This window comes from Ruditapes philippinarum, unplaced genomic scaffold, assembly GCF_026571515.1.
Source record: "Ruditapes philippinarum isolate M1 unplaced genomic scaffold, ASM2657151v2 ctg829_1_1_1_1, whole genome shotgun sequence".
NCBI lineage: Eukaryota > Metazoa > Mollusca > Bivalvia > Venerida > Veneridae > Ruditapes > Ruditapes philippinarum.
The window spans coordinates 71,563-143,651 of record NW_026862014.1 but is presented as its reverse complement, the minus strand read 5'-3'; the positions used below and the strand labels follow the sequence as shown (position 1 = coordinate 143,651).

The window sequence follows — 72,089 nt, the reverse complement described above, 5'->3', positions numbered from 1 at the left end:
TTAAGATATATCTGTCAAAGTGCTGTATGTTTCTTTACTATCATTTTATCTTATTTTGTGGGTGTCCGTGGCCGAGTGGCTAAGGTTGTTGACTTCATACCACTTGCTCCTCACCACTGTTGGTTCGAATCATCCTGTAAGTGACTTTAGATTCTTTCATGTGAGACTGCTATCCAGTAAGCTATCCATGTCGATTGTTATATTGTGCAAGTTCTTGAGACGATAAACCGAGGAAAAAATTGAGTTTTAAATATCTTCATTTCCAAGCAAGATACATGTAATTACATTCATATACTGAGGTTAAATGTTAACGCAAAACATTGCAAAGCATATAAATAGCATAACAAATATAGCTCACTGAAATAATGGATTTGCTTTTCATGATTAGTACGCATAAAATCAGTATATGGTGATGTCGCCAGGCTCTTATAATATTGAAAATGCTCAGAGTCCAGATAACAGTGACAACAGCGTAAGTCGTTGGAATTTTATCATTTCATGTTGAATCAAAAATGTACTTAACATATTTCGTTTTCATTTTTCAACGAAAATACGTTTAAACAATTAGTTCTGTACCTGATGTTCATGACACAAGGTCTACTTTATCGATACATTAGTCGTTTAAGGTAGCTCGCTACTTTCCGACCGATATTTGACAAAATCTCAGATCTTGATGATTTTTGGTAAGCAAACATGTAGATATGTATGCTTTACTTCCATAGTATTATTTAATAAATAAACAGCGTTACTATGACGTCAATGCGCCCTCTATAGGTTTCGGTGAAATTGCAGTTTTTTATCAGTTAATCGGTCTGTTCTTGTCAATTTTCATCCGATTTACTTCATTTAAATTTTATAATGTTCAGTAAATGTATGTCTTTGTAATTATGTATTTCTTTAACATTTGCTTAATAGTCTGCGATTCTTCGTTATTTTTTCTTACGTTTTGACGTCCATTCTGATGCGAATATCGTGCGATATCCCAATAAAGATTGTGAAATTAAACAAAATCAACACGGTGAATTTTTCTATAATTTTTCGGGCATGTAGTGAGATAGTGAAGGAAGTATTTATGCGATAAAAGTATATGGTCAACGCGAAAGATATTTTGCTATTACTGTTTTAGAACAAAATTAAGGGTGAGTAAAACGTTATATATATTTTTGACGTCAATAGACATTGAGCTTCAAAGAACTAACATTTACAAGCTTACCATTGTATTCAGTAATTAATAATTATGATAGGGCTACTTCGAAATTAACGTGTCTTCTTATTGAAATGTTTGCCCAAGGTTAGCATATCTATTACCCGACTGTGACTTTTATTTTTGATTTTCTAATTTACTAACTGAGGCGTGATTTGTATTGTTATTTCGGGGAAAAATTTGGCACTGCTTTAAATTTCACTACCGTAAAGTATAAAATGACACTTGGAAAATCAAGATTCGAACACTCAAGATTTAGGCATGTAAGTTTTACAGCATTATTTGGGAAGGAAAAGCAAAAGCGTTGTGATGTTAACGCGCCCCCTATTTTTTATAAAACGGTCTGTTTTCTTCTCATTTCTCATCCGATTTTCTCCGTTTAAATTTTATCATATTCAGTAGATGTATGTCTTTACATTGATGTTTTCCTTTTAACTTTGTTAAATTTGTGCGATACTGCAGCTAACTTTCCACCGTTTTGACGTATAAATCTGTTCAAAATATCGAACAATTGTGAAATAAATAGAAATCAGCACGATGAAGTGTGTTATAATTTTTTAGCATGTAGAGAAGTTGTATAAATACAAATAAGTTTGTATGAATACAAAATAAAGAATGGATAAAACCTAATGATTTTGGTGACCTCAAATATTTTTCTCAAGAAAAGCGTCACGACTTTTTCGATAAAAAGCATAATTCCAGGTATGAAAAATGTTCTTTTAAAAGTAAAAATCCTGTCAGCTGCCTGCATTTCGATGAACAATTTGAAATTTTATACATGTACAACAGATCAGGGTATGACGGTCTGCAAATCATGTTGGTATTAATATCTGAAAAACTGCAACCAATGGATATGCTTATCTCGAGGAAGACAATTCAGAATATTGAAAGATATAATTGAAAAGCCCACCTAAGTGATAATAATACAAAATAGATCTCGCAAAGAATGTCAGAAAAAAAAATGAATCGCAGTGTTAGCATGCTATGTGTATCTCGGTACTACATAAACTTTCATGTTATTATATGTAACAATTTCGAGTAGTATAAATCAATTAGTAGGACAATTCTGAAATTGTCATTTTTGGTATGGATATGATTGTATCTTTGTTATAATAAAAGGAAAGAAAATAAAGCCAACATTTACGTTTCAAAAAAGTATGATCAACTGGAAGTAACAACGATTTGAACGTTGGTAGTCTCTAGCAGATATTTAATTTAAAACTTTTCTACACATATTTATCCCAGCAATCAGTTATTTTATTTTCTCTCGTAGCTACATACCAGTAAATTATTATTCTGCACTTTTTTCGGCACATTTGTATGTATATCTATTTAGATTGCATTTTAATATGTGTTTTGCACCGGGGCTCGTCTTTCTGTATGTGATTTTATGAAAGTGTTTAAAAGCTGAAGTTATGTAAAATAAATATTCTAACGGGTATCAGATAAGCGACTAAATGTTCTTACTTCTGTCATACAACAATATGCGATTCTTACTTTTTTGCGCTGAAGTAAGTTATTTCATGTAATAATATAACACTTTTTACTCTTTTATTACAATCACCAAATTGTAAAAATAAAACTGAAATATGTATGAGGCTGCGTCCAGCAAATTGGAAACATATTAATAAAAAGCCTTGTTGGATTAAACATTGTAAATTTGCTCATCTAACATATGCATTTCAATAAGAAAATAATCAGCAATTTATAAAAATAAGAAAAAAATCATCAGGTCCCTGTTTGATTTTAAATGTTCGACATAATAAAATTGTTTTCTTGTATATTCTTTGAACTCCTAACGTCTATTGACGTCACCAAAATCATTACGCTTTACTCACCCTTTATTTTATTTCAAACAGTAATAACAAAATATCTTACGCGTTGACCCTATATTTTTATTGCATAAATATTTTCTTTCACGATTTCACTTCATGCTTAAAAAATTATAGCACAATTCACCGTCCTGATCTTTTATTATTTTACAATTGTTATTGCGATGACGTGCGATATTTTCAACAAATATATTCGTCAAAACAGAGGCAAATTAGCCGTAAAATCGCAGTATATTTAGCAAAGTTAAAAGAAAGACATCAATGTAAAGGCATACATTAACTAAACATTATAAAATTCAAAGGGAGAAAATCGGACGAGAATTGATAGAAACAGGCCGTTTTATCGATATAAATGTCGCAATTCCTACGCCGCCGATAGAGGGCGCTTTGACGTCATGGTAACGCTTTTTCTTTACAAAGGTAGCACTCCACACTAAATTTCAAGTTTCAGCCGTCAATGTCCTACAAGCAATATGTCTGATAAATCTGATCCCAAACTACACAACCTGGAAAAAGAAAACACATTTTGTTAAGAACATATATGTCATAACATTGCAAATCTGTAATGAAATCACCCCATGTGCAGGGCCTTCACAGTACTGTAGACATCACAATGTGGGTCTCCAAGGGAATCGAAATTCACAAAGTGACAGTGCAAAAACCAAATTTTCCGACTACTTGATCTTGCTCGCTCAGCTTTAAAATGGTCACAATCTCACCAGAAAACCTAGATTATATATCCACTTGCCCTTAAAAATGATTTCCAGCAAAAATGTACCTCCATACAATGATTTTGCATCACTCGAAACACTTCGGATGGCCATATTTCACACATACAGCTGAAATTCATTAAATGCATGCCTTTTTCCTAATTTAAAAGTCATAAACAGCAGAAAAACAACATCTAATTTAACCATTATAGCTCTATATGTGAAAATTAGCATTCTTCTAAAGCTGTATCTCCTAGAATAAGTAGGTGTTATCAATTGAAGCACACAGCAGACACAGCACCTTTAATACATTTCACAAAGAATTTCTGGTATTTGAGTTACCTCCCCTTTTTAAAGCTGACTTTCTGGTACTGTGTTTAATATTATTATGAAATTTCATCACCATTGTAGTCAGTGTGTATTCTAGAGTATTTACATAAAGTTTAATGAGAAAAAACAAGCATTGAAAAAGTTTCATTTTACCTTAAGGTAGCACTCCACACTAAATTTCAAGTTTCTGCCGTCAATGTCCTGCAAGCAATATGTCTGATAAATCTGATCCCAAACTACACAACCTGGAAAAGGGAAACACATTTTGTTAACAACATATATGTCATAACATTGCAAATCTGTAATGAAGTCATCCCATGTGCAACAGTCAGGCAGTTAAAAAAAATTCCAACTCATTCCGTAAAAGCCAAAAATCTATAGTGGTCCGAGACCCAAAACAACATTTTTCGCACCTCCAGCAAAAAATACCTGCAAATATACGGTCTACAGAAACTCTGTCACTGCTTTAGCAACTCCATATACATGCAAATTATCACAAAGAAATAGGTGCTTGGCCTTGTTGATTTTTTGCTATTGCTGAAAGTTTGTACCCCCCTGTAAAATTACATGTTTTCATCGAGCATGCTGTTTAAAAGCAATGTTTACAAACAATGGCGGCCTTGACATCAATAAATATCAGCATGTGATTTCTAACCATGTTTTCGAATTTGACAATGATCATATTACATGTCACAAAAACAAATTTCATGCTGAAAATGCATTTTAAAGACAACCAGTCATTTAAATCCACAATAGTCACTATATCCATGAATTCCTCCCTGGCCATTCGAAGCTGTGGCTACTTTTAGTGTGGTGTGCTGCCAAAATAATGCTGCGGAAGTAAAGCTTGCATATCTACACATTCGCATACCAAAAATCATCAAGATCTGAGATGTTGTCAAATTTCGGTTGGAAAGTAGCGAGCTACCTTAAATCATTGTAACTTGTTTTCAATTATACTTTCTCAAGAAAAAATGTTTTACATCCAATTACTCTCTCACTCTATCTTTAATTTGCTTATACGTATTAGCCGATACCCAGGAACAGAATTCACCTATACACATACTTTAATTTACAACTTTGGTAACCAACTACTATTTTATTCGAGTGTTCACTTACTCCAGTTAGTGCACGAGTTAATAGTTTTTGATCCATATATAGAATAAATTTGAAATAAAGTTATTGAAGATACAAACTATTATCTGTTTAAGAATTTTCATATCACAACATCCCACATGTCCCAAGTTATCGATTATATACTCAATGCCTGAATTCTTTCTAAGAATATCTTCGAATTAATTAATCTATGGTTATATCAGATGGAAATTTGTTTTGTTCATGAAATTATTACTAAACCAATATTTTTTTCATTTGATATTCCGTGGTAAATACTTGTTCAAAGATTTAAATGTGCATGCTGGTTATAATTTCAGGGCATGCAGAGACATATCACAGATGAAAATCCACAACCAGTCAAACGACAAACTGGAAATATGTTTCACTTAAATTGAAAATAATAAGTGTGTATGATTTCAGATTCAGATTGCTAACAATATTTCAACTGTCTAGACCAATAAAAAACCAGTTTGATATTTCGTTAAATTTTTCTTATTCTGATATCTTATATTAATCATTAGCGTCAAATTGAAGAGATGATTTGTTATATTTTACCTGATATTATAGGTTAATTCGTCTGAAATTATAGGTTCATTCGCACGTTACAATTGTCCACAATATGATATCTTTGGGGTTAATTTGTAGATTCAAAATTGCAATAACTGGTCGAAAACTTTTCAAATAAGTAAACAAAACCTAAGTTAATTACTAAATAAAAATGCTAATTCATTCTTAATGTATTATGTGCAGGGCAAAAGCCATTTAAACGAATTTTATTTTATATTTGACGCATTGCAGTTTTTATTTGCACACATTGTATCATTTACATGTTTAAAGAAGGAAGAAAACAGTATTCGTGCATCTACTTTACATGTGAGGCCCTTCGGAACAAAAAGGTCGGATACAGTTCAATATATTTTCAACTATGTAATTCTTAACCATTCCCAGAAAGAGAATGCATAAAAAAGCGTATTCAGATTATTTCACCAATACAAACAAAGACGACCAAAGAAGTTTCGTTTGTTATCGAAAGAATGTGCGATGGCCTTAATTGGTGGTACACAAGTATAATTTGTGATAACATTGCAGAGATATCCGACAAGTTCCCTCTCGTTGGTTTTGTCCAATGTCTTCAAGAGAAGGGCTGGACATAGACTTGCGCTTAATGGAAAATGTAAATGAATAAAACGTTGTATTGTAAAAATATATCAATATCAGAGATCTGTGTATTTGGATTAAATTTTCATTTCACAATACAACAGTTATCGAGTTGAAAAATGAATGTATGGATAACTTAATACTTTTTGCCATTGTAATGTTTCCGTCTTAAAGATAATTATATATATAGATTTTTTCAGTAGTTTGAACTTGTAACAGGAGGCTTTTCAATGAAAACGGCCATTTTTTACAATATGCTAGTGGGATAAAAGGTTAATGCTAGTGTTCCATTTATTTTAAAATGCTGAAAAGGTATATTGGACAAAGGTACTAGATAAGTCGCATGCTTCAAGACATCATTATCTGGGTATTCAAAAATAACTGTGTTTTTAAATAACGACATTTTGCCGTTATGAATGACGTTTTCAATTCAAACGATAATGTAAGAGACAATATAGTATAATGTTAAACATTTAACTCGTCTTTACGATATGTTGTATAACTCAAATGACGTTACGTCAAAATATGCCCGGCCGTGCAATACCATTTTTTCGGAGTCACAAAACGACACGTGTATTGATAATGCAGAATGTGCAAGAACTGTTTTCTCGGCTCAGATCTGAATATTCCTCCCTTAGATGACAACATATGAATTATTTGTAAACCATCAATAATAACACTTTCATTAATATTGATTTTTTAACATATAAATCCTTAAAAACTACTATTTTATTAGTCGAAACGCATGTTACAGAAACACATATCCCCCAGAGACGAGCCTGTGGAAAGTGATAATCGGCCCTTGTTAAATAATAGGTCCAATACTAAGATTAGATAAGATAAGAATATTTTATTACAGTTTAATTCACAATATATATACAATACCTTTTACAGATCTAATCTACAATTTACATATAAGTTACCAATCAATTAATGATTTGTAAGAGACTACATATCTATATTAAACAAATGCACTTTGTAAGATTTAAAATCTAAAACTGTCCATGTATTAGTTCACAAATTTCTTAAAATATTAAGGTTGACTTGAATTTGTTTAATAATCTTATTATTACAATTCATTTTTTTTTACAATTTTGACTGCACACACACAACATCTATCATACATATACGTATTAACTTAATATAGGATTCGTTAAAAGAAAATCAAATAAGTAAAAACTACAAAGCGGCTATGACCTAGAATATAATTAAAGCACTGAGTTGTAAAGCATAGGTATGCTGACTATTTCCCCCCTTACATGTTCCTTTTTTGACAGTCCTATTTTGGAGGAGAACTGTCTGCGTATGTGCAGACTATTCCTCTCCATGTTTATTCTTATCAATAGATTAATAATGATTTCAACATTTCAACATTTCAAGAAATACACAATTGACGCAATGGAATAACAAATATCAGACAAATTACATGCACAAAAATTGCTTAACTAGCTAGACTAACCAGAACAAAATCTACAAACTAATTACACATAGACTTTACTTGTATTTGTTTATTTCTCTTTTTCTTTCTTCTTTATGATAACCAATATCATGGTATTTGAAAATAATGCAAACAGAAATAACTGACATAAATTTATGTGTATAAGTTAAGCCTAAAACAAAATAATATAACACTTGCACTTTTTACGCTCAAAATTTAACCAGTCTCTCTAGAAGTTGTTATAACTAAAGCGGCTTACCGCAAAAATGTCTTCCGATCTTTTAAAATGTTATAGCAGATTTTTTGCAGAAACATACATTATTTTTCGTTATTAAGAGTCAAAATTAGTTTATATATCATTTAAAGCTAAGATTTTTACAGCCCTGACTTCAGAATATAAAGTGCAATCAAAGAGAACATTAACAGGTTAATTTTCATATCTTCCAGTCTCTTATCTAAGAATAAATTAAAAACATCTAAATTTAGTATATGCAGATCTATATTGAAAGGTTATATTCTTAAAAAGGTATTGTTCAGTTTCAAAATCTTTTTTAAACAACCTATAAGTTCTGAATATGTTACCACACTTTACTGTCATGGAATGATTCCTATCTTTGCTGTCTATTATCATCCAAATTATTTAAATATCAGATTATATATATTCTTACATTTTGGCAACTTTTTATGTAAAAAAATCTATTTTCATTTTTTCTGCCATCTAAAGAATGCGCAGACGATCGATATAGGGCTATCATGGTCCTCTTTCATGATAGGGTCTTTATCATACTGTACTAACCTATGAAAACTAACAGTTTTTAACCTTGACTTTAATTATTATATAAAGCTATTGACAAAACTTTTTAAGAAAGGCATTGATTACTTAAAACTGTATACAAGTCTTTCAAACTTTGAATTGAATATCTGCTATTATGTTTTTTCTACCGTTATATCTTGCATATGCCTTAACTGGTGATACACCTTTTTTGGAATATTGAATAAGTCATTAACTATTTAGTACCTTTTATGAAAAAAGCATACATTTATACAATTTAATTTTAGAAACACATAGGTATCGATATATATTGTATCATAAAATGTGTTTGTATATCGAATAATTCACAATATTCGTACCATTATGCCAATTTACTCGATTTAAATATAATTGGCTTGTTATGTAATGTGCTTTGTGTATTTAAAACTCTTCATTTTCGAGTCTTAAAAAATACTCTACTCTGTCTGCCGCATTGTGCATGATTTGTCTAAGTGCAAGTAATAGAGGGATGTTTGTCATAGGCTCTAGATCATATTCATTTTCATAATTAATGACTGGATGAATATTAGCTCGTCCGATACCGAAAACTTCACTGGCTATTTTGACAGCTTTCTCAACTTTAACGCTACGAAACAGATTGGTGATGTCAGAATTTACTTCAGAACAAAGTTCATCCACTCTTGTCAAAATAATAACCCGAGGAACGTCTGCAAAATAAAAAAGCGATTAAACAAACAGCAGCTAAATTTAAGTGACCGATGGTCGATGCCTTAAAAATCCAGGTTTGCATTTAAGTGTTTGGACGTTTTTTAAACCCGCAAATAATACAACTGGCTAAGTTTTATTTATAATAATAAAAGGAATCGAAATTCGTGTTGTCCAAAACATGATAAAAAATGTAATTGCATCATTACACGAAACTGGTCATAATTCAGTGACAAACTTTGTCATCTCTGCTTGTCTTCGCTCTTTTGGATTTTCGAAATGAAAAAGCGAGCATACAACAGAGGGACGACACGTAAAATATGTCGTTATATTTGCATTTCATCTGCTGTATTTTTGTTTATCGCATTGTTGCATGTGTATGGTTATGTTTTCGCTTTTTTTTGCATTGTTGTTTTTGTTTTTTTTAACTTTTTTGCATTGTTGTGTTTTCACTTTTTCGCTTTGTTGTACTTTTACATTTTCGTATTCTTGTCTGTAGCAACCATGTTTCATGTATGATTCAAATATTATTCACAAGAACATTGAATCACATTTAATGTATAAAATGCAAACATGCGAAAAAAGCGAAAATGCAACAATAAGAAAATGTAACAATGCGAAAAAGCAAAAATGCAACAATGCAAAAATGTAACAATCCGAAAAAGCAAAAATGCAAAGAGACGACAATATAACAATTTGTCACTCCTTTGTGTTTTCTCATTTTTGAACTTTGAACTAAAAAATAAAATTACGACAGATGGAATGCGAATCTACGATCTATTTTATGTGACGTGTTTTTGCCTTTCTGTCGTAATTTCGTTTTTTTTTATTTTTTTTTTTCTTTCTTTTTTTTTTTGCCTCGAAAATCCAAAATTCTAAACACGAAGAGAAGAAGGATAGAAAACTTACGTTCTCGTTGTAAATTATTCTGTAGGTGTTTAATCTGTTGTAAATACCCGACTGGAATACCGTCACATATGGTGCGTGCGTTCATGACATAAACAACACAGTGCATCTGGTGATCAAATGTTGGAATCTCTCTGTATTCAGCACTTCTGTTGGTGATTGGACTCACGGGATTGAACTGTAACAATATAAAATGATTTTCTCGGCCTTTTTATTATTACAATAGAATAAAAAAATTATCTTGCAGATAGATTGGAAATTTGACAAAGATAACATTCAAAATGCACAAAGTGTAATTTAATCGTATTATAACATTTTCACATTAATATACTTTCATAACAAAAATTCTTTTGAAACAGATTATATTAGCACGATTACGTAACAAAACTATTTTTTCTTACTTTGTATCCTTCCTTGATATGTCCCTTTATCAAGAAAGTGATATCATCTACATGAAACCCACTTCCAGTATTTGGTTCAACGCCCATGCAATCAAACAAACTATAGTCGTGTAATAATGTCCCCTCTGTATATTTGTCAAGCTGTATTAAAATAGGTTTTTAAAATTTATAAACACAAGACAATCTATACCGCGCAATATAATTACAGTTCTTAGATTATTTTAATACATGTATGTTGTTGATATTTTTACTAGTTATATTTAACTGTTTTATCGTGATAAATATATTAATCAATAGAAAACACAATATCAAATGAAACTATATATTTCACAATATATTTTTTTACATTACATGCAATTAAGACTTGAACAAATAGCCATCTGAACTATTCGCACCATATTAAATAAAGGTACGGACGCAAGCTTAAGCTCATAAACGACGATTTTACTGCAATGTATTTTAGGATCTTACATATTCTATAAAATGAGAAACCTTACATTGTGTGTCCAGCTTGTTTCAGCATTGCCTGTTCCTGCAATTGAATATTTTCGTCCTTTTGCAATACTTATAATTGAATTGATAAAACTTGATTTTCCTGATCCCACTGGACCTACAAGTAGTATGTTAGGCCTTTTATTCGACCGTATCTCTTTTATTTCATTTAACAAGTTGTCCTCAAGCTGAAAAGTAACAAAATGCCATTAAAAGTTGTTTGTAGACAGCACACAACATACAAACTTAACTTTCTGAGATTACAATATTTTTATTTCTAAATATTTACATAGGGATGTTTATGATTCAACACTAAAGTGACATTGAAATCATTTTGTCATTGTCAAATTTTGTCAAACTGACTATATATTTGAAAAGACTGACAGTTGTATTGACCAAATAGTCGATATTCAAAAATGTTTACAGCATAAATTAATATGCCTTTAACTTTGATTTTTTACAATGTACATATAGTTAAAACAGACACTAAAACAATTTTCAGAATAGGAGAAAAGTAGTGTTTAGGTAAATGGTTTAATTTAGGCATTTCGATCAAAATTCTGCTATGCTAAAGCTCTTTGGCCTACTTCATTATTCTTTGATGTACAGTCATGGACATCGGTCTATGTGCACATATTTAGATTTGAAATTAAACTTTGATATAAGTTGACCTAGATTTTGTTGATATGACATACTTCATTGTCCTTTGAAATCTATCTTTGAATTGTATTTGTACCCTGTTTACATTTTTAAATGTAAAATTGAACTTTCATGTGCATCTACAAAAAAAAGAACCATGTGCACAGATTACGATGAAGAATTTAACTTTGATATAATCTTACCAATGTTATGTTATGCGACCTACTTTCGTATCCTTTTATATATAGCAATGAAATTTGGACTTTGCGCATAGTTTGCAATTTAAAATTGAATCTTTGTATCAGCTAAAATAGACTTTGACATTCTCTCTCCTTTGATGCCCAGCTATTAGATGTGCACTAGTCAGAATTTCGGATGTAAAATTGAAAATAAATACCTTCTGATCTAGATTGTGATATTGATACCTACTATTTTACGTACAACTATGAAACTGGGAACAAGTGCACACAATAAGATGTAAATTGACATTCAAATCTAAGCTGACATAGTTAAATGACCGACTATATTTTTCCTTTCATCTAAAGCTATGAAATATGTCGGCCATTTGGAAAGTTTTAGGTGTAAAACTTAACTTTGGCATTAGCTCACTTATGATAATGAAGTGTTAAATGACACGTGCATGAAGTATAACCCCGTTGGGTCATTAAGTCATTCGTTTATTCCGTCTTCCCGTCATTATCAGTTTCAGTTATGGCAACATGTGCTCACATTTAACTCAAAACTTGACATTTGTATATAACATAAGAAAATGCAAATCGATTTCGAATTCGGTCACAGTCAGATGATCTTTTACAGAATTATGCCCCTTTAAGCAATTTACTTTCTGTTTCCGTTTATAAGTTCCCAAACAGATGTGTACACTAAACTCAAATTCGATATATGGATACGTCAGAGAAATGTGAAGGTCAAGTTCGAAAAGGTCATGTTAGTGTGATGATTTTTAACAGAGTTATTCCCCCTTAAGTTTAAAAGAAAATCAGTTTCAGTTCATTAACTCCCAAAACAAATGTAAACAAAATGTAAATGAAACAAATTAAATTTTAGCTTCAGCACTTTCTTTTATGGAAATGTATGTTTAAGTTTGAGACGTATGTGCAGATTTTTTCAAACAGAAAATGTAAATTATGTTCGAGTTTAGTATTGGTCTGATAATTTTTCACACATTTATTCTTCTTGAACTTAAAAAGAAGACATTTTCAGTCACCTTTTTAACTTTTACAGGAAGGTATATTAGAGGTTTACATTAAATGTGCTGGTATCGGAAAAAGTCACATTTTCAGATTTTTTTACAGTTACCCTCCAATAACTTTGAACCATTTAAAAATTCACAATTTCTTATCATTATCTCTGCTACAAAAATGCAATATGCAGTTTGCAAAAGGTACAAAAATGAATATTTTCAGGGTCTTGAACAGCGCATAAAAATGGTTTTGGCTTTGGACTTTGCATAAAAATACTTTGTGTTAATATCGAATAGTTTTAAGACCTTGAAAGAAACAATAGTTTGTGCAAACACAAAACTTAATTTCATTTTAACATTGGAATGTGCGGGTCCATTCGTGACGTTACCACACATGCCGAGTTTCTATACAGCCATCATATTCTACCCACGTGGACAATTATTATTTTACATTTTTAAGCTGACATTCGAGCATATTTATAATGATGTCAAATAAATTTACAAGAAGCTTGCTAATAATGTGATAACAACTAGTTGTTTCCTAACAATAATGATTTTATCAGAAAAAACCTCACATTGCTGTCAATTAGAAATTGTTTGATTAAAAATCCAAAATAAATTTCGGAACGGTTGTTCTATAATGATAGCAATGAGTTTTCTAGAACATCTTAAGGTGTGTTTTAACTATTTTTGTTTATTTATTTTTGAATTTTTAAAGACGATTTTTACCAAGCAGTCGACAAAGTTTACCTTTTTTTGCTAGTAACTACTCGGTGACTATCTCTCCAGATAACGCCCTTAAATAAAGTGACTATATTTATTGTAGAAACATATTTCATTTGTGTATTTTTGTTTGTTTATTTGTTTGTAAATTTGATTGTTAATAAGTTTGAATCTTTTTTTTTTGGTTATTGATTTCTTTTTCAAACAGTTTAGCATTAAATCTAGTCATAACTGAAAAAAAAACAATAACACCTTGCACAGAGCTTGAAAAGGTATAATGTTTTCAGATCCTGTAATCTCATTTTCAACTTTTGTACGTAAGGGTTTGACTGTGCAGATACGAGTTGAAAGTGAACCATCCAAAGTGAACCACTTTCTACATTTGAACAAAATAAGGCATATTTTATCAAGTAAAGGCCTCCGTTAGCAAAATTAAAAAAAAAAAAATTTTGCTCCGGTGACCTCTTTGTTGCACAAAGGAAAGGTAGAGTTATAATACTTTATCTTTAAAAAAATATTAAACATAATAAATTATATCATTGTTAGGGTTAGGGTTAGGGAGAGATTAGATGTTTAGGAGAGATTACCTTAGCGTTCCAAACAAATGGCCGTCGCCATGGTTTTTCAGTGAGCTCTGCCGGTGGAGGAGTCTTTGGTCTCGCCGGTGCTAAAACTATGCATGTAACAATCGTAAAAAAACAAATGTATATTGAATAATAAAACGAAAAGAATTAAGTAATACGAAAAGAAACAAGGCATGTATTGAATTCTGTCTCAATTGATTTTTGTCAGCAGATAAAAACTACCAAGAGCAAATTACGCGTTTGTTATATGACTTTATTTCTTTACTTTTTATTTGGGTGGGGGTTTCATATTTGAATTTATGTAGTTATTATGCATCTTAAATCTTATCGCATATGTCAACGGTTTCAATCTCACGGAGATAACATATTAAGTGCTATGAAATTCCTGAAAAACGTTACGGATTTCGTCTGATTTTTATCCTCTTTTTGATATAACACTCGTAAAAATTTCATTTTTAAATTGTGAGTTTGTAATGCTTAATTAAACTCAGGTAAACTTTAATTATTAAGCTTGCCTTAGATCACAAACATACTTTTCTTCATTTTTCACCGCTATTTGCTTAACATGTAGTAGTTTTGAGTAAAATTTCAAATATTTTGCTCATTCGTACACAATAACTTTTCTATTTGTAATCTTCTTCGTTGTCATGCTTTATTACCATATCAAAATGGAATGTTGCCAGCATACAGCCTCTACAGTAATAACTAACATTTTAACTGTCCTCGTCATATGATGCTGAAGGGTCGAGGGAATCCCAAACAGCACTTTACACATTTTATTTCATGTATTAATATCAACTGTATAAAATAAATATCAACTGTATAAAACGACAAGAAAAAATGATATAGCATACATTTATAATTTATATAGGAAAGTTGATTAATATGAAACAAAAGTTGCGCATTTTTGTTTAAATAACTGTAGATGGAATTTTCTTGCTAAAAGAATAATGAGCTTGATCGGAGGCGTCCTACCAAATTCCATTCTTTCCTATATCTAATAATGTATTTCTTTTAATTTAAAAGCTGTATTTCTGTTTGAATTGTATTGAAATTGAAAAAAAAAGATTTGAGTCAAAGAAATGTCAAATTTCCATTTTAAAGTCTTCATGGAAATATGAACTTTTTATAACATGCATTTATAGTAATGCATTATTTAGTGGTATATGTGTTGCACCTTGTACAATTTTTCTGTCAAATTCTGTTCTGACTTCAATTCATTGAGAATTGAGAAGCCTTGAAGTATGAACGCGTGACCAAAAGAGATGCCCAATGCTGTCATTTTCTATATTACAATTTGAACAAAGTTGTGAGTTTTTCAATTTTAGTTTGTAAAGGAACTCATGTAGTGGTAACATTCTAAATTGCAGCCATTGTTGTGTTCTGATGTTTTTAGTGCTGTTCAATGGTAAACTTTATCAGGATTTTCATTTGTTTTGTTTAACTAAGAATTTATTTTTCCATTTTATCTGACTTGTTAACTATAAAATTCAAATTTATTTATTTTGTTTTAAAGAATTTCTTAATATTACATGTACTTTTGATTTCCATATAATGTAGTTAATCTATACTCAAACCAAACATATTTTGAAAATATCTTTACTCAATATTATAGTTTTTTATCAAAAATGTCATTAACATTTTTTTGTACCAAAATCTGTAAAAACACTTTTATCACCAAATGTGATTATAGAATAACAGTTCATTAAAACAGTTTTTTGAATATGTGTAGATCTACATAAAAGTGGATGGCAACATGTTTAAATTTAGATTGTCCCTAAAAAGTTAAAATTGTGTTATTATAAAAAAATGCTATATTTTTATCCTAGCCATTTGATACAGGATTAATCAAAGTTTATTGTAAGTCCTGAATGTCTTAAATTGTTCATATGAATTGAGTGTTTCATTTACATACGTTAACGTAATACGCTCATCCTAAGCAGACAAATTGGTTATATAATGATGTTGATTTTGGACGTATTTTTCATGCAAATTCATATTGACAGTACAAACCAAAGGAATGCACTAAAGGTCGTTTTTGTGTAACATGTTCGTCAACTTCAGTTTTAAACCTTAAGTTTCCTTTGTTAACGCTGAAAGTGCAGCAACTACTATGTACATTTTTTGTGAAGATAGGAATTATGTCTTCGTATAATACACATGCATTTCTATATCTTATTTGCGACTGGTAGATTTTTGTGTCAATAAGCATGCACATATGTCTAGAAGCTAACATTTTGTCTCAGTTTCTCATGTTTTAAGCATCCGCCTTTCTTAAACAGACACTATATATTTGGGTTTACCTCAAGTTTCGGCTCAGTAATTTGTTATATATTTTATACTATAATAAAGAATATAATAAAGAAGTATAAAACAAGGATAACCTTTAAACATAAACATTCTCGTTGACAAAAGGTATAAGGTTTAAAAGGTTTAAACAAATATCAACTCAACTTAAAACATGCAATTATCATAGTATTGCAAGCAATACATTATTCTCCTACGGGTAAGAACCCAAGAAACATTCTGGAAAAAGCGTAATCCTTTTAATTGTGCCATTGGATGAATAATGACACGAATGAACGTAAAAACTAGATAGTTTGTCTGTATCAAAGTAATGTGTTAATTAAGGGATAAACAAGCAAAGTTTTCATTTGTTCGTTTTGAATTTTCCATTAATTATTCTGCTAATGTTCTAAAACTGAATACACTGGGCAGTCATAGGGACAAAACTTTTCTCCTTATAAAGAATAAAAGTGTTGGTTCCTAAATTGACCCACGTGGGTCAGGTAAGGGCATTAAGATTTCAAAATAATTGTCACAGTAAACTCTGGAAACGTTAAAGAACATGTCAAATAAAAGACTTAGACTTGTTTCAATCATACAATATCCACAATATCTGTTTTTGTAACGTCCAGTGTTTGTTCAAGTCACATGGCTTGTTTTAAAATTCATTTCATTCAACATACATAGATATATTTACGCTTCAAACCAACTATTCATATAATTTATTCAGAAATTCATGCTTGAACTTTAAAAACGTGTAAGTTTAGCTCGATTTCAGTACATAAGATCATTTTAATATTTTGTCATTAATTTGCCTGAGTATCTCTTTAAGTTTCCCCTCCGAGTTAGGACATTATGTTTATACTACATATGATCAAAGGATTCAATTTTCTCAGGATGACTATTTATATTCCATGTTATCGGAACCTAGGCAATAGACTTTTAAATCAAAACACATATTATGTAGCTGTTGATAATGAATTTATATTTCACATTTGAAGTAAATCGTCCAAGAAATAAAAAAGCTAATTTAAAAGAAGGTAAATAATGAACAAGAACAAATCAAAGTTTAAGTAGATAATTATTCTTGAAATGTGCACGAAATAATGTTTAAGCTTGTCATATTATATTGAAGTATTTGTTTAAGAAATGGATAAAATATAATTTCTAAAGCAATGTAAGTTCAATGAAATAGTCTAGTAAAGTACTTAACTGACGATTTATTCTAAACAAAACTTCTTGAGTATTGAAATTGTGATTTTTCGTTATAATTATAAAATTCTTGGTGTGAGGGGGTTAGTTAATCACGTGACATTAGATACCTTTTTATAAATATAAATACATGACAATGAGTAAAAGCTAAACAAAACTAAATAAAAGCTATTTCAAAACAAGTTCTGAATTTTCTCACACATTTTGTAAGTGATAATAAGAAACATGTATATGAAGTTTAAAGTAGATAATAAAGAACTATCAAGCTATAAAAACGACATTTTTGTCATGAAAACTCTTAAATTACATGGGAGTAATTCTGATATTGTTTATCTTAAAAATTTTAAAATTAATCCTGGAGGCATTTCAGTCAGCAAAATTATATGCAAATTACAGACTGGGTTTGAATGAGACTGTAAGTAAAAGAACTTAGCAACAGCTTGAACATTACTCATTTTGTTAACATCAAAAGGTAAGCGCTGTCACATATGACTTTGTTGATGATCAGAAACATTTATCTGACGTTTGAAGTAAATTCTTTAAGACATTAAGAAATGTGTAACCTTTGTATCGTTTTCTGTTTATCACTGGTATATTGTATCCTCCGTGTTATGTTGTATTCGGTTGGTATTCGCCTGTTGTGTTGTGTCGTCGTTTGTTTGCCTAACTGTGGTAATGTTTTGTATAGTCTGTTTCGTATGAGAGGTCACTGTAAGTTGAAAGGTTGTATGAATGTGTTCACTAATATTTCACGTGCATGACCCTAAAATCCCCGCGAAACCTTTTCTTGCTTAAGTAAAATATTTCCCTTCGCCAGTTCCACATTATACGAGTAACTGATAACTTACTTTACAGTATAGTTGTTGATAGTAGTAGTTACTTATTAGTAAACTTGAACATCATTTATGGACAGTTCTTGTATGCTGATCCTGGTAAGAATTTATATATTTCTAATGTCATATTTATTCTTTTCCATTGATGAATTGGATGAAATGTGTAATTTTATTATTTTGTAAATCAATTATTTGTAATTCCTTTGTATTTTGTTTGTAGGCTCGTTTTTGTATGTCCGACAATAAAATGATGAAATAAAAGCAAGTCTTCAATCATTTATCCCCGGTTACAAATGGCTCCCCGACGATGAACTACATACGAGCTTGGGTCGATGGACAGTCTTTCACAACCGCTTCAGGTACGCCCCAGCCGGGAAAACTTAACAGCTTTTCAAGATGGAGATAGACGGATGTTGTGACGTTGGCACGTACCGGTACAACTCTACGCATCATAATGGTGTATTCCCCTGTCCCCTTTTAAAGAGCTCTTTACCCTTATAATGATCACATTCCATTTTATAAAGGCCAAAATTCTATAAACTGTAGAAAACATACGTTTTCTAGCCCTATGTAATCAGGAAAGGATCGCCGTGGAACTATTTTCATCGCGGAGGACGACATATTCAACTATGCACGTGCAGAAACTTTAGTGTGTGTGTGAACTTTATTTTGTGTATTTGTACATGTAATACTATGTGTTTTATAGTGAAAAGTATGTATATTTTATTGGATTAAGGATGTAATGTAAGTACTCTTTCTATATAATTATTCTGGTCACTTTGGTAGTTAAATTTTGAAACCGTATTGTTACTTGTGTACTGTACAGTTTATTTACATCAAAGTTAGGCTATCTTCAGTTAGGCATTATTCGTTTCAGTACAGTACATTTTTGATATAAGAAGATTTTTCTTTCCTACGAATATTTTTGTTTTCTTGTTTTCTTGATATCTATATTAAATTTCTGCGATTTTTTTATCATTTGATAGACTTACACATATCATTTAACGGTAATACCAAAATAGTGTAAAAAAAACAATTACTTTTTTGTGTTTTATATAATTATATTGTTTTTTTTTAATTTGGAAGTTTGCCCTATATTATCCAATATTGGCCCATATATACATGAGTTCATTATCTATTACAGAGGAGTGTTATATTGATATTAGTACATAGCTGTTATTACATAAAGCTGTGAGTAGTATTTGACAGCATAGTACTGTATATTAAGATACTTTAGAGTCTAGATCCTAAAGAAAATAGCTTCTATTTTTTTACTTTCAAATCAATAATATGTCTGAAGAAGGAAGTAAATCAAGCTTGGATAGAACTTCTCCTCAGCCAGATATGCAGGAAATTTTGAAATTTATTGAGGACAGATATATGCTTATACCCAAGACTAAGCCCCCACATATTTAGGATACTATTCCGTCTATATCTACCATATCAACTGTGTCATTTGATATTTCTGGTACAGGGGCACCATTATTTGCAAATACAGGTACAAAACGTAAGGTTTTGGTTAGTATTCCTCCACCTATTTCTTTACTAAATTTGAGTCTTGGTTACCCATTAGCAACTTGATCTATGTCTGAATCTGGATTTGCAAATCGATTTATGGCTTCTACGCCTGGTCTCTCTTTGTCTGTTCCCAATCAGGTAACAATGCCCCATTCAGTCATTCCCAAGATTCCTTGTTTTTCAGGAGATGAACCTTTACCAAAGAGTGAAGTTCCATATGTTGTTTGGAGAAATGAAGTTCAATGTCTGTTGACAAATCCGGATTTAACAAGGTCTACTGTTCTCCAAATTATTAGGGGATCATTAAGGGGTACATCTAGGATCATGACAGTACCATTAGGTCAAAATGCAACTGTCAAAGAAATATTAGGTAAACTTGATGTTATGTTTTCAGAGGCTTCAACTAAGGAAGATTTGTTGACTCAATTCTTTAATAGTAGACAAAATCCCAATGAGTCGGTAACTACATATGCATGTAGGTTAGAAACCCTTTTACAGTGGTCAACTCCAAGGCTTGGCAAGGAATGACATTTTGCGTCATAAATTTTGGACAGGTTTATATTCTGATATGCTGCAATTTCAGACTAGGCATAAATATGACTCTCTTGATGACTACAATTTGTTAGTTCGAGAGATAAGGAAAGTAGAAAAAGAGACTTCTATTAATCCTACTCAAACGTCTTCTGTCCCATCAACTAAGCATACATTAAAACATACACCATTGTCTGCTGAATCTTCTTTTGAGCAACAACTGTCTGCTTTAGAAAATAAGTTGGATTCTAAAATAACCAATATGGAATCTAAACTTTCATCTTTTAAAGATACTATTGAAGCAAATATAGATTCCAAATTTAACTTGATACTTCAAAAATTAGAAAATCGAAGTTCTAATTTCAGGTCAAGTCCACACAATAATTTTGGAACCAACACAAATAACAAAAGCAGGTACAACAACAACAACAACAACAGTAGCAGCAACAGCAATAACAGTAACAACAACAAAAACAGTAATTCTCACACAAACACAAGCAACACCAACAATAACAACACAAATTTTAGTTCTAAATCTGATTCTAGAGGTAGAGGCAGAGGTCATGGTAGATATAACCCTCGGGATTCGAACCAATCAAACTAATAACCGCCTCTGTTGCGGGCAGAATAGAGGTTGGTAATCTTAGTGTCACTGAGCCCAAATCATTTGTAAATAAATCAAGTAGGACTCAACATAGTTCAATTGTAGAGAATCTTATTGGACCTGCAAATGAACACAGTGTTATTGTAAATGGAAATACCTTCAAATGTCTGCTTGATTCAGGTTCTATGGTTTCTACCATTAGTCAGTCTGTATTTGAGACTTTAAATCCTAAGGCTACCTTAAAAGCTTTAGATTCACTTGGACTTACTCTCTCTATTGCAGATGGTTCTTCATTGAAATATTCAGGTTATATTGAAGCGACTATATGTGTTCCATTTTTATCTTCTTTTAACCTTGGCATTCCTATTCTGGTAATACCAGACAATGATTTTAATATTTCTTGTCCAATAATTATTGGAACAAATGTACTTCGCCGTTGTAAAATGTTTGTGAAGGAAGTACCTGAGGAATTATCTATTCCTGAACAGTGGCAAATGGCTATGGATAGTATTGACTCTCATACTTACCCTGTAAAGGTGTGTGGAAAGAAAAGTGTAAAAATACCTCCATTTGAGAGTATCACACTTAATGGTATTACTAGGAATCTTGATCAGTCTATATGTTCTGTAGTTACTGAAAGTCCTGAAATCTTTAAAGGGTATACAGTTTGTCCACGTGTCATCAAAACACATAATGCTGTTTCTGCAAAAATATCAGTCAAGGTTTGTAACATGACTGCTAAAATATTGACTATCAAACCCAAACTTTAAGATTTTATCAGGTTCTTGGTAAATGGAAGGGCATTTTTTGTACATCTACTAAAGAAATCCAAACCACTGATTTGATTGAACATTATATAGAATTGGAAGATGAAGCTCCTTTCAAGGAACCGTATCGCAGAATACCTCCAGCTTTATATGAGGAAGTTAGGCAGCACATCAGAGAAATGTTAGATGCCAATATTATAAGGGAATCTAATTCGCCTTTTTCCTCAAATGTTGTTCTTGTGAGAAAACCTACAGGTGCCCTTAGATTTTGTGTTGATTGGCGTAAGTTAAACAACAGAACACGCAAAGATGCATACATGTTACCACGCTTTGACGACACTATTGATGTCTTATCTGGTTCAAAGTATTTTTCTAAAATAGACCTTCATTCTGCATACTGGCAAATTGGTTTAGCAGAGTGTGATAAGCCTAAAACTGCTTTCTCTGTAGGAAACTTAGGTTTCTATGAGTGGAATAAAATGGGATTTGGTTTAACAAATGCCCCCGCTACCTTTCAGCGTTGCATGGAAAATGTATGGGTGATATGCATCTCAAAGAGTGTTTAATTTTTTTAGATGACATTTTAATATTTTCTTCCACTTTTGAGGAACATATTTCCAGGTAAGAGTATGTCTTTCAACGACTCAGTGATCATAATTTGCGTGTCAAGCCTTCCAAGTGTGGATTTTTCAAGTCTTCAGCTACATATTTAGGGCATGTTGTTTCTGCCAATGGCATTGCCACAGACCCCAATAAGCTTTCAGCTGTACAAGATTGGCCTGTCCCTATAAATATAAAAACACTTAGACAATTCCTTGGATTTACAGGGTACTATCGTAAATATGTCCCAAACTATGCCCAAATTGTACAACCCTTGAACGAACTTTTACAAGGTCATGGGGACAACAAACGATCAAAGGGGTCTAAGAAAAAGGCTAAAACACCACTTAACCTTTTCCCTTATATAAGCGTGTTTCGACGGCTTTTTGCCCCCCCCCTTTTTGAGGCCTCATACAGTGAAAAAATGCCCTTTTTAGGCCCCAAACACTGTTTTTCGTTTGAGAAATGTTGTTAAAAAAGTGACAACTTTTTCGGCGCCGTCTCCCATCCACATATTAAATCAGGGGGTTGCCAGAAGGTGTATGTGCCCCCTTCTGTTTGGGGGGTTTGAAGGGGGCGGAGTCCCCCTCATCTCCAAGAAAATTTTGGACATGTGACAGGCTAAAATGGCCTCAGGTCGATCCGATCGTAGGGTAGCTAGTAACCGACGCTGAAAAGCCTTTTACTCTATCTCAATTCATTGAGAAGTTGCAGCACTTTGAAATCAGTTTTGATGGAAAAAAACAATGCAAAATAGTGATTTTTGGCAATTTTGAGACGTCCCCCCGTTGCCATGGTAACAGGAAATTTACCATTGAGCATGCTGTTACAGAGGCTATGGTGTAGTCAACATTTGTGCCAAGTTTCATTAGTATTGAAGCATTTTTCATACTTTCATAGCAGTTTGAACTTGTTACAGGAGGCTTTTCAGTGAAAATGGCCATTTTTCGCAATATGCTCATGGGGTAAAAGGTTAATTAAAAAAATAAAAAATGTCAAAAAAACAACAATTTTTCACGAAATTTCGGTGTTAGGGCATGTGTTAACATGGAAAATCTAGTTTCTGTGTAATTCCAAGATTTTTCATCATTTTTTGTTAACCTTTTCCCTTATATATAAACGTGTTTCGACGGTTTTTTGCCCCCCCCCCTATGAGCCCTCATACAGTGAAAAAATGCCCTATTTAGGCCCCAAACACTGTTTTTCGTTTGAGAAATGTTGTTAAAAAAAGTGATCACTTTTTCGGCGCCGTCCCCCATCCAAATATTACATCAGGGGGTTGGCAGAAGGGGGATATGCCCCCTTCTGTTTGGGGGGTTTAAAGGGGGGCAGAGTCCCCCTCATCTCCAAGAAAATTTTGGACATGTGACAGACTAAAAATGGCCTCAGGTCGATCTTAGGGTAGCTAGTAACCGACGCTGAAAAGCCTTTTACTCTATCTCAATTCATTGACAAGTTGCAGCACTTTGAAATCAGTTTTGATGGAAAAAAACAATGCAAAATAGTGATTTTTGGCAATTTTGAGACGTCCCCCCGTTGCCATGGTAACAGGAAATTTACCATTGAGCATGCTGTTACAGAGGCTATGGTATAGTCAATATTTGTGCCAAGTTTCATTAGTATTGAAGCATTTTTCATACTTTCATAGCAGTTTGAACTTGTTACAGGAGGCTTTTCAGTGAAAATGGCCATTTTTCGCAATATGCTCATGGGGTAAAAGGTTAATTAAAAAAATAAAGATTGTCAAAAAACTACAATTTTTCACGAAATTTCGGTGTTAGGGCATGTGTTAACATGGAAAATCTAGTTTCTGTGTAATTCCAAGATTTTTCATCATTTTTTGTTAACCTTTTCCCTTATATATAAACGTGTTTCGACGGTTTTTTGCCCCTCCCCCCTATGAGCCCTCATACAGTGAAAAAATGCCCTATTTAGGCCCCAAACACTGTTTTTCGTTTGAGAAATGTTGTTAAAAAAAGTGATCACTTTTTCGGCGCCGTCCCCCATCCAAATATTACATCAGGGGGTTGGCAGAAGGGGGATGTGCCCCCTTCTGTTTGGGGGGTTTAAAGGGGGGCGGAGTCCCCCTCATTTCCAAGAAAATTTTGGACATGTGACAGACTAAAAATGGCCTCAGGTCGATCTTAGGGTAGCTAGTAACCGACGCTGAAAAGCCTTTTACTCTATCTCAATTCATTGACAAGTTGCAGCACTTTGAAATCAGTTTTGATGGAAAAAAACAATGCAAAATAGTGATTTTTGGCAATTTTGAGACGTCCCCCCGTTGCCATGGTAACAGGAAATTTACCATTGAGCATGCTGTTACAGAGGCTATGGTGTAGTCAACATTTGTGCCAAGTTTCATTAGTATTGAAGCATTTTTCATACTTTCATAGCAGTTTGAACTTGTTACAGGAGGCTTTTCAGTGAAAATGGCCATTTTTCGCAATATGCTCATGGGGTAAAAGGTTAATTAAAAAAATAAAAATTGTCAAAAAACTACAATATTTCACCAAATTTCGGTGTTAGGGCATGTGTTAACATGGAAAATCTAGTTTCTGTGTAATTCCAAGATTTTCATCATTTTTTGTTAACCTTTTTCCTTTTATATATTCGTGTTTCGACGGCGTTTTGCCCCCCCCCCCCTTTTTTGAGGCCTCATACAGTGAAAAATGCCCTATTTAGGCCCCAAACACTGTTTTTCGTTTGAGAAATGTTGTTAAAAAAGTGACCACTTTTTCGGCGCCGTCCCCTATCCAAATATCACATCAGGGGGTTGGCAGAAGGGGGATGTGCCCCCTTCTGTTTGGGGGGTTTGAAGGGGGGCGGAGTCCCCCTCATCTCCAAGAAAAGTTTGGACATGTGACAGACTTAAAATGGCCTCAGGTCGATCTTAGGGTAGCTAGTAACCGACGCTGAAAAGCCTTTTACTCTATCTCAATTCATTGACAAGTTGCAGCACTTTGAAATCAGTTTTGATGGAAAAAAACAATGCAAAATAGTGATTTTTGGCAATTTTGAGACGTCCCCCCGTTGCCATGGTAACAGGAAATTTACCATTGAGCATGATGTTACAGAGGCTATGGTGTAGTCAACATTTGTGCCAAGTTTCATTAGTATTGAAGCATTTTTCATACTTTCATATCAGTTTGAACTTGTTACAGGAGGCTTTTCAGTGAAAATGGCCATTTTTCGCAATATGCTCATGGGGTAAAAGGTTAAGTGGGTCTGGGGTGGAGCATAACAAAAGGCCTTTGAGTTAATAAAGGAAAAGTTAGTTTCTCCATCAATATTAGGTTGTGCTGATTACTCCTTGCCTTTTATCATGCACACGGATGCAAGTACCCATGGTCTTGGTTAGGTCCTTTTACAGGAACAAGATGGTAAGGAACGCGTAATTGCATACGCAAGTCGTAGCCTCAGACCAAGTGAGCGTAACTACCCCGCCCATAAACTAGAATTTCTAGCCCTTAAATGGAGCATTACAGATAAATTCCATGATTATTTATATGGAAATGAATTTGTCGTCAAAACTGACAACAATCTTTTAACCTATGTGACTACCACAGCTAAGCTAGATGCCACACAACATAGATGGCTTGCAGACTTAGCCAACTACAACTTTACTATGGAATATCGTAGTGGTAAGCATAACATGGATGCTGATGGCCTATCCAGACGACATATTTTTCAGGATGAGCTTAAGGCTATCTACCAAGCTGTTATTATTTCTGCTCCTATCATCAACTGTACTTCAGGTGCAGCAGCCCTTCAGATGGCCACTGAAGAGGCTGATGTAGCTGATTCAATTGCAAACATCGATTGGTTTAATGAGCAGTCCAATGATAGTACTTTAAGTCTTGTAATGAACTTCCTACGTAGCGGTTCCCTGCCCAGGGGGAAAGATACCAGTATTAAGCAACCTGCTGTACAGAAGTACATTAGAGAAGCAAATCGGCTTTTCATAGAAATAAAAATTCTGTACAGAACCGCTACATTGGATGGCCAACAAGTCAAACAGCTTGTCATTCCTGAATCACATAGGAACATCGCCATGAAAGGTATTCATAATGATGCCGGGCATCAGGGCAAAGAGAAGACATTGTGGCTTGGTAGACAAAGGTTTTACTGGCCTGGTATGGAAAAGGACATTTTCAGTTGGGTTGAGAGATGCGACCGCTGTATCAAGCGTAAGACTCCATGTAACAAGCCTTTCGTCGAACTGAAACCTATCCATACTACCAGACCAATGGAATTGGTTTCCATAGACTTCTTAAAGCTTGAGCCCAGTAAAGGTGGTATTGAAAATATCCTTGTAATAGTGGACCATTTTACACGTTTCACACAAGCTATTCCATGTAGGAACCAGACTGCAGCTATCACAGCGAAGGCACTCTATGAAGGGTATTTTCGATACTACGGGTTCCCAGAGCAATTGCATAGTGACCAAGGTCGCAACTTTTTAAGTCACACAATTCAGGAGTTATACAAGATTGCTGGCATTAAGAAGTCCAGAACTACTCCATATCACGCCATGGGAAATGGAGGTGCTGAACGTTGGAACCAAACACTCCTGAAAATGCTTGGAACCCTTGGAAACCACCAGAAGTATGACTGGTCCATTAGGTCAATTAGGTCCATTGGTTCAGGCATACAATGCCACTAAAAATGATGCAACCGGATATGCCCCTTACTTTCTGATGTTTGGTTGGCACCCACGGCTTCCTGTAGATGCTTATCTAGGCACAGATCCTTCAGAAGAGGACACGGGGGATCAGTCCTCTTATGCATCAAAACTCCATAGCATACCGCAGGGCTGCAGAAGAAGCTGGTAGGATGGCTGCCAAAAACAAGACCATATATGATCAGAAAGTGAGGCATGCTCGACTTGATGTTGGAGATAAGGTACTGATTCGGAAAGTTGGAGTGAAAGGGACTAACAAGTTGTCAGATCGTTGGGATGAGGAAATTTATATAGTCCTTTCTATACCCAATCCTGACATTCCCGTGTATAGAGTTCAGCAAGAAAACAAGAAGGGCCCAATTAAGACTCTACACCGGAATATGTTACTTCCCTATCCTTTTACTCAACTTGTGGAACAGGAGAGTATCAAACCTAGACCAGAAAGCAGCTCTCGCAAGAGAACTCCTAATAAGTTCAGGTCGACAGCCGATACTCTGTCCGCTGAAATCGAGGATTCCACTGATTCCGATTCAGATAATACCGAAACATTATACCTACCTCCACCACTAAGACCCCAGAAACGTCCTAAAGAAAAGTCCAGTAGGTCTAAACATACTGTGTCTGTGACCCCAGAACCTTCAAAGGCTATTGAATCGTTTCAGAGTGACTCCTCTGCAGAGACCATTACTCTATCTGACCATTTTTCAAGAATTGATGGTTTATCACCGCAATCAGAGACTGAGACTAATTTGGTAAGTGATCAGGAAGTTGGCTCCACCCCAGTACCTGACCCTGAATTTCCACCTCCAAGTCCTCGTCCTGTAAGGCGCAGAGTCCCGTCGCAGAGATACGGTGAATGGGTTTTTTTAAATTTTGAATTTACTTAATTAATTTCTTCACAGAAATTAAGGTCAGTAAACCTGATATATCAATGTTTCTATTTTAGAAATAACTAGGAACTATGTCTGAACAAATCATATATGTTTTCATGTGTTCATTCAGTTTAAAAAAAACCAACAAATTTGTCTCCACATCTGCCTTATGTGAACAAGTTGTTGTTTGTATGTGGAGAAGTTGATCTTGAAGTATTAGAGAGGATGACGGATTTATTATTGCATACTAGTACAAGTGTACTATGATGCAACTTTGTCTATCTATTGTAAATATTTGTAAATAGATTTATTTGAATACTGAGCTGAATCATATATATGAACTTATTTCAATTAAAGAAATTAATTTATTAATTTCACATTACAATTTAAAATTCATTATAAAGATATCAATAGATTTATATTTGTCATTTCGTAAAGACAAGAAATAGACGTAATTGTTGTGTATTATTATACACATATGATTTATTGAAGATAATTATATCCTGATGTTTTTATTTGAAACTTAAATATAATTGAGTTATGGAAATTTCAGGAGCCATTTCCTTAAAGGGAGGGAATGTGTAACCTGTGTATCGTTTTCTGTTTATCACTGGTATATTGTATCCTCCGTGTTATGTTGTATTTGGTTGGTATTCGCCTAACTGTTGTGTCGTCGTTTGTTTGCCTAACTGTGGTAAATTTTGTATAGTCTGTTTCGTATGAGAGGTCACTGTAAGTTGAAAGGTTGTATGAATGTGTTCACTAATATTTCACGTGCATGACCCTAAAATCCCAGCGAAACATTTTCTTGCTTAGGTAAAATATTTCCCTTCGCCAGTTCCACATTATACGAGTAACTGATAACTTACTTTACAGTATAGTTGTTGATAGTAGTAGTTACTTATTAGTTAACTTGAACATCATTTATGGACAGTTCTTGTATGCTGATCCTGGTAAGAATTTATATATTTCTAATGTCATATTTATTCTTTTATTCTTTTCCATTGATGAATTGGATGAAATGTGTAATTTTATTATTTTGTAAATCAATTATTTGTAATTCCTTTGTATTTTGTTTGTAGGCTCGTTTTTGTATGTCCGACAATAAAATGATAAAATAGAAGCAAGTCTTCAATCATTTATCCCCGGTTATAAATGTAAAAACTTTAATCAGGAATCTTGACGAGGTCACTGACGCTTGGTGGGTAGTATAAACATCGATATGCTCCCTATAGCCAATAATTAAATGATGTGTTTCATGCTTCCATCTATCTAAACTTCAAGTTTAATTTATATATACAGTCTGTTTTTTAGTAATCATAAATAGTGTTATATTTGCCAAAGTTTAAAATAGAGAGAAACAAAGAACCCCAAAAGAATGAACACAACGACAAAATTGAAAGTGTTTCAGACTCGGTTTAATTAAGCCTGTTTATGGACGGTAAGGCTATTGTTGCCGTTTTAAACACTTATTTTCAACACAGGAACAAAGAAAAAAAACTGCATTATCTCTAGCCTGCAATCTATCCATTTTACAGTTTTTGTAAACTATTTTCAGCACTTATTGCATGATTACGGGATCCGCGTTTGTGGACTAGAAACGGCCCGATTTTGAATGTAAGGCTCTTGAAAATGCGGTATCTATTATTTAAAAATAAAAAACAAGCATTTCTTAAAGCTGTATTTACTTATATACGCTCTCGCTGCATGTTCAATTGATGATCTAGATATTTTGTTAATTTAGATAAATCATTTATGGAGCAGCTTGTGACAATGTTTAAATAACCCGTTTATTAGATGTATGTTCACAATGTTATCGTCCGTCCCTGAGACGGAATGGTTTATCATTCACTTCAAGTTCACATATTATAATTATGTATGGGAAAATTTTATGAATATGTGAGAATGATACCTAACATACCGTTCACCTTGTACTTTATCAACAAATTGATGACTTTGTCATATATATGTGACCTCTATTCATTAGATTGATTTAAACCGTTTAAACCCTTATGTTACAGGTATGAATAAGATATTTCAATTCATGAACAATATTGCAAAGAAGAAATGTGTTTCAGTACGCTACTTTAAACAAAATAACTTTTCAGAGCTATTATATTGTGCCTACCGTAAATTGAAACTTGTTTAGTAAGAGGAAAGAAATGTTAACTGATTTAGTACGTATTAAGGGACTTTGTAAGTGAATGGTGAGTTCGTATACGATTAGCAAATTCTGCATTCATCGTGGTACGTTCACGACTACACTAAATAGAGGATGTGTCCCTTGTTAGACAAATCTAAGTGTATCAGCTAGGATTAGATATAAATGTATCCGTCGTTATAAATTGAAGTTCAGACGGAATTGTGCTTGTAAAATTACATCCGGAAGCATGAGATCATTTCCATATAAATTTGTATACATAGGTATTCAACCATAAGTTAAAACTTTTAGGCATGCAACACCCATGCCAGTTTGTTAAAGGTCTATGACAAAGCATTCGATGTTATTCTTAGTATATCCTACACGTTTTATATATTATAATTATAAATTTGAATCACGTCAAACATATCATCCACTACATTTGTTCAAACATGCGCTCCAAGTAGACAATGAATAGTACGCAATACGCGAAATAAACAAAAGATAAAACAAACAAACAAACAAAAACACACGTATTTCACATTAATTCCTAAACTGCATCTTCTGCATGCTTCATTACACTTTTTCTTATCGATACACATGACCGCCTTATACCACCACATCATATTATAATAAGGTTAGCAGTTAGAGCTACATTAAATAAATTTCATAAAAACAGAAATAGCGACATTTCATTAATAAATTGGGTTTCATATCGACTCCAGATTTTATTTTGGTGTCAAGACAACCAAAATGAGTTTTATAAGCATAACAAGAGCGATCAGCAATCACATGTGCCGCCTCATGATGGCCAATTTCATGTTGGGACAAAGTTTGTGACAGACGGACAGACAGACGGACAGTGCACAACTAGACTTGGTACTGATCATTCCTGTAAAGTTTGGATAAAATTGCACCAGTAGTTTATGTTGAGTAGTCCGGACAAACTTTAAAAATTAAAGGGCCATAACTCTGACAAAAATCATTGAACCAGAAAATGCTGATAATATGCACAACTACCCTTAGTACTGATCATTCCTGTAAAGTTTAGATGAAATTGCACCAGTAGTTTATGAGGAGTAGTCCGGACAAGCTTTTGTGTATCTGGCAACACACAGAAAAATACACCTTTTTTATCAAAGGGCCATAACTCAGCCAAAAATCATTCAACCGGAAAACCCTTGCAATGTGCGCAAGGACTTGAGCTACAGATCAATCCTGTAAAGTTTCATTGAAATTGCTTTAGTGGTATAAGAAAAGTAGTCCGGACAAACTTTAAAATTAAAAATTATTAAAGGGCAATAACTCTGCCTAAAATCATTGAACCAGAAAATGCTGACAATATGCACAACTAGACTTTGTACTGATCATTCCTGTAAAGTTTGGATGAAATTGCCCCAGTAGTTTATGAGGAGTAGTCCGGACAAGTTTTGTGACGGACAGACGGACAGACAGACGGACAGACAGACGGACAGACGGAGAAGTGATCCCTATATGTCGCCACTACTCCGTAGAGGCGACACAAAAATGGGCAACCTCATTGTGGCGAAATCAAAAGTACAATTTATGTTTGCATGAGAAACTCCGCCTTCATATTACCGTACATCAATGTTAAATCAACAACATGACTATACGCAGCAGTCCTAATTTAACGGTTTATGTCCGCATTGTAACGGATGTTTTCATACAAATTTAATCCTTTTTATGAGATGATTACTTTTTTCTGAACCCCAGGCCTAGTGCACTGTGAAGCTAAAACGGTTAAAGTGTGTTTGCACAAGAAAATTTCATATTTACTGTGTTCCGGATAGCAACTATAACAATGTGACGTAGCGCATACACAAGCTGATTATAGTCTTCATTTGCATGTTAAAATTCGTATACGAACTTTAGTGTTACCGTGGGGTTTTCCGTTTAAAATCCTAATTCATGAACAAGATTTGATGAGATTTACAACAATAATATTAAAAAGATTAATGGAACTGTATAATGCTCGTTTTTTTAGGCCGACGGCAATTTTTTTTTACATATTTCTTTAATTTAACTTTAAATATCTGTATTTCTCATATATTCTATAATTATATTTTTGCCCATTTTCTTACTTGTTTCAATGCTTATAACTTTACTTACAAGTAATAATTTAAACACAAATTACATTAATAGAATCAAAAATTCAACAATGTCTGACAGCATTGCCTAAAATGTAGTAAACATCAATTAGAAAAAAACGCATATGCGTGCCAAATGTAAGCTAAATTTTTAGGAATTGGTTCGGAATGTGCACACGTTTTGTTGAATAAAGGTTTAAGGGAGCAATAATAACCGAGATATGACATTAACTACGATTTATACATAAACAACAACTTTGGCCCTGTTTCTGATTTGATCTCTGTTTTGTTTCATACTATTGAAGAGAGCGTCATTTAGTTTAAAACTCATGCTTAATAGATTTTTATTTTATACTAATTTATTTTAGTTCGATTGTGTTAGAAAATATAAGCGTATGGAACATAGCAGAACTTAGCAATAAGCGATATATTTCTTGCTCAAGAAAACAGCGGTTTGCCCCTAACAGGGTTTGAATAAATTTGGTCAGCTATCCTACGATTGCTAGTCCTACATGTTAACCACTCGGCCAGGCAGCCACTTTATAACTAGCGATTTAACTCTGAATAAGGCCAAGGTGACGGCACAAAATTGTAAATAGTTATTTCTTTTAGCTTCGAATCTTGATATGGGTCGCTAATTGATTTATGACTGTAAAGATCTATCAATTTGAATTGAATCCCGACATTATGGGACAAAATCATTCTAATTAACCCTTTTTTGGTAACATCTAAACGTGCAGTCAGTGCATCATTTCGACAAAAAAATATATTTTAAGCTTAAGAATCAGTATTTAAGGAAATAAATAATACATTTGCATTAAATTTTGTAAATCAAATTTCAAAAATAAATTTCTTCGAAAATAGGTAATAAAACATATACAAAAATGTAAAATTAATCAGACGTCAGGAAAAAGAGACATTGCTTTACCAGAAAAGAGATTTCCCATCCTCCTCTGTCTTGTTTTCTATAATTTTCCTGCACTGCACAAAATGAAAACAACGCTTGAAAAAAAAACTAATGAATAAATCAACTTTAAACGTTTATCTCAATGACCAAAGATTGCATTGACTGAATTATATTTAGCACGCAAGCAGTACAGATAACTTTATTTCGCAATATCATTTAAATAAAAAGTAGTATGCTCTGGATTTCGGATAATTTAGTACACCTTGTCGAAATTATTTCACAAATTTAAGAATTTGACAGATGTTTTGGCTTTAGTTCAATGAAAAAGTAATTACAGACTTCTGTAACGTTTGTATCTTGTTTTCGACAATCTCATACAAAATGAAAATAATAAGGTATTTGGCCCGTTCTTCCTTCGAGTTAATCTTGGAAATACCTGAAGATGAAAAGGTGTCTTCAAAAGGCTCAGACTCTAACACACCATTATCTGTAAGAACATATGACTCAGCCAGGAGATGTTCATCTGTTCTGGCTTTGTCTTCTGCACAAATGGCCTTGATGACATCTGTAAAAATCTGGAAAAAGTGAGTCTGTACATGAGAGATAATGAATACGCGCAACATCCCTCACGCCCCCTAGCACGGGCTTGAGCGGTATTAAATTCTAAACACTTAATAGTGTTGGCATCAATGAAAAACATGATTTCCTCATCTTCTTGAAGGTGTGGCCTCCTGCTCAAAACATCAGAATCACTGTTTACCTGACTTGTAAACGGCTTTGGAGTTGAAGTTACCAAAAACAACTAACCATCTGTGACCAGTAGCATCTAACTTGGCAGAATAAGAGACATATGTAAGTGGGTTGTGTTCATTTCGGACAATCAAGGTGTTTCAATACAGGTAGTCATGAAACTTCTCTGAAATGGCCCACTTCATACACAAAAACTCCAACTTGTGTGCTTGGTAGTTCTTCTCACTGGCACGTAAACATCTGCTGGCATAGGTAATAACACGTTCTAAGCCATACACTACCAAGACCTTCTGTAGAAGTATCTACAGAGACAAAAAATGGTTTTAAAAAATCAGCATAACCAAGTACATGTGAATGAGTTAAAAGATGAATAATAGTGTCGAAAGCATTTTGTTGCTGAACACCCCAAACCCAGGGAGTTTTACTCTTCTTTGACTTCTTGGGTGCTTTGTTTGTGGGATGACTTACTTAGTGATCATTAGGAGGCTAAGCGATTAAAGCATAATTTCTTTGCAAAAACGCCTGTAATACCCTTTAAAACCAAGAAAAGTACTTTAAGTTTTAACATTATGTGGTTTTATTATGGCCAAGTAGTCAAAGGAGCAATTTCCTTAGTCTCTGTATAGAAACCTTCTGAGGAAACAACATAACCTAAATAAGAAAAACTTGAACTAAAAAAATCACACTTGAAGGTTTTAATTTAAGATCATGTTCTCGAAGACGCTCAAAACAATGTTCTATTCTGTTGAAATGTTCATCGAAAGTCTGCAAAAGAATTCAAACATCGTCTAGAAAAAAGAGACACTCTTATAAATTTAAATCGCACATACAGGTTTCCATTAACATTTGGAGCGTTGGTGAAACCAAAAGCCATTCTCTCCTATTTATAAAACCCAAGTCTTCCAACACTTAAAGCTGTCTTGAAGCTGTATTGTCTTTGTCCTCCTCTGTCATCTCGACTTGCCAATATCCGCTACGTAAATCTAATTTGGAAAAATATTTAACATTAACAAGTGAATCTAACAAATCATCTACACGAGGCAAGGTATAAGCATCTTTGATGGTTCTTCTGTTCTGTTCACGCAAATCTATACAACATCTTAAACTATTATCTTTCTTTTTGACCAAAAACAGCATTGCTACAAAGATTTGTTATATTACTCATGTGTTTTAACTGTTACAAACGTAGTCAAACACATTTATAATTACGCTCGAGCGTATGAAAACATAAGTATTAGAAGACAATTTATGAACATAAACGTACAATAGATTCGACGGTTTTACAATATAGGTCAATCAAAGTAGTGCAAAGTTTTTTTTCTGATAACATATACAGGATAATAATTTCAAACAAACGATTAATTCGCACGACCGCTATGTAGTCAAGAACGTATTTTATTTCATAAGACGTAAAAGTTAAATATAAAAGTTTTATAAACTTTGTTTTTGTTTCAAGCCCGGACTTTTTTTTCAAAGTGGAACAACAGAAGGTAAAATATTTAATGAATATTTCTTTTAATGATAACATTTTGCAAGTGCTATACAGATTTGAGCATTATATGTTGAATTTGTCCGTCGGTATTTTCTGTCTTATTTTTACAACGAATTATTTGTTGTGCCCTTTCCGACATTGTAGTATGAGTATTTTGTAAAGGTGGATTATTATAAGATTTATTATTTCTCTTGACATCAATAGAGAAAACATCATCACTTTATATCGCAAAACATCTTATGTACGGGTTTTTAAAAACTTAAAACATAAAGAATGGACATTAAATGTTAAATGTAATCTAAAAGATCGTATTTTTTAAATAACTCTAAACAAAAGAGATGCAATGAGAGATTGTACTTAAAAATGAAGTAGTTTTCTTTGATTTATTTTTTTTATGCTACAGCATCGATACCTTTTATTTCATATGAATTCCATTTGCAAGATTGTTGTGGTGCCAAACACATAACCTTTTTTAATGTTCCTATACCAATCGAAGAACGCGACAAAAACTATTAAGATTTCATATGAAAATTAAAATGAAAAGAAAATTGAAAAGAAAAAAACGATCGTCAATTGTACAAAACTTCACACAGTCTAAGAGTAATTTATTTTCGGACAAGCGCCCCTGTCTGACAAATGCATTTAACAAGCTAAGAGTCGTAAGAAATACAAAATACTCAAATTCAATATATTTGTGGCTGTATTTTTTGTCTATAAAGTCATTCTTATGTTGAGAACACAAAATTACGTAATATGTAACAAAAGACTATCTTCATTTTAAGAGTATCCTAAAGAAGAGTACGATCCTGTTTTGGGAATTTAATGTGAGCTACATTGATTTTCGATTAGTATTTTGATAACCAAAAGTTGTGTGCTCTCTTCATGTATATTTATATTAAGAAAATATTGGTAATGACTTGTTTATTACCCGTTTTGGTCTTTAGGTTATATTTAGCCTCAGTGTTAAACATTCAAATGATGTTTAACTCTGGAATGAATAATGCTAGAGTCATTGCGGCTTTAATACTCTTACCAATAAATTCCATTCATATTTAATCCGTTGAATGAGAGCATTGTTTTGAAATGATACACTTACCTAAATGGCGAGTGTGCCATAAAGTTACAAATAGACATGTAATATGTACTTCAAAACTTTAATTTATTTACACCTTTTTGTTTTCTTACATCCATCAATGCTTAACAAACGCTCATGGTATTTAATAATTATATTGGCTTATTCAATCAAACGGCTCCATAAAAACTGAATAGCATGAAGTTTCAGTCTATAAAGTGAACGACCGTGTTGCAGTTATGTTGTATGTTGTATTCTTGTTGAAGAACATCTTATTCTCCTCATATAATTGTTGTAGTTTTCCTTGGATTATTGTGCCAAAATTATGGATAATTCATGTCATTCTTTACTAAATTTGTAAAAAAAGATTTTTTTTCTTTTTGTTATTGCATCCAAATCTATCTTTAATCTTTTCTGTGCAAGGGCAATTTACCACAAGCAACTGTATACATGGAAACGATTCACTTCTATCAACGATCTGCGAAATGTGTATATCTACAGCTTTTTTATTACAATCTTTATCATTTATCATTCACACGTCTCTTCAAAAGCGTTTCCTATATATTTATTTTTTCAGTTATGGGTGCCAAGAAAAGTACTTTGAACAGCAATGCAAAGAATCAACAATGCAATTATGTAAGGAATTTTTATTCGTAAACGCAATGCAAATAAAGACAATTTTAGACAACATTCTTTATATTTAGTATACATTCTATTGCGTTTTGTATATAGGAAGGCTGTCCAAATTAGTCAGGGACACCAGCGTCTAAATAAAAAATATTCAATATCAAAACTGTCTCGACGATAGCTACAAAAGCGTTACAGGAGGGTCCGCTAACTGTCTTGCATGCTTTATTTCTGCATTGGCTCTGCACATTCTATTTTGACCACACAATTAGTTTTAAAACAACATTTTATCTTATTTATCATGTATGAGTCTTTTCAATAAATCAATGGTAAAACGGAACACAATAATCATAAGTATTTCTGAAAGATTTTTACCTGTTTACCGCGGAAGTAAGTATTCAATTGATTTACTTGTTTGAATGTTATTTAAAGATCCAGTATGTTTTGTTATTGATATCGTTACTGTGTGTATACCATACTTGCAACACATTATATATGTATATAATTATGCAAATACAATATAAAACAATTTTCAAACATCGAAAATTGTGTAAAATATGTACTGCAAATATTTGTGAACATTATATTTAATCAATAAATTACATGCATTCATTTCTTATTGAAACATTTTACTTAGAATTTATAGAAAATTAATTTCTAATTGCCTCCCTTTATTTACATGAAATGTTAAATTGGGTAATATCTTTATAAATTATGCTTATTGAAGCTTACAATATTGACAAATCTTAATTTGAGCATCATATTTATGAAATAAAACCATGGAAAAAATTTGTAACAGGATCTTAAAAGATTGTCAGATTGATACTTTACATCGCTCGTTTAATTCACGATGAAAAGTCACGAGACACATCAAATAGTAGCCGCTTTTACATTTTTTTGCAAACAGTAGATCAAGAAAATTATAATAAAAAAAAACAAAAAGCTAGTTATATTAAAACCATCGTGAGAAATTGAACGTTCGGGAAAGTACTTTCAATGGAGACATTTCTTATATATCTTTTCACGCCTCGGTCGTCATTTGTTTTTTGAGATTTTTAATTATAAGTTTCACAAACCTTTATTTCAAAACATATTGTTTTGATATTTGCATTGTATATAAGATACTAATTCCAATATTTTTCCCTTTAACAAGCGCAAATCAAAAATGGAATAGAATAGAGGAGCCGCAGTCCACGAAAATTTGAATAACCCCGTCAGGGACTTAAATTATTCCATATGAGGAAACTATCAAGAAAACTATCTAATTCGATGATTATTCGCAATTGATCGATTTTGCTAAAAATAATAAACAGAGGGTGACATGACATCTTTCAAATGGAAAGTCGTCATATGAGTTTCACAGTGTTAGTGCGACGATAAACCAAATAAAGCGTTCTTATGTTTATCAATACAAAAGATAGATGTTGTTACATTATTAAGGTTAAAATATTTACACTATCCTCTGTAAAATATGTTGGGATGGAAAACTTGAGTGTTAATTTAGCAAATAATCGCTTATGGCTTTACGGGATGCAGGCGTTGAAATACAATTTTGAAACACAAAGGCGTTTTACTTCGTAAACATTTTAAACGATTTAGATTGGGATTAAAATAGCAAAACAAACGAGTAAGCAACGCCTGCATTTACCTTCATAGGGCTTGGTTTATACAGACTTTAATTTAGTTCGATTGTGTAGGAAGCTATAAGCTTATAAACACACTTTCGAATCCATTCCTGAAACCAACCAGTACTGAACAATGAGTGTAAATTGTTTTGCACAAGGAAACAACGACTTGTCCCTGTCAAGGTTTGAACCCACCCATGCGGCTAGCGATCTTAAGATTACTAGTCCGAAGTCTTAACCATTCGGCCATGCCGCCACTTAGGGCTTATTTGCCTTAGAAAAGGAAATTGGACAACATTCAAAATAAACAAGGTTAAGAACTAATTTTGGTCATATCTTTGTAAAATTTCACAGAAGTCATCATTCCGTTATGGTATATCCTTATTCCCTTCTAAGTATATTGTTATTCCATCAAACATGTTTATTGTCATAGACAGAGCTTCATACTACATTGCGTGAAATGGGTGGAATATTAAGGACTTACGTTAAAGAAGACAGTGAGGTAAGCAATATATAAGATAAGTGTTACTTAAGTCGTTCAATATAATTATGCACATTTAAGTTGAATCATCCTAAAGATTCTGAAAGAAAGTAAGTGGATCTTCATATCCAGAGACTAGCGTTTCGGTTGCCTCATTTAGCACGTTTATATTAGTTTGACAAACTATAAGTAATTTACCACCCATAAAGTATATTCCAATTTTAATTTTGAAACAATATGCAACAAACTTAAACTTTATTAGATTAAGTTATGTTTGACAAATTCAAGTTTTGGTATTACTCAAAGGTGTTCCATATTTTTGTCGTATATTTCGATCACATATATACATTTTACTTTTTTGTAATTAAATAATCTAAATTTTATAATAATTATTATGATTTTTAGTTTGTTACAAACGAGAGTGTTAAAGTGAAAACAGAGGATTTATCAAGGCTTCTCAGGCTTTTTATGGTATGTATCATGGTAGTTTATTGACAAAGTTCAAAGAACATGTTCAAAACATGAATCAGTCGTGAGCATATGAAATATAAATATCTCATTTCTTCTAAAATAAAACACTTTTCATATATCTATTCCGAGTTGAGTGTTTGCTTATATCTATTCTAAGTCAAGTGCTCCTGATATCATACTTTTACTTTTTATATTTTAGTAGTGGATTATTGCCAAGATGCATAGTGTTAGTCAGATATCTCTGTGCTATATCGTGAACGTAATTGTGACAAATGATATAACATATTTGTTTATGTCCCTGTTGTATATAACCGTATTACATTTTTTAATAAAAAAGAACAACTTTATTCAATTGTCTTTAATTAAGGCGTTTTCTGACTTACAAGGTTTTTGTCCTGTCATATTTGTATCGTTAAACTTTTTAGCTTTATGTAATTTATTTTTTAATATTCCTGTTTTGGAAATAACTGTTTTAGTCCTATAACTAAATGTATCATTTATTTTCTTATAACAGGTCTTTTACACGTATACACACTCTTTATTTCAGACCTTTTGTTTATAGCAACTAACCTTTTCGATCAATCATCTATTATTTAAATACACAAATTAAATGTTACTGGTATTGATAAATTAAATTGGTTTGAAATATATTTATCAAAAAACACATTATATGAATGGTTTTAAAACTTCCTATCCAAACATCCTATTTTCTCGAATAATGTACTCAACCTAATGCCTTTCCCAATTTACAATTGTATATATCTATGAATATGCCGGATGCAAGTTACTTTTGATAATGTACTTTATTAAATTCATTAACAGTTCTTTTCTATATATCCAATGAAGTTTTTGAAGAAAGATCTTTTCAAATATTTTTATATTAAGGCAGTTTCTACTTTTTGCGAATGTCAAGATGAAAGTCGGCTACGAATCAAAAGTCACACAGACTCCTTGCCACCACATTATATTGCTAAAGCGGAACTAACAGTGAAATCTCCTTTGATAAAACCTAAAAGTAAGTTCTTATTTCAATTCACTCGTAATCTTATTAAGAATGACTCTTTTAAAAGACACAGTTTTGTGATATTGATGCTTGTACACTGTCTTCGAAAAAAGACAAAAAGTAACACTGGCAAACCAAATGTCAGCGGTATAAGAACTTGAGAGCTTGTATAACCCTCTTGGATATACCCTTACTTAAATAGCAGAATTTATTTTGTTTCAGATCTTTTTATTCTGTTTGCGTACAATATCATCGTGTGTTGAATTACAGAGACATTCTTTGTTACAACTATGTCAATCATAATCTTTTGGAACCGATATATTTTTACTGCTGATATATCAAAAATATTTCATTAGAAATAGCTGTATACCATTTACAAGACGTAATAAAATTGGCAATAGTTTTTTATTTTGATTTCTTATATCATTCTTTATAAATTAAATGAAAGATCTGTTGATATTTTCTCTTGATATGACGGAAAGAATATAAAACATCTCAGAAAATTCAAAATTGCAATAACTGATCGTCCGAACCTTTCAAATAAATTTTTAAACCTATCATGAAATATTATTTTTTTATTATTTATAATTATTGAATTAATATTTCTACAAAATTATGCTTAATTCTAAAAATATGGTTAATTCACACTTCACTCTTTAAATGTTTAAATGAGATAAAAAGAAATTCAGTCCCTTTCTTTCATATGTAAAGAAACCAGCATAAGTAGTTTCAGGAGGAAAACGTCATATGCAATATTGTACATTTCAGATAAACAGTCTATTTCTGAGTAAACCTAGTCATACTTTTCTATACATCTGATATTTTTACATTCCTAGATAAAAAAGTAACTGGCTTCCTTTTTATGAAGTGTATTCAAATTATTTCACCAATTCAAACCAACACGACCACAGAAGTTTCTCCAGCAGTCAAAAGATTATGCAACGACCTCAAAAAGCGGTACAAATGTATTCTTTGCGGTGACATTGAAGTGACATCCGAAAAGTTCCCGCTCGTTGTTCTGTGTCCAGTTTCTTCAAGACTAGAACCAGACATTGACCATGTTCTCAGTGTGGTAAAACGTAAGTGATGTCCATGTTATATCAAAATTAAAACTTTAAATAAATAAAACGGTGTACTTTACTATATGTTTCAATGAAAAAAATTGTGATTTTGGAAACATTTGTATTTCGAATGTCAATATCAAAGACCTTGTTGTTAAGATTTTAACGATCATTTTACAATATAATTGAAAACTGTTTTTACCAATGAATGTATGGATAATTTATAAGAATGTTCTGTCATTTGTAATTGTCCCCTTTAAAAATAATTATATATTTTCAGGAAAGATGCCGTTTGCTGTTCTACTGATCCATACAAGTTTAGAAAATTCATTACCTATAATACCAACGGCTTCGAAACTTACACACAATGAAAAGTACAAGCATGTTGAGTTTATTGACATAGCTTTCAACACAGACTTGAAATTATATTCTTGTAAGATGAACAATACCGCAAAATGTCAACTGAAATCTTTTTTTACAAGTTTCTTTAAAAAATAACCATTCATACTTAAAAGACAGAGTGAAACACAAAGAGTTATTTTTGCATTATTTATATAACTCTTTTATGCTAAGATGAGGTAATACTATGGAAAGACTTACAACTCGCTATGTCTCGGATATAAATCTATTGACATTAAAATTAAACAGAAAGGAAGTGACATAAAACATCAAACTATCTTGTTTGTCAAAATATATAAGTGTAGCTTCAATTCAGAATCAATGCATGTCAAATAAGGTCAAGAACACCAATAAGCCTGCGCGTCAAGGAAATTGTGTATCTTTTACAGTAATGAAATTTTGATAATGTGCTCATTGTTTTGAACATCAATCCGTCTCTAATATCAGATCACTAAAATTTCGACCTGCATACTTTTTAGTTTATGTTTTTATTTTACATGCATCTATGAAATTCTAAGCTCACAATTTCTAAAAATAGAATTAAACTACGATATTTACTTACCTTAATTAGATTATATTTTGACACATTCCATAATAATACACGGAACATTAATCGTAATCTATTCCCTAAATGATACAAAATATCAACGTAGAATATTAACACAAAAAAGATGCTGTCAAAGACAAGAATAAAGATCAACAAGGCAAAGGCAACGTTCATAGGACGCAGCCCCCGACACACCAAAGTAGGGCACCCAGAAGGCACCAAACCAAAACCTTGAGTGGACATAAGGGCGTTGAAAGGAGAGGGACATGTAATGTGTGAGTCAATATACACTCAAACGGGCCCATATGGGAATTAAAGGGATAAGGGCTGTAAGGATGAAAAGGGGAGGGGGTTCAAAATGGATGGGGATATGGGAAAATACCTACCGTAAACGACAATCCAACAAGACAGACATCACAAAACATGTAAACATTCAAAAACAAGTTACAACACAAACATGAAAAACACGTGAAGGAACACAGAGGGGTGCCGTCTTGGAACGTTTAGTGGTAGTTAAACCACTGGGGACTTTAAACCGGTTTTAGGCGCGCCAAACCTCACTCTTAGCCCCAATATATTCCTGAATGACATGAAAGTGTAAATAAAATTAATCCCCGCCAAGTGAAATTCTAACAATGGTCATGGTTGTAACATTATACGAAATAAATAAAACACATATAAAATTATGTAAAATGTAGAAAAAGGTACAGCGTAATTACCATTACCAAAGAACTCGATGCTTTAAGGGAAGGCAGAGCAACAAGAAAATCACCTACTAGGGCCCGACGGCGCAAGACAGAAGGCAAACATTAACTCAGTCCCAAAGGACTTTTGTGAATGGCATGTACATGTAAAGCAATCAGGTGTTCGGTATAACTAAATTATTTGACGTTTACGATTTCACAAACGTTTTGTCTATAACGGAATGCCTTTTAATCATTTTAAAAGAAATCCAATATATATCTGTAAAATACAGTATCATGCTGTATTGTAATAGACTGGATGATGATAATAAGCTTCTGTAATGACGCAAATTTCCGTTCTTTTCTTCTGTAAAATTGCTGGAAAAATAACATATGCAAAAAACTATAATATGTCTTATACTGAATGATAAAGTATCAATTATACCATAAAATGAAATAAAATACAACTCAGACAAGATTGTTATTATTTTTAAATAAATATAACGCATAACTAATTTTGAACGTGACAGTTAAACTGTTGACAAATTTCACAATAAGACCATTAGGTAGAATACTATAATAAATCATATTATTATAAAACAAAAACATAACCGTTAATGCATGAAAATTTATGATTTTCAAATTCTTGCTGCACAATCCCGTAACTACTGTCAAACATCGTTGATAATGTCCGCAGTTAATTTTTCAACTGCTCGCGATTGACGTCACCAATGTCCCCAAAAATGTCTTCTTTCTGTTTCTGCCTTACTTGTCCTCAATTTCTCCATTACCCTTTCTAATTGTTTAAGCCAATTAAAAGCTAAGTTGCTGTTTCCTAGACTTTTTTCCTTGATAACCATAATCCGTTTCTACGTATCTGGCCTTACCTTTGACAAAATTTACTTATTGATTTTCGAGACGTTCCGACAACATCAATCAGTTTTAATGCGAGTGTGTATTCAACAAATGACGTTTGAATTATGATTGCAATGATAAAAGTGGTTTTAGTGATGCCATTTTTTTCTGACAACGCCAAAAATAAGCCTCGTAACGCTTTGGAGTAATTTTAAATCTAACTTTGCCATATTGTGAAATATATGCATCATAAAGCGCCTGTTGTCAGTGCAAAGTTGCGTATGGCACCGGGTGAACGCTACGTTACGATGGTTATTAAATTCGCTGTAACAGACATGCTATTTGCGTAATCAGATTAGGTATAGTATCAGTTTGTAGGTATTGCTTTCGGAGGATGTGCGATATATAACACTAAGTGATAGGTTAAAAATTCTTCAGCCCAAGTCCGGTTTATTTTTGTGAACCCCTCGTATAATGTCCAGCCCTTTTTTGATAATGCAAGGGGTTTTGTAAATATTTGGCACAAATGTTCACAGTAGCAAGACGACGTGTTGTGCGCTACAATAAGACCTTTAAGGTCAATGTCAAAGTTTGGTGATTGTCAGTTCGAGAGTTTGTGTGGTGTCCTGTCCATAGCTTTGTCATCCATTAAGGTATTTTGATTTTAATTGGTATGAATGGTCACAGTTGTGAAGCGAATGATGGTATGAATGGTCACAGTTGTGGAGCAAATGTGACATCAGCGACACCTTCATACCTTGATCTATGTAAAAGATACAATTAGTGCTTTTGAAATAATGATACCAACAGAACAAGTGATTTTTTTAAACATACACATGAGTTTTTCATTATTACATTATATTTCTTTAATGAATTTATTGTTGCGTGCATGTACAGATCTAGCATTAATCACAATTTCGAAATGCAAATCTGTTAATTCACGCAAATCTGTATCCGTATTTGATTTGCAGTTCTTTGATTTAACAAAAGTATCATTATTTGGCGTTATCTAAGCTTAATTACATGCCTTTTTCTCAACACTTTTACAGTTGGACGCTACTTTTTTTCTTTTGATTAACATTTGACCGACCAAGTTGAAGACTATTGTGGACAGTTCTTAAAGTCATTTGAGATTGAATTGTCTCAATATTCGGATTTGCCTTGCTTCGTAGCACCCTTAAATAAATTAAAATACAAAGCACACACAATTGTAAGCAATGCAAATTCTACAGAGCATACCCTTTTGAAAAAAAGTGTTCCGGAGTTTAAAATTTAAATGGAATAAATGCTTTGCGCGGTGATTGTTGAGTCTGATCCGTCATCAGAATACATACATTATATATATATATATAAACTGTAGAAACGTTGTTTCGTTTGTTTACCTTTCGTCATGATTGATATTTTGCTTTCTAAAAATTAAAAGCAGAAATCAAACAGCATCGATTTCCACAAATAAACATAATAATACCGGAGACAAACGCGTACCACTGAATAAGTCGGCACCTTTTTGTTTGCAAAATGTATTTGACCGTTAATAAATAACAAACTCATCAAATAATGATATAAAAGGATAGCAAGCTCTACTTGCTTATGAATTAAACGGTTTCAGAGCGAAGCGATCATGTGATTAACAACTGTTTTCAACACTGTAATAATACAGCTAAATGAAAAGTAAGATACTTTTTTTTTAAATGTTGGATAAATTTTACTATAGCAAAATTTTTTGCCATGTCAAATTTATTTTGACATAGTAAAGTATTAGCCATGGCAAAATAAATTTGTCATGGCAAATGCAAACTTTAAATGCAATTTTACAAAAAAGTAAGTGATTACACGGGGTTCATGACTACGTTTATTAATATATATTGAGCAAAATTCTAATTTGATTATTAATAAGAACAATAAGATATATAAAAGTAAACAGCGCATTATTTATTAATTTAATTTGATTGCTGAAGAATACGAACATTATGTTCTGTTGTCGACGGTCATTCGGATTTGTTTCAGTTTGTTTATCCGTTGATTGTCAGACATATTTTCAACCATAATTTTACTGAAACAGGCTCATTTTTTTCTTATAATGTCAAACAGTTGCGTATAATCCCTAAAATGAATTCTCCGAGATTACACTATCTGTTTTGTAAGCATGTAGAACCATTTGGTAGAACTACTATCCATCCGTGTTCGGTCAAAAGTTTTATTAATAATGGCCGAACAGTTTCAATTGATATAAAAACCAAGCAAGCATTTTGCATTGCAATATATACATTAACTCATTAGAATAATTTAAATCATGAAACCACTCCTGGCTATGTACATGCATATATGCTTACCGGATGTAATACAGTCATTTTTATTGTTCTTCGTGTTAAGTTGTCCATTTTTACACCATATATAGCTGCATTACTTACTCTAACAAAACATTTAAAAGTCATAAGAAAATTCAAAATATCAGAAGTAAAAAAAACATTCATGATAGATATCTTACTAAAATGTATGAAGAGCACGGACAATAGTTATCCGAAATGAGTGTTTTCTTAATAAATATTATTCTTTCTCACTGATTCTAAAAGGTGATGCACGTCCCTTTTTCATTACTGAAAAGCGCAATTGTAGCATGAGCCACAATAAAGTAATTCAGTGTTGTTTTTGTTTTACAATAAAATATCATTTGTAAACTAATATTGATTTGCTTGTTAAAAACCAAACTTCGTCGTGTCTTGCTCTTGAAAAGGCGGGATCTGCGCTGCAGCAAATAACCAATTCTCTAAGCTGAATAAAAGTATACTTTTGTAAATGTATTTGCTGTTTGCTCAAAATAACAATTGATAGTCTAGATTTTTCTGTTGATTTAGACGCAGATAAATCATTCACGGGACGCGTGATATACATGTGATAATGTTTAAACGACCTAATAATTAGTTGATATTTAGACAAATATTATCGTCAGTACCAGGGACCGAATGGTTTATCATTTACTTTAAGCTTAATTATCAATATAATGTATGTGTAAATTCGGTTAATAGAACATGTGAGAATGATAACGTACTTGTTGTTCACCTAGTACTTAATAAACACAATGATAATTGTTTTCAATTAATGTGACCTCTTTTCATGATATCAATTTAAACCATTTAAACACGTGCGTGAAATATTGCAAAGAAATATATTTATGTACATTTTGTCTAACAAAACAATATTCTTTTTAATTATTATTTATTGTGCCTACCATAAAACCGATCAAGCAATGTTCGGTAAAATATAAAACTGTTTCCAGTTCAAAATTTAGTGTGTATTATGGGACTTTGAAGTGCAGGTTGAGTTTGTTTCTGATTACTTAATTCTGTGTTTAAGTAAAAAATATTCGTCAAGGTATTTCATTAGGTACGATTTAGACATTCACACAAAGGTTTGGCCTAACATAGCGTGGTCTGCCTCTGACGTTTTGTTTCACGTTTCTGAACATAGAGTCATTTAGTTTGAAATTCGTTTTTCAGCTACGTTTCTTGATATTCCGTGAATATATTTCTGCCCGTGAAGATCTTTCATTATCTTTTAATCAATTTACGATTTCAGACGTAGGAACATAGCGATTTTCATTTGCCCTTCTTTTGATAAACGTTAAGTCTTTGCAGGATTTTGAAAAAAGAACCAAAAAAATTTACAGCTCAAAATTTAAAGATCAAAGGCAATAAATAATACTTAGTAAATACAATTTAAATAATTACCTGACATAAAAATAAGCAAAAAACATAAATAACTTGAAAATCTATATAAAGATTAAACACAGTGCGTATCATTTGTTATTAGCCGAATAATATTGAGCATGCACAAAGAACAGATGAAGCTATTTCGCAATATCGTTCAAATCAAATGTAGTATGATCTAGATTTTGGATAATTTATTACGCCATAACATCAAAATTCATTTTTGATTTTACGAAGTAAAAAAGTATTTTACAAAATATAAATTGTATGGACTTTTAATTACAATGCTACTGTGTACGGTAGAATGCTACTGAGTAGGATGAAAAATAATTACTCTATTTTAAGCAAAAAGCACGTGATAAAGACCTTAGACTAAAATGCAAAATTCGATTTGGAGGAACATAGTGAAGACTGTCCAAAATTCATAAAATAAGTTGTGTTAAATATTTGCTTATATTTGTCATCCAATTTGCATTACATGGTAGAAATATTTTTCACAAAAACAGATAAGCTATACAGTCTTATAACACCTCGACGACAGATCTGTTCTCATCTGCACCCATTACAGAAATGATGGTAAGACATTAGACGAGAAATTGCGAGTTGTTACCGTGTTCCCATTATCTTCGAAGCTCGGACTGACGTTGACCTTACCGCTTGTTAAATTGAATGTAAGTTTTGAAATCGTTTCTTTATTGAAATAAAAATTATAATTTACAGTAATCTGTTAAAGTATTATCTGATTACCTTTTCGTGTGTTGCCAATCTTATGAACGAATAAATTTTATTTGATCGTAAATTAAGTATTCAGATATTATGACATAACAGCCAGCAGAAAGTCTTTGCACTTCCGCGATTGTGGCAAACCCCACTTCCATTTATAACTGTTCATATCACTTTCTCGTGTAATATTTTAGTCTTTTCCAAATAGACTTCCGATATTTTAGAGAGGTCACATTATTGATTATCATATGTTATTTTTGGAAATTTGAAATGAAATGTGTACATGTAATTCTTACTTTTAATATTTCGATTTTGGTTTAATCGAATGCACACGTAATACTATTTGTTGACAATAAGATAAGCATGTACCATCCTGTAGCTTTTCTCGGTATCAGTGAACCAAATGGAAAATATTCAAATTATTTTTTGTATAAACGTTTGATAAAATTTCTTTCACCTATAAAACTATAATTTTGGTACTAAATAGAAAACCTGCAGTGAGTCATATGTTCAACTTAGACCATCAGGAAACATTTTTTACTTAGAGAGTAATTTACTATATGGTCCTTTGAACTTTAAATACTAAAATAAGAATCGGTGTCTATAAATATCACATCTAAAAGGAGGTACATTGCGTTGTTAGCAGATATATGTAAATAGCTGTTTGTAATAACTGCATGGTAGATGATACAAAATCATGTCTCAATGTGATTATATTTGTATGATTTAACATAATAAACCGACCAGGACATTAATTGTTATCAACCGGTAATGGATGAAATTATTTAGTTTATGATATCAGTAGATTAAAATTTTGTCAATGCTTGTTTTCTTTTTCTTCTTCTTTTTTTTGTTTTATCTGTGATAAAGTTTTGAATCATACGTTATTTCAAAAACTAAGTTATTTTTGTTTTGTTGCGTGTGTCTTCCTTAGACTTCTTATTTATGTGACACTATTATCATGTTTATGTTATGTTTATAGGATTGTATTACATTTCATATGACCCGTGATTAAATTGACCATCTGTACAATGATCTTAATTAATGCTCATAAAAATACAATATAAAATCTTAGTTTCTTGCAATATTTGAATGATGCGATTTCATCTTACGGGAAAAAACTAACGCGTGTTCTTAAATGTTTAAAGATTATATTAATTTAAAGTGTAAGGACACAAAGGAAGACACATTCGTTATGGATCAACAACAGCTACAAGACATAAATCAAGAACACTCATTGTCAGACGGTGACGGAAATTGGATTTGGAAGTCAGTGTTAATGATTTTGGTTATTGGATTTTTTGTGTATTGTAAGTTAAAGGTCATTTAATTTCTATTTGCATACTATGACAATACTTTAAATATTACTCCGATCATTAATTATCCATAAAAATATATCGCCTTTAAGCAGAAGAAAAACTTTGAGAATAGAATAAAGACCGCATACTGAACACTACAATGTGAATACAGTTTTGACCATGTACAATGACAATGACAATGAAATGAAATATATTCACAACAAAATTTCAATGTAAACACTCAGAAAAATAATGTATAATTTCATATAAGTATGGGTATGGAAAACAAATGATGCATTCAATAGTGTTAAAAGAAAAATTGTTAAATCGTGCATTCAAGCACAATTTGTAGCTAATAATTAGATAGTTGGATGCATTGTTGATATATGCTCTCCGAATAAAATCAAATTATACAAAATGCTTCAAGCGTTATGTTTTAATTAGGAGAAAGTGCAGATCAATGAAATGCTGTGTTTAGGATAATAAAATAGCTAATTATATTTAACATTTTTTATCTCGCAATTGATTCCATTTAACTTCAATGCTTGTGTTATACCACAAACAAAACTCTGGTTCATAGAAAAGTAAGGTGCCTAGCTAAAAATATTTGTTATGCAACTTGGGCTACATTTTGCTTAAATTACATGGCCTGAATATATATTCTTCTCTTAAACTGCATGCCTTGAGCATTTTAACTAAGGAAATGTCCGTCCACATATTCCTCAACCCTTAAAGGAACAATCGGAGGGTTGCCGACTCCAGGACTTTCTCATCCAGTCATGGTCACGTATCTGGAGGCCAGTCTTTATTAGTTTGGAACAGGTCGAGATCTCAATCTTCGCAAAGACTTGCATTGATTTCACGGTGTCATGAGTGTCATTTCTTGAACTGTTAATGTTCCTAATTTTCCAAACTGACATTAAATCATCAGTTATCTACATATTGTTATAATTTGTTTCCTTGTACTTAAAGGATATTGTTCGATATCTGCTGCTCGGTGTACCATTTACGTGCATTCTGTTAGTGTTGTTCCGTACTCCTATTTCTTTTTTAAACACTATCGTTACAATGTAATTTAATTAACAGACAGCATTAGACCGGAGATATTTTGCATTCAATACGTTGACCTGTGCAAATTCTATCGCTGTAACAGGGGTTATATGTCTTGTCATATTTTCCTTTGCTTCAAATTTTGACTTTTAATTCGATTTTATACCGAGTATAGAGTATCATGTAACAAGTTTCTTTTCCAATAAGATAATATGAAACCTCTTCTATATACCTCATTTCATCACCTATAAAAGCTTTATCGGTTGATAACAGTTCTTATATAGTTTTGCATTAATACATTTGATAATAAAAAAAAAATGCAAGAGTTTACAATATTTTCGTGACATAATTCACTTTTGAAGTTGAAACGATGTATTTTGTCATAATTGTTAAAATTATATAAACAAATGAGTAAGTACCTACTGAAATTCTATCAATATTTTTCCAAATTTATTACGCAATGTTCAAGTGACATAAATAGTTTAATACCGCTGTAATAAACATAAACATAGGTAATAACTGGTCAGTTATCATTCAAATTTAACATTCTGTAGAAATATATACATAATGTCGCTCATTTAAGCAGTGAACATAATGCCATTTTAAACACAATTTCGCAATGCATTTAATCAAATATAACTGAGTGGCCTTATTCCTTCTGCATGAAACAAATGTTTTCGTTTTCTAAGGTTGAAATTATCGGTTAATCATGGTGTGCTTGTTTAAGTTTCGGAAAAAATCCATACTTATGAATATGATAAGTTAATTCCTTTGTTTTCAATACTTCCAGTAATCAGTAAAAAAAGCCAGAAGAAAGTTCAGATATTTATACCAATGCAAACAGAAATGACTGCAAAGTCTTCGTCGGCGATTGCTGCTCTTTGCAAGGACTTATCATATGAAGGTATTATATGCGATGATGTTGAAATGTTTCTCGAGAAGTTTCCTATTGTTGTTGTGTGCCCAATATCTTCTAGGTTTGAACCGGACATTGACCTTGCAATTCATGGAATAAGTAGTTAGTGTATTTTTTATAAATATTTATTTTATTCAATAATTATTTATGATCAGTATAACTTTTGTTTTCGCAATCTAACGCTAACATGTTCTGTGTGTTTTATTCTATATTAAATAAGTTTACTTTTGTTTTTTCTCATGATTAGGATTTGAAATAATGTTGAATCACTTTTTACCTTATTTTGCATCTTTCTTTTTACCTGTTTTCAATCATAAAATAAAGAAGTTTAATATATAGATGTCGTTTTTAAGCATCAACATTCATTTCAGTTATGAATCCATTTGTAGTTCTTCTTCTTCACACTTGTCTAGAAAGTTCTCTTCCTAGATTACCAACATCTTCGAAACTCTACCACAAGGAAAAGTACAGAAACATTGAATTCATTGACATCGCTTACAACATGGATGATAAATTATATCAGTGTCAGATGAATAAAAATGCAAGACTCCAGCTACAAACATTCTTAGGCCGATTTTTCAAGGCAAATAAAAAGTAATACGTTGTATGTGTATATCATAAACACATTTCGTATTGATAGCGTATGCGAGATAAAGGAGCCAAAGATAAATAACTCATCACGAGTATTACTTGGCAGGAGTAAAAGATGAAAGAGGTTAAATATATTCTTGAACTTCGGCATTAAGCATTTTTTTATTTATTATTTTTCTGTACTATTTAATTTGTTAGTCAACTTTCGGTATTTGCTGAGTCAATACAAGTATGGTGTGTTTTATAAATGTTATGTCGTACGAACTAATCTTTATTTCTACATAATGCCTAAAAAATATTATTAATATACTTTATGCAGATAATTGCAGATATCAGCATTTCTGTGTATGCTATTTGCTTCAATTATATGGATTGTGTTACATATGTTATACATGTAATATGTTGTGTAATTATGTTTTGTGATTTCATTGAACATATGCAATGCGTTTGAATGTATAGTTTTATAAAATGATATGCTTTTAATATTTCATGAATAAAATGTACATGTATCTATCTATCCGTCTGTATTATAAAAATGTACGTTTTCAATTTAATTGAATGGACTGATGTTCATAAAACCTCAATATGATTTCCTATATTTTTAGAAAATCTATAAGTGTTGACATGTGTAATCAACTTGAAAGTAATTAAACTCCTGTGTGTAGTCATTTTCAATTATATTTCACACATTTCATTTAACATTACTGACCACAACACATGTAATAGCTACATGATAAAGGATCTTTATGTTTCCCTTATAATAGACCCTTTATTTATTTCCTGGAATTCCCAAATAGTCGATGTATGTGTACAAGGAGCTCAACTAATGATAAACTATTGTTTTCCACAAAGATTTTTTTACCAAAATAAAACAACAAAAAAAAACAGAGTAAGCAAATTTGTTCACATTAGTTATGTGCCTAGACTTCCATCAAATGAAACATTAATATCTAATCATTATTTCCGGTTCTGTCATGTCTAAAACTCTTTTTATGTTCTATAAAAATTTAAATCTTCATTAAGAGTTTCTTATTCCTACATGGAGTTTGCAAAACCTAATTAAGAGAGTAGAAGAGAAAAAGGCCTTATTCCTTATAAGGAATTTTATACTCATACGTAGGACTTTTAAACTCCTGTGTAGGACTTTTTAACTCCTACGTAACACTTTGTAACTCCTATGTATGAGATAGAAAAGACTGAACTCAGTGAAGCTCTTTCCTAATTAGGCTTTTTATGTACTACTTAGGACTTTAAACACCTACGTAGGAGACAATACAAACGATTAAGAGTTTTAAACTCCTACGTAGGGCCTAAAACCTCGAAAATAAGTCTTTTAAAACTTCCACGTAGGAGATAAAAGCATAATTAGGACAAAGTTTGGCATTAAATTCCTTCAACAATGTCATAAATGAATACGAAACATCATTATGTGAACTCTTAAACGCTTCTTGTTGTGGCATCATTTAAATGGGATATAGTTATTATACACTGTTGGAATATTTCTAGCACACTGTTATTTAAATTTTAAAACTTCTAATCAGTGCAAAGAGTTGAGTAATTACTTAGCAGAACATATTCTTGTATTACCACCGGTAAGTCAGTTATTTGTATTTACATGACAAATTGTCCGACTGTTGTAACAAAAAATCACCGGTATCAAATTAAAACACTAAGGCAAATATCTTTAAAAAAAGTTAGTTAACCATGGTTTACGTTATTAATTTTAATGTCATGATTTATTTTAAATCTTCACCAACACTGTTAATGTCATTTGGCGGCTATCAAGCTTTAAAGTTGAAGGAATACTTCAGTCGCTGCATTATTCCAAACATAAATCATTGACAATTTAGCAATAGTGTATACATGAAAGAATCGAAAGAAAAGTCCCAACAACGGTGAGTATCAGTGGTTTAAAGTCAACAACATTTTGCCAAGGAATCCCAAATAAGTGTTTAATATGCATAAAAAGACAGTGATGTTTCAATTAAAGTATTATAAATCTACATGTTGTCAAGGTGAAAGTGTGTCTTTTGAACAAATAAAGATATGAAATAATTTTAACGTTTTTTTTCGGTAATCCTGATGAAGAATAACGAGTTTTGTGTCGATAATCACTGGTTTATTATTCTATGTTTTGATGATAAAAGTGAAGCCTAACTAAACATTATATAAAATAATTAAATGTCTGTGTACATTTAATTCCTCTGACCAAATCCTCTGTTGGTGAACAGAATGTGACATAACGCGTCTGACAACATATTTTGAATATACAGTGTATATAGCATGTATAGAGAGTCTTCTTTTCTGATCTCGACTTTTTAAGCATATATGCTGTAACTTGTATAATTGAGATAAAACTTTAAATTGCAGGTAAACAATTCATATTAGTTTGTACAAACTTATTACTTGTTTTCATCTTCTTATACTTAAGGAAACACTTCTTTGGAAATAAACTTTGTCATTTGTTAAGATAACTTTATCAAAAGCATCATTGCGCAGCAGTTTTGTTCAAACTTGTAGTTCTCATTAGTTGCATAACACCTTAATTTTATATTGTTATGTGTATATATAATATTTATGTATAATTTTAATAAAAACTCACACATTTTAGAAGAATAAATACTGTTACATGTTTTTGAATGGAAAGGGAACTTTAAATCTCACTGTAAAGAAAGAACACTGTGAATATCTCCAGTGCCCACTTCAGTTGCTTAATCATACATGGACCTTCTACAGTAAAGTTGGAATAAACGAGAATAAAGATAAACTAGGCAAATGCAACGTTCACAGGACGTAGTTTCTTTCCGACACATCAAAGCAGGGCACCCAGAAGGCACCAAACCAAATCCGGAAGCGGGCACAAGGGTTTCGAAAGGACACATAATATGTGAAATAACAAAAACTTAAATGGACTTATAAGGGAATTAAAAGGATAAGGGTTGCAATGGCGAAATGGGTTGGGGTAAAGAATAGGAGAGGGGGGATTACAAATACCTATGTTACCTTCTATATTGGTCGAAGGGTTTTATAAAGTTCTCTCTTGTGATTGAGACTGTAAAACACACAAAGACAGCAAAATAAAAAAATAAACAAAAAAGTCAGAAGTTTCGTTCTCACGTCTACAACTGTAATTCAAATCTTCAGTGCATTTCATAAATATACAAAACCGTCAAAATCATGAAACAAACGATGAATGAAAAAATGAAGAATGAATATATATCAATACCCTTATATAAGTAAATTACCTGTAAAACACACAAAGACAGCAAAATAAATAAATAAATAAGAAATTCAGAAGTTTCGTTCTCACATCTACAACTGTAATTCAAATCAAATCTGCCGTGCGCATGCGTGGCGGTAAATCATGAGCGGAAAAATGAGACCCGTCACCAGTTACTATAGTTAGTGTATGATATATGATGAAAGATATAATGAGGCTATGGGAGTAAATATGAGATGAAGAGTGGATGGACAAGGAAGAATATATTTATAAGAAATGCACTATATATCATATTGGATATAATAATGGTAAAGTATATACATGTATATATAATGACAAATGACCCTGTGACATCTACCTTCAACGACAATCCAACGAAGCAGACATCATAGTACATATAAACGGTCAAAACAAGTAACCACACAGACCAAACCTATAGTGTTGATTTGGCCATAACTCAAACAAAACAAATAACCAAGTAGGAAACAAGCTCTTTTAATAATTTAGAAACGATCAGCAGATAACATATTTATACGTGTCATAAAATATCTCACTGTCTTGTGAAATTATTAAGCTATTGAGCAAAAACAAAATTGGTCTAAAGTAAGACGGGAAAACAATGACCTATTTTAATAGTCCAGTGAGACTGCGTAACGGTTGTATTATATTGGCAACAATGAAACATTTTAATCGTCCAACAAAATTACATAATGGTTGTTTAATTACGTTGTAAAGGACAAGACATCCTAAAACTCCAAGACCGCCGACAACAATGAGTCTTCCTGTTATTGCAGCGAAGTAATTTCTTTGATCATTCAATGAAGCCCTGTAATATCTTGTAAAATATCTATGCAATTGATAGTTTGCAGTTTCATTCATTTGACATGTGTATAATTTTGAATCCAAGTTGTAAGCAACATCAATGAACTCAACATTATGATACTTTTCCTTCTTCTCTAGTTTAGAAGCTGTTGGTAATCTAGGTAAGGAATTTTCTAAACCAGAGTGTAGAAGTAAAACAGCAAACTGCGTTTTCCCTGAAAAAATAATACTTGATATTGGTGTTGACTTCACTTTGGTATATAGGCCCAATTATTACAAAGACAACATAATAACAAGGGCAACATTGTCGCAATATACGCCAATCACAGAATATTTTGACATAGAAGTCATGATGATGACCATTTTGTTTCAGTCCCTCAATTGATGATAACTTAACGGTTCAAATACACATGTTCATATTTTGATCTGAACTTTGACCACTATTTTTGACCTTGGCCTTGGCTGCAGTGACCTCAATTTTACACGCCACACTCCGCCTTACAGTAGTAAACATTTGTGTTAAGTAATATTGAAATCCCTAAATGCATATAGAAGTTTTGCTCCGGACAAGCGTTTTACTATGACCTCTAATTGTGACCTTGACTAAGAGGCCTGGTTCATGCGCGCGACACGGTTTTTCATAATGATGAATACGTATTTGTATGAAGTTTCATTAAAATACCTCCACGGGTGAAGGAGAACGATATGGTCTGGACAAAATTTGACGCCGCCCACTGAGCCGACCGCTTATCCGCCCGCCAGGGGGGGGGGGACTATAATACGACCCTTTTTTTTAGACTGGCGTATAATAATATCATTCATGATGGACCATCATATAAATGTTCATACTAAATCACTTAATTCCAGTATAATTCGAGGCAATTATTTTTTAAGAATATACAATTTTTTTATCAGTATTTAAAAGTTTTCCAATTTTAGACCGATCCACTTTAAACTGTTAACCAACAATCAACAAAAGTTCTTACATTTGATGCCATTTAGTGCCAAGTCGATATCCGGCTCAAACCTGGAAGATACTGGACACACGACGGCGAGAGGGTACTTGTCACATAATTCTTTAATATTGTTGCAAAGTATACATTTATATGAGAAATCCTTGCACAATCTTGCGATTTCAGTAGAAAAATGTGTTGTCATCTGTGTTTTCTCTGGTACTAAAATCTGTACAAATCTTTGGACGATGCGTGGTCCAATTATAGGAATACCTTAAACAAAATAAAATATGCGTTTAACATAATCTATATCTTTTCTTCCGAAGTCAAATCAGTTCATAGCACATTTGATTATTATCACGTGCAAAATGCTTTTATATATAGTTTTTATAATTAATATGAATATATTATGTTGTATAAATATTTAAGATTTTAAAAATATTTAATCATAGATCTTTTTCTAAGACTTCCATGCATTTGGAATGATATTTCAATTGCATATGTATTGATTTTTGTTATATTGAAATTTTGAACACTCAATTATAATTTACTCACAATACACACAGAACTTCGAAACCTCGCTCAGTAACTTGAACAATGTTCCAATCCAAGATTGTGAAAAATTGTCTTCAGAGTGTATCGAGTTAGATCGAGACATTTTGTAGCTGACTGCTTGATCTGGTCTTAGACCGTCAATTTCTGTTTGCAGCGCCTAAAATTTGAAAGGACATATACACACTTTTTTTTTCATCTTGTTGAATGACAATATACTTTTACTTTAAAGATTTTTCAAATTTGTATTTAGCAACACTTTAAAAGCATAAGACTATGAACGAAACCTTAATATAAGTATTAATAAAAAAGACAATTTTTTAAAGCAATACTTTCATTGGCTTTGTGTCTATCTACATACAATTTATATGGTTAAAGAAACCTGAACACTAGTTGGATAAGATCATCGAAAATCAACAATCACACTATAAAATGATTGTACAATTAAATTAAGATTTTGGTTCTCTTCTGTTTTTAATCATTTACTATTCAGCATAATTCTCAAACAGTGTATTTCATAATAAAACTTTAAGCAAAACAAAACGGGAAAATGAAACATGATTATTTTTATCAAACCTCCTAATTTTGTATGTGAAATGTAAATAATAATTATCACTTCAATACATTTAAGATCATAGTGTTTTTGTGTATATATAAACAATTGTAAACAATTGAATTGATATGAATATCCTTGTAGGCATCAATATTATAAAATCAGCCCTATGAAGTATGAGGTTGATTACTTCACTGCCATCTCTTTGGTCTTGATCCATTGCATGCAAACAATCTTCAGTAAAATTCTGCAACATCAAACATGCAATTATTTTGTTTAAAATCCTTGATGTTTTTTAATGTATCTTAACACATTTATATTTACAGAGAGATCTTTTTTCCCCTTTCAATTTTCAATCATAATATACAAACATTAAAATCATAGATATGAAAACACATAAGAATAATTTCAAATCAATGTAATCAATTGATAGATCCCTACTCTGACCTTTTATTTGAATATCAATAAACCACAAACATTGGCATGTGCTCTTTTGTTAGCAAAATGTTGTGCTGAAATTCTTTTCGAATCCACTAATTTGATAATAAGCATTAGACAGGTCAGGGATCTATGAAATTATAACAAATATATTTATATCTTTATATATACTTGTATATATTTAAACCTTCTTGTGCAATATCACCTCAACTCTACAGAACCTTATTAAATTGTGCCTATTATCAACATTTTTAAGTTCAATGATTTTTTTCAAGTTCAGTGAGTAATTGCCCTTTCATTATTTTGTTAAGTTATTTTTCTCTCGACACTATCTCACAACTTACTATTGCAACTACTGGAACACTTAAAACTAGAATATGCAAAGGATAATTCATGAAAACTCCAAAATGGAATGGCAAATCAATTTATTAGATTATTTTGATTAATTGTTGCATGGGTCTCTTTTGCACAATTAAGATAAATATTAAAAAAAGAATAGAGCGAGAAAATGATATAACATTGTGCACATCTGAATAATACTTATCAATACACATTTGTAGACTATATAGTATTTACATGTAATATTTTCTTAACGACCATGTTAAAATTGATCATTTACTTATCTTCGCATGAATGTCTTCAAGAATATTGTTTGTTTTTTTACTCTTTTAAGGAAGGGAGCAGAAAATTGCATAATGATACATGATTCAAATTCATATAAATGAAAATGTTAATACGATGTTCGATAATGTTAAACAAAGTAAACAATTTATGTAAACATTGATCAAGAAAAGATTAAACCTTACATACCAATTTCTTTAAAATTGTCCATACCATTTATAAGTTAACATATTTATAACATAACCGAATGTACATATACATAAAATCTAAAGTAAAGATAAAATAATTTTATGGTAGTGTATATAAAAAGATAAAAACGTTATCTCGAGACCAATGTATCATGTTCTTATTTTGATTCATTCAGTGGCCATTATACGCACAAGTCAATTTAAATAGATCTGAAATTTGATCATGTATAACAACTTAAATAACTAAACTAGTTTTAAAGGTAAACTTATTTTTCATATCATACTTGTAAATTTATCGGTAATTTCCTTGGTATAACCCTCACTATGTTTATATTAATATGCAGGTCCACCTCAAACCGGATGTGACGTACATTGTAAATATTCAACTGATGAAGTGTATAATTTTATGGAAAAAGTTAACACTACTTACATCATTATAAACAACATATCAACTAACTCGACCATAAACACACTTTTTTGAAAATAATTACTAGCCGATTCCGTGTATTTATCCGATAAACTTATTTTAAAAGTGTCACTGTGTACTGTTTCTATCCTAAGTACATAAGTCATTTTATACGTGGATTTCATGTTATCAAACAGATGGCCTTAAATTGTGTCACACTAAACTTAATTCACATTAACCTAAATGCAATGATTCATTTGCATTTACGTTCTGAATCCTGTGTCAACACAGTTTGCATTTTGCATTTATAACAAGTAGCAAACAGCTTTGATGACATGTGATATTTTGAGAGAGAAAAAACGCAAATTTGTTTCTTGAAAATGTACGCTCATGTAGGCAACATAATGTTGGTATTATTTATGAATAAACATTAGAAAAGATATGAAATATTATTTCTTTGATTGAATAATTATCTAAAATCTGATAAAATCTTAAATGGATTGCAAAATATATAAATAACAGGTTAGAGTTGTCATCGTAAGTATGAATAAGAAGCTTTTTTCTTTCATAAATCTCAAAATACACATTTGACAAAGCCATTATAGCTCATAGTCACATTTTGGTATATACACGTTTGAATTAGTATTGGCATTAGTCAACAATAAATCTGTCAATAAAGTAAACAAAATATATGTGAAAATAGTAAGATGCAAGAAACAGGATACACTACACTTACAAGATTTAAATGTTTTTGATTCGTAATTACTTCCCTTACATTTCAGAATATCTAATACAAAAGAATATGTCTGAGACTCTTTCTTAAAAATGTGACTGTTTTTAAAATATTTGTTTTTGTTCATAATTTAATCTTAAATGTTTATCAAGATTGATATAAAATATAAACTAAGTATGCAAACATAAGATTGCATCTTCTTATTTTTGGTATTATTTGTATAAACTTTTTTCAAACATGTCAGTACGTACATACATACAATAAATACATGTGTGTACTCACACATGATATTTTTACTTCTAATACATTATAACTATTACTTATTACTATTTTCTATTTACAAATATATGGCGGTGCTGCGTACTTTTCATTTAAAGGGAGACACGACAAAATTTTCAATTCTTCTTTTTGAGTTTTTCATTCATCTTTCTATAAATGTCAAAATAAATAAACTAGAAAGTCTTAGGAACACCACTTTTCTCCTTATAAAGAATAAAATGCTTGTTTCCTAACTTGACCCGCGTGGTCAGGTAAGAGCGTTAAGATTTCACATAAGTTGCCACAGTGAACTATAGAAACGTTAAAGAACATTTCAAATGAATGACGTAGACTTGTTTCAATTATTCAATATCCACAAAATCTGTTATTGTAACTCACAGGGTTTGTCCAAGTCACATGGCTTGTTTAAAAAAGAAAAGAAACAAAAACTCGGTGATTATGTCGGCGGTAAATTTCGTTCAATACATCTAGATATATTTACCCTTCAAACCCCAAAAAAATAAAATTTAAACAGAATTTCATGCTGGGTCTTTAGAAAATGTCATTTTAGCGTGATTTGAGTACATTAAATCATTTTAATATTTTTTTCATTTATTTGCCTGAGTATCCCTTAACTTTTAAGATAAATATTTAAATGCCATTTGAGGTCATATATATACAACCAAGAATTTTATTAAAGCCATGATAAAAATCAACAATTAAATGTTATACTATTCACGAAATTTACACATACTTGTTATCTATCTTTCTATCATCATGTTTGATTGAAAATACACTGTATTACGTTTGTTATCTGTACCTGGTTTATATAGTTTAGATAAATCTATTTTAGTTAGTAATCATGATGATCTCCCTTTTTAAATTGGTGATTTGTTTAGATATGCCTTACCAGTTTTATCCGCGGTTATTATAAATTAGTCGTTTTACTTAGGAAATAGATATCAATTCTGAGTGCATTGTTGTAAAATAATGCACGGTTTGAGTTCAAATGCGTAGTAATATAATCACGAAGGCCGATAGGCCTGAGTGATTAATTACAAAGCATTTGAACGAAAAACGTGCATTATTATACAATAATGCACGAAGAATTTATATCTATTTCCATTCTAACACGTCAAGAAAAAATATAATTATTATTATAAAGTTGGACTTTATGTTTAGCGGTTAAATTTGTTTTCGCCTTAGAGTTTCCAATAGAAACGTTCTTTAAAGACCGTTCCAGTGGGTTGAAAAAAACTGTCGTTAAATCTACCGTGTGTAGAAACATTTTGAGAATAACGAATTTTGAAAACGTTGATAAAACTTTGTTTGATTATTTTATTTCATTCTATAATTTTCCAAGCGAAATACAAATTATTAAAAGTGAAATAAATGTAAAACTTAACTCGTCTGCGACGTTAAAATAGCGTACTTGATTTTGATTGTTTTGCACGTGCTGTTTGGCGCTACATTGTGACGTCACGTAAACAACACTTTAAACGTCTGTACAGCGTTAACGACTGAATTAAAGATATTGGTGTTCGGATTTATTTTCTTAGTTAGACAATTTTCTATCATTCTAGATAGTTTTCACAACAAAATTCGACAAAAAATTGTTTTTATTTATCAGATTTTTCAAACAAAATGGCGCCCTCAATGTGAAAATACACAGGGAGATAATAAGAACGGCGAGTGCATTGTTGCAGAATAATGCACGCTTCGGGCCTTCTTTGTCTATATAGAAAAATTTCCGATAGTGTTAGAATTGTTTTTTTTGCACAGTTTGTATCACAAGCTTTCATGAATTTTTGAATTCTACCATACTCGCCCACCCCTTCATTATGTGTCTTTTTATTTAGGTACATTGTATATGCCATTTATTTTTTGTTTTTGTTGTATGTGTATTATTTTGTTTAATTTTGCTATTGAGTTAATAGCGAAAACTGATTAGAGTAACCCCTTTTTGTAATATTACATTTGACATTTATAGTTTCAACGTAGGTGAAAATATCCTCGAAACGGTGGATCGATATAAGTATCTTTGTGTTGTTTTTAATAATAATGTTTTTTTTTCATATCACTGTGAAGCTTTGGCAAAAGTGTGCTGGTCGTGCATTGGAAAAAAGCATGCTAAAATATGCTAAAAATATGCCTATCATGTTTTCAAGCGTATGCAATGTGATTAATGAATATAACAGATGTATTGAATGAATGGCGAAAAAAATATATTGTTACTTGTATTTTTTTTTTTTTTTTTGCCACATGGTGATTTTTTTACTTGTTCTTAGTTTGTGTTGTTTAATATACTAGGTTTTGCCTCCGTTTCGAATTTCGAAGAATTTTTGACATGATATACCTTTATGTTAGATCCATATTTCATAAAAAGCTATACACTTTAAACTTGGTGAACAAGAACATTATCAAATGTAGCACCACTTTTTGAAATGCAAATAATCCTATATTTCACATATGCAAAATTATAACCCTTTTTATTCATTCTCTGTTTCTAAAGTCAGTTTCTCGAATTCTGTCAAAGTAACCTACTGCAAACTTTGTTTAATTTGTATTTGTTTAAATGCATTTTAACACGGCAGATAACTCTATCAGTTATTTTTTCTCAGTTATGCCCTTTTTGCATTTCAGATTTCTTAATTTAATTCTTTTAAAGGATCATTTGTCAAAAAGTATCAAAAATATTCACTAAAATAGAGAAAAACAGAAACCCTAAAGGAAGCCCAACACAACAAAATAAAACGTTTTTCACAATTAAATTTGAAATCTCTTTCTAAGGGGCAGATAATGTATGATATCGATTAATATAAGCTATTAATGCTAAATTATTCCCCTTCTTTACTTGCAATATTTGCCCTTTTCTCAAAAAATAAAAACAAACGTGAAAAATGTTTCGCTTCAAACTTGATATATTAAATTTTGCTGACTATTTATAGCAGATTAGTTTGCGAACATGTTTCCAGAATTATGCTTACTTTTCTAAATTGCCCTTTTCAACGATCAAGCACAAATTAAGATTTGATACTTTATAATTGAATAAGTCATTTATATTATTATTAAGACCCTTTAACTCATTATCCTTAGGGTTTAAGAAATTTTAAAATTCCACAATTGTTTTTACAGGATCAAGTTGACCCTATGTAAATTTTACTGCTTGACACGAGTCAATACATCACAACTTATACATTTCATCACATTATTTAGTGACATATACTCATATTCAGTTAGGTTTGAAACATAACTAAGACGACAAAATAAGAGAAACCCAATTAAATTAAAACAATACAAGATACTGTTTCAAAAGAAAGTTTATTTCGTTATTTCCATTGTATTTTTATTGTTTATACAATGTTGTGTTAAGTGCGCTATAACACAATGGAATTTGCCATGGAAAACCTTCTTGAAGATCAGACGACCTATTGTATTTCATTTTAAAACTTACTTCTTTTTGGGAACCACTTTAATCATGTATTTCATTTACATCTCAACATGTTGGCATCAACCACAGAATATTAATCCTAATAACATATACCAGAGGCCAAAAAATGTAATTTTAGTAGGTTTTCGACAATATTTAAAGTATTTCCTAGTGACCCATTTAATTGAGATAAAATAATAACACCATCACATTAAATATATCAATTAAGTAATGAAATTGATAATTATTTTAAAACATATGTCTAAAATGGTGTTTCCTGTAAATGAAAAGGAAATAAATAGATCGGGCTTGATGTCAAATATATCATTTGTATTTTAACAATGTTTTTAAATGTTTACATTGAATTTTGCAATCATTTAAATACACATTTTTATAGTTATAAAGCATTACAATACATTGCACAATTATCGAGTAACATTTATAACCTTATTTCATTCATATACAATCGGTGAATTTCTATTCATACAAATACAATCGGTATTAACTCAATCTGTAACAACTGACCCGTTACCCATATGGATAAGATATCATAGGAAAACAACTTATTATTTCTGCTTAAACAAGTTTGACGTAAAAGAACGACACAATTGAACATAGATCCCGTTACAACTCCGATATCTTAATTAGAGATTAGACCAATCAGTTGAACAAGTTATGGTCACAAATAATGATTAATTACAAGCTTTTGAAGATATGATAAAGCAAAGTATATACATTTACATTATTTTTAAATAACATTGTAACCTTATCCATTTTTAACAAGATTAAAATATTTTTCAAAACAATGCAAGTCGAACATTCAATGACACTCTAAAATTTTTCGAAAATCATAATGAATATCGATATGATCAATTGCCTTTGAATAAAATATGATGTTTATTACAACGAAAAACGGGAAATATTTTTTTACTGCTTGAATGAATATAAATTTCCATTGCTGACGATTCCAAAAAAACCAACAAGAACGTGTTTGTTAAACACAAATGCCCCCGGCTCCGATTCTTGTCAGTAGCAATATTTCAAAAAATGTTTACCCATTCACTCAGTTATGGACAGAAACATTGCCAAAAATTGTAAACACTAGTTATATAGCTTGACAGAGTCATGGCATTCTGTAATTGTGAAATATATAAGTTGCCAAGTCATTGCTATGACTTGTGAAGTGATAGATATTCAACTTTATCAAATATTTATAAATGTAAGAAATCTGTACTTGGCACCCTTGACCTTGACCCACTGACACCTATAGAATATCATGCAAGTTATCTTCCTACCAAATATGAAATACACCTGTTAATAAATAAAGGCTGTATGGGCAAACATGTTAAAATTTATTTTCAGCATTGATGACCTTGATCAAACTGACCCCTAACTCCATCCAAAGGAAGAATACCATGCAAGTTATCTTCCAACCAAATATGAAATAAATCTGTCAATAAATAAAGTATGTATGGGCAAAAGTGTAAACATCTATTTTTAGCACTTGTGACCTTGACCCAACTGACCCCTAACTCCCTTCAAAGTAAGAATTACATGCAAGTTATCTTCCTACCAAATATGAAATATATCTTTCAATAAATGAAGGCTGTATGGGCAAAAGTGTAAAAATCTACTTTTAGCACTAGTGACCTTGACACACTGATCCATAACTCAATGAAAAGGATGAATACCATGCAAGTTATCTTCCTATCAAATATGAAATACACCTGTCAATAAATAAAGCCTGTATTGGCAAAAGTGTAAAAATCTATTTTTAGCACAAGTGACCTTGACCCACTAATCCCTACCCCAAACAAAAGGATGAATATCATGTAAGTTATCTTCCTACCCAATATAAAATATATCTGTCAATAAATAAAGGCTGTATGAGCAAATGTGTTAAAGTCTATTTAGCACTGGTGACCTTGACCCAATTGACCACTAACTGCGTCAAATATTATGTTCCTATCAGTTATAAATGACATCTGTCTATAGAATATGGTTAATACACCTGTAAAAATGTAAAAATCTATTTTCAACATTGGAGACCTTGACATTGGTGACATTTTCCTTGACCCAAATGACCCCTTACTATACCCAAAGAAGGAGGACTTCCCTTGGCATGTTTGTAGCAAAATTGAAAGACATCCACCAAAAAATAAAGGCTGTATGAGCAAAAATGTTTAAATTTATTTTCTAAACCAGTGACCTTGACCCTAGAGACCACTTACTCCACAAAAAATTAGTGACCTTAAAGGTATCCACCTACCAAATATGCAAGATATCATTAAATAAATTAAGCAAGTAAGAGAAATTTACGATAAATCCAACTTGCCAGAATAGGTTAACCAGACAAGGCCCTATTTTCAAAGTGAAAAAAGTGAGATATCAGGGAAATATGGATGACACAGTTATATAACTTGGCAATATCATGAGTAAGTGTGGAACTTATGAAGCCATTAGTATAGATAGAACTTAAGATATTTCCAACTTGCCGTTTTAGGTTAACCATTATTTATTTTCTAAGTGCTAAAAAGGGCAATAACTTGATAAATATGGAAGCCATAGTTATGTAACTTCACCAGATCATGTACTCTGTATTGATTAGTAAGTGTATAAACTAAGAAGCCATTGGTACAGGTAGAACATAAGAAAAATCCAACTTGCCGTTCTAGGTAAACCTTGTACGGACAGACGGACGGACGTTCTTTAGGAGCTATTTTCTTTGTTATTTTCTTTGTTTTCTTAAGGGCTACTAGCCCCTAAACCCTTTGATCACGGAATGAACCTATTGTTCTCTTTTGTTCTCTTTACTGTTATATAGCCCCTAAACCCAATATATTTGCTCGGATGGACGGACGGACGGACGGACGTTCTTACCAGAGCTACATTATGGGGTTTTCTTTTGTTATTTGTTTTGTTCTTTTTAACTCCACAATGCATAAAATAACCCCACAAGAGAAACGGAATGAATGACATCAAAGACATCTATTGTTATGAGAACAATAGACCAAACCCCATAATGTAACTCTGGTTTATACGGACAGACGGACGGACGGACGGTTAAATTACTATATGCCCGGGGGCTTAAAAAAGTAGGAAACCTTATTTTGAAATTCTCATTAGTGCGAATTATTGGATAAATAACCGCTCTAGAGGGCGTTTGGTCAGCATCTGTATTGTTTACCCCAAGACACATGAATCATTGGCAGAACCCTTCTTGTGTTACGTTAATGTATTGTAATGTGACATGAGTATTTGGTAAACGGTGAAATGTTTGATTTTCGTGCACACATAATTGAAGTACACATGATTCAATAGTACGTTTAAAAATTGTACTGTTTGAACTTCCATCGAACCTACGACGATTTTCTTTGAAGTCCATTACTTTATCGGGATAGTAAATCAAAGAGTTTGTTTTGTCAATTTTGCATTAAAACATATAGCGTTATGTCATGCATTAATAATCCGTAACGCGTCCTTCAAACCGATTGCCTTTTGTTATTCACTAAGTATGGATCAATATTGCTTAAAATAGAATTGCATATTTATACAGACGACTGTCTAAATGCTTTTACACGCGATTGTAATGCTTCATTATATTACCGTTATGTTACGTTAAGAACAAAGTTATATTTGCTAAAGTGTAAAATATATGGTTGGTAAAGAATCTGTTTTTACAGGTAAGTAAGATACGTTAAGTACTCTATAATGACAATTCGTTTAAAAAATGAAAACACAAATACAGAAGATGATAAGATAATCAATATAAATCAGTTTTTGTAACAAGAACCGTTTTATAAACATGTACTTTAGTAATTTTAAATGCGTGCTTTCTTAAAGTTGTCTAGCGAAGTCAGATTTTTCAATTTGCTATTTTTCTTTGTGTGTGATATTGGTATAATGATTCCTTATTCAAAAGACCATCCAGATGATGTTTGCCAATACAAATTAGTTTCATTTTATATTTTATTATGATCGATTTATCCTTTCTGTTACTAATTGTTTTCCTTCATATTGTGGTTCAACATTTAATTGCATTATTATTATTAGATATGTTATGCATTATTTTCATAATGATTAATATCTTGAAATATTAAAAAGATCTTTTTTATCCGAATTATATATTTTAATGTTCAAACTTAAATATCAATTTTAGTAAACAGTACACGGAATATCAAAATTGCGTTATGGATGAAAATCACCTACCAGAATTAAATCAAGAAACAACAATGTCGAACGGTTCCAGCTATTGCTGTTTGAAGGGATTTAGTATGGTTGCGGTGATCGCAGTTGCTATTTATTGTAAGTTAATGGAAATATTAAACATGTTTGTGTCCGATGAAATTTTCTTTCCTCTAACATTTTCATTTTTTAAATGTACACCTTTTACCATAAACAGCTAAAAAGATAATGACTATTTTTTGAAACGTTTGATTTTTTTCAAGTGTAGTCTTCTAGAAAAGATATATAAATAATGCTATCTGTGTCTCATTTTGGCTGCTCTAATTTGTTAGATGGATATTATAACTTTAATTTATACAAACTCTGTCACACCTTGGCGGCGTTCTATCGGCGTTCAAAGAAAATTCAGAAAGCCAGGCTGAGCGTAGTGAGGCTGCAAACATGCCAAAAGTAAAGGCCGTCACTCGGCGTTCTGATAATGGCGCAATGAGATTACAGTAAAGGCGTCGCACCAACTAAGTAGCATGTCATTCATTGCACCAGGAGCGCATTGAGAGAACAAAAGTATCACCGACTGAACGTTGCGGTAAGCAACGGCGGTGGTACGCAGATTGTGCGGCTTCACTACTGCGCTTTTACTGCGTGTTTATGGCGCTTTTTTGGAGCTTTATTTTTCTAAAGCGCTCTATTGCGACTTTATGGCGCTGTCACGAGGAGCAAAGCGCTCTCCAGGCGAGTCATCTTAAATAACAGTATATATTAAACGCGATTGCAAATAAATATCTTTTTAACCATGGATGACGAGGGCCTTGTCTGTAATTGCATTTCCAATTTCCATAGACTTTTACCCTTTCCAACCATTTAAGCTGGCATGGTCTTACTACTTTTGTTCGTCTGGAATAGAATAAACAACTAATGTACGAAGCACGTCTTCACCGCAGTGTGAGTGCCGCGGGAGCGCCGTGTGAACGCCGTGAAAGCGCAGTGGAATCGCATATAACGCCGTTGTAGCGCAGTTCGAATGCAGATAATTGCCAATTTAAACTCCGTAAGAATGCATGACAACGCCGTCAAAGCTCCGAAGCAACGCTATTATTGCCTAGAAGACGTCGTAAACCAATGTCATCAAAAGTATTAATTTTTATTTGGTGATCTCCTGGTGCTTTGTTTAATTTAACATGTGCAAAGTAAAAGCGCGGTCTAATCTGACAGGGCCTTAGGTATCCACTTTTCAAATTGGATACTATAAAATCACAATTTATAGCGTGAAACCGTTCTATATTGATTATATTGTATTCCCATGGTTTAAAACATAAGTGATCATGAACATTATGGTTTTCATTTTATGTTGCCCAAAATGGCATGACATATAGTGTTTGTAGTATCCTTCCCTTCATCCGTCCCTCCTTCCATCTGTCCGTCCGTCCTTCTGTCATTCCACCAGAGCTGTGTCCGGTCCATAACTGTGTCATTTATGCCCGGTCATCTATTCCAAAATTCAATTCTTAGATGGATTTAAAACGTATAATGCAGACATGTGTTGGATATAATGACGATGTGTTCCGCGCATGAATCAGGCCCTCGTCTAACTTGTTTTCCAAAGTCATGATTTGATTTTTTTCATAAAAGTGCATCGATGTTGTGTTCGGTCAACAATTTTGTCGTTCCTGGATTGTTTTTACAATATTTTGAAATATATTTAAATAAACTTGATAATTATGAATAGCTTGTCTTATTTTGTGCTAAGCTTTTCATTCATGGGTGGACTTTGAAATAATGAGGCATAAATATCCTCCTTATTAAGTTGACATGTATTGAAAACCATAGCTCACAAGCCCAAATGTTAGGTTCATATCAGAATATCGGAGGCATGATTTGATAGTTCATTGATAGTCATGTCCTGTCCTTGTCACCACTTTTCTGTTAGTGACAGATTTTCTAATAACTCTTTGCTTTAATTTGAAATGAGTTTGAACCTTAAAGATTATTGTCTCGCTAGTACTTATAAGGTTAAAATATTCATAAAAAACACATCGTTATGATTTCCAGTCATGGATTCGGTCAACTTAGAATGGAATAAAAAAAAAACTGGGAGAACTTCTGTGGCTGATTAAAAAAAGTGTCTCACCTAAACGCCTGGTCGACAGTTTAAATGGTTAAGGTTTTACAGACATAAAAATGTCCAATTATATTTACAATATAAGCATTTTCCGTTATTTCAGTTGTAAGAAAAAAACTGACAAACAAGGAAGGGCTGCGTTCAAAGACTGTACAGATTTTTATACCCGTAATTACACCAACGACTGACAAATTTCGTTCAGCAATCTCATCTTTATGCAAGGAAATTTCATACAATTGTAATTTTTGCTATGATATTGGAGAATTACTCAAGGAGGTTCCTCTTGTTGCTGTTTGCCCAATATCTTCACGGTTCGAACCGGACATTGACTTTGCAATACATGGAATTCGTAAGTGTATTGTCTTATTTTGTTTTGAAATTCAAACTTAATTCCAAGACATGTCCACAAAGAAACTTCTAATTCAATTCTGAAATGAGTTATCGTGATAAAGGAGCCAAAAGTAATATCTTTAACAGGGTATGTTTAACTGTTTACTGCTAATATGTTTTAGTATGTTATTCATGAGCTTGCAGCGTTAAAAAACAAACATAATACAAAATTGTAAAAAGACCGATTCTAGATATTTTTATATTTCACCGTTCAATGCAAAATAAAGGGATGATTCAGACTCAGTATTTTAAATTAAATGTATATTTATAGATGACTTTAAATAGTGGGTTATTAAAATATTGCTACGTTTCTACCACGGTATATTCTTTCTTTTTTTTCATTCTTAATGCCATGGCTATCCAAAATAGATTACGATTCCATCTATCAAACTGATTGTTGTCTTATGTAAAATTAACATACATATTGTTCAAGTCTGTTTAGCCAACATAAATTCATAGGTTAATATTAATTTCAGGGACGAAACAATTTGTTGTTCTTCTTCTCCACACTGGTTTAGAAAGTTCTCTACCTAGATTGTCCACAGCTTCTAAACTAGCCCACAAGGATAAGTACAAGAACATTGAATTCATTGACAT

At 32.0% G+C, this 72,089-nt stretch overlaps 4 protein-coding genes across 6 annotated transcripts in view; 3 read left to right on the top strand and 1 right to left on the bottom strand.

Moving 5' to 3' along the window:
• Positions 1–35,389: 35,389 nt before the first annotated feature.
• On the top strand, positions 35,390–43,924 carry LOC132717668 (uncharacterized). The gene is made up of 7 exons (XM_060701193.1): positions 35,390–35,513; positions 37,165–37,223; positions 39,273–39,341; positions 39,726–39,791; positions 40,677–40,806; positions 41,631–41,873; positions 42,136–43,924. The coding sequence occupies exons 2-7, from the start codon at positions 37,167–37,169 to the stop codon at positions 42,351–42,353; spliced, it is 783 nt and encodes a 260-aa protein (XP_060557176.1). The 5' UTR covers positions 35,390–35,513; positions 37,165–37,166; the 3' UTR covers positions 42,354–43,924.
• Positions 43,925–49,366: 5,442 nt separating this feature from the next.
• On the top strand, positions 49,367–53,442 carry LOC132717667 (uncharacterized). Of its 2 annotated transcripts, none has more exons than XM_060701192.1 (3): positions 49,367–50,079; positions 51,908–52,021; positions 52,405–53,442. In XM_060701192.1, exons 1-3 carry the CDS (start codon positions 49,908–49,910, stop codon positions 52,629–52,631), a joined length of 513 nt encoding a protein of 170 aa, XP_060557175.1. In that variant the 5' UTR covers positions 49,367–49,907; the 3' UTR covers positions 52,632–53,442. The 2 variants fall into 2 exon arrangements, with proteins under 2 accessions (XP_060557175.1, XP_060557174.1); XM_060701191.1 differs by having other exon boundaries at positions 49,374–50,079; positions 51,908–52,135.
• A 2,531-nt stretch (positions 53,443–55,973) lies between these two features.
• On the bottom strand, positions 55,974–60,043 carry LOC132717666 (uncharacterized). Of its 2 annotated transcripts, XM_060701189.1 has the most exons (5): positions 59,973–60,043; positions 58,915–58,971; positions 58,175–58,331; positions 57,653–57,892; positions 55,974–56,881 (listed from the first exon to the last, which is right to left on the bottom strand). In XM_060701189.1, exons 1-5 carry the CDS (start codon positions 59,997–59,999, stop codon positions 56,469–56,471), a joined length of 894 nt encoding a protein of 297 aa, XP_060557172.1. In that variant the 5' UTR covers positions 60,000–60,043; the 3' UTR covers positions 55,974–56,468. The 2 variants fall into 2 exon arrangements, with proteins under 2 accessions (XP_060557172.1, XP_060557173.1); XM_060701190.1 differs by lacking the exon at positions 58,915–58,971 and having other exon boundaries at positions 55,975–56,881; positions 59,973–60,038.
• Positions 60,044–68,340: 8,297 nt separating this feature from the next.
• LOC132717665 (uncharacterized) overlaps positions 68,341–72,089 on the top strand; it is a 4,002-nt gene continuing 253 nt past the window's right edge. Inside the window, exons 1-4 of the mRNA XM_060701186.1 lie at positions 68,341–68,481; positions 68,958–69,103; positions 71,206–71,451; positions 71,969–72,089. The exon at positions 71,969–72,089 is cut by the window's right edge and continues 253 nt beyond it. Of these exons, the coding sequence (XP_060557169.1) occupies positions 68,989–69,103; positions 71,206–71,451; positions 71,969–72,089 (482 nt within the window). The 5' untranslated portion in view covers positions 68,341–68,481; positions 68,958–68,988. The remainder of the gene's footprint in view (positions 68,482–68,957; positions 69,104–71,205; positions 71,452–71,968) is intronic.

Coding starts and splice junctions, on each gene's coding strand:
- LOC132717668 (XM_060701193.1), top strand. CDS start 37,167: ATGGGTGCCAAGAAAAGTACTTTGAACAGCAATGCAAAGAATCAACAA. Junction 37,224..39,272: donor AGAATCAACAATGCAATTAT/GTAAGGAATTTT, acceptor TTATTGTCATAG/ACAGAGCTTCATACTACATT. Junction 40,807..41,630: donor TCCTTTGATAAAACCTAAAA/GTAAGTTCTTAT, acceptor TTACATTCCTAG/ATAAAAAAGTAACTGGCTTC.
- LOC132717666 (XM_060701189.1), bottom strand. CDS start 59,999: ATGGTATGGACAATTTTAAAGAAATTG. Junction 58,972..59,972: donor GGACAATTTTAAAGAAATTG/GTATGTAAGGTT, acceptor TTGATGTTGCAG/AATTTTACTGAAGATTGTTT. Junction 56,882..57,652: donor GGCACTAAATGGCATCAAAT/GTAAGAACTTTT, acceptor TTATTTTTTCAG/GGAAAACGCAGTTTGCTGTT.
- LOC132717667 (XM_060701191.1), top strand. CDS start 49,908: ATGTTTAAAGATTATATTAATTTAAAGTGTAAGGACACAAAGGAAGAC. Junction 50,080..51,907: donor TATTGGATTTTTTGTGTATT/GTAAGTTAAAGG, acceptor CAATACTTCCAG/TAATCAGTAAAAAAAGCCAG. Junction 52,136..52,404: donor TGCAATTCATGGAATAAGTA/GTTAGTGTATTT, acceptor CATTCATTTCAG/TTATGAATCCATTTGTAGTT.